Here is a 70489-nt window from a genome sequence, read left to right on the forward strand (position 1 = left end):
AGGAGGAGGAGTGAATGAAGGGAAACAGGTCTGGGCGGTAGGTGCGGCGCTGGGCTCGGCAGGCTGGATGATAAGCTCCTCTGGGCCCCTTGGGGTTTGGAACTGGAGGGCGATGAGGGCAGGGCCACGTGCAGAGGTCACGGCTGGGCTCAGCCCGACCTGAGCAGTCCTTGCTGTGGTGGTTTTCAGCAGGACCCACCAGACATGCCCTAGCAGCTTCCTGGCTTCCTCAGGCCTTCCCTGTCTCCTTCCTAAGTCACTGGGCTAAGAGAACAGAACATGCCCACCGGGCCAGCTGCCCAGCCGGAGCCTCAAGCAATTCTAGCGTGCAGGCAAGCGAGAGAGGAGAAAGGAATAATCTGTTCCTTAAGTCATCAAATATTTATTGAGCACCTACTAGATGCTGGGTGCCACCATGGAGACCTGAGCAAGCCAGAAAGACAGACACCTCTGTCCTTAGGGCGCTTCTCGTGGGGGACCGGGGAGACAGTGCATAATCACCATAAGAAATAAGTAAGTTAGATCTTAAAGACTGAGATAAAGACAAAGGGAAGCAGAAAAAGGGGGACCAGTAGTGTGTGTGACCGGAGCTGGGGTTGATGCCAGCTGTGATCTTCACATGGTGGTCAGGGGAAGTGAGGCGTGATGCGTGCAGCTCCAGAGGAAGAGTATTCCAGGCAGAGGGAACAGCCAGGTCAAAGTGCGGAGGCAGGACAACACAGGCTTGTGTGTCTGAGCCGGAGCTAGAGGGGAGGGGGCATGGGGGGAGCAGAAAGAGATGAGGATTGGCAGATCCGGGGCAGAGAAGGGAGACTAGCTCTGAACAGAGATGGGACGTGATCTGCCGTCTGGGTGTAAAGGACCCTCCCCGGCGTGACAGGAAGAAGGTGGAAACAGAGACCAACCGGAACCCCGGGGTGAGGGGGATCCCAAAGCAGAAGGTGAGGGTGGCTTGGAGCAGGGGAGATGCAGTGGAGGCGGGGGAAGAGGTTAGTTCTGGATGTAGTTGAGGCAAGAGCCAAAGGGCTCACTGACAGATTGGATTTGGCGACAGAGAGAGAAAGAGGAAGCAAACAAGGCCTGGGGGTATTTGATTGACTTGAGGAGCCCTGGGAGCTCGCAAGGGCTGACGGGAAGGACGGGGCGGAGCGGAGGGAAGAGCTGGAGTATAGCCTCACACCTACTTCCCCTGAGATGTCTATCACTCCGGCTGGACATCTCGGGTAGGCAGGTAGACATGTGACTCAGAGACAAGAGAAAGGTCTGGACTAGAACTGTGTTTAAGGGGTCGTCCTTTAGATGGTGGCCGTGAGCCTGAATGAGGTCACCAAGAGTGTGATACAGACCGAGAAAAGGAGGGGCCTTGGGGACTCCCGGTGTTGAGAAGCCCAGGAGAAGAGAAGGAGCAAGCAGGAAGGGAGGAGGAGAGCTGGGAAGGCTGGCGTCCCCGGGGCCAAGTGAAGGGCGAGCTTCCGGGGGGGAGGGGAGGACCTGCCGTATGGGGCGGTGCTGAATCCAGTCTAGCTGCCTTTGCTGGCCCGAGCTCCCATCCCCTCCCCTACGCTAAGCTACGATATCCACTCCTGGGGGTGCAGGGAGGATGAAGTGAAATACTGTGCTGAAGGGAAGGGCGTTTTGAAAGCTCCTACCAAACAGGAGTTTCTTTCTGGAGGAGAATTCACACACATAATAACGATGAGAAAAATAAAATTATAATGACCTAATGATGATATTGCTTATTTATGTCTCAGGAGAAAAATGTCTAAGGAATGCCCTTGTCAGTAGTAGTAGTTGGGGAGAAACCCCATGGACTAGCGGGTCACCAACAGTGCCTGTGGGGTGCAGGCTGGAATGGAAGGGCCCAAGGGCCAAGGAACGGCTTCCCATGGCCCGAGACTTCACAGAGGAGGGTCCCCTAGACTGGCTCCACGAGGATGTGGAGATTTAGGTGGGCAAAAGGGAAGAGACATCCATGTGAAGGAAAGGGTGTCTTGGAGGTACAGAGCAGGGACTAATGGGGACCTGCTTGATTAGAAAAGCGCAGATTGGGGGGGGGGTGTTGGGGGAACAGGGACAGTGCAGAAGATACCGGCAAAAAAATAAGGTGGCGTCAGACTTTACACGCAGTGGCCATGCTCTGTAAACCAACAACCAGGCCACCAAAGCCTAGGTTCGTGCCCAGCCCTGTGCCCTAACGCACCCCAAACCTTCCCCCAACACAGCCTCCATCTCTCCGAGTGCAGTTGCCTGAGTAGTCCCCCACCCCCACCCGGATGCAGGCTCCCTGGAGGAGGAATGAAGCGTACACGGAGGCTGAGGGAGAGGGTCCCCTCAGGCCCTCTGGCCAGTGAGACCCCAGCGCAGCCCCGCACCCAGCCCCCTGGGGCACGGGGTAACTGGGAACGGGCTCTGCGGCCCCAGTTCTGACCGTTCTAAGGCCTGCCTCCGAGTCTTGGGCTCCTGTCACTGGTTCTTGCAGACGGCCAGGTGCCCGGGCGGCGGCCCCACTGCTCCGCCAACCCGTGGCCAATCCCAGCTCTGGAAGGCCGGGGAGCCCCGCAGACAGCCGCTCCCGGCACAAACACTCCCAGGTGCAGGGCTCTTCATCCTCTTCACTGGGAGTCAGAACCCGTCCAGCTTCTGCCCTGCTCTGGCCTCCCTCAGGCTCTGATAAGGAGCTATTTTTGCTCTCCACCCCTCCCCCACGTGTCCCTCCTGTCCTGTTCGCTAGGCCCCAGTGGGGCTCTCAGATGGGGATTCCTGAAAGGCCCGGCACTTCTCGGGACAGGGAGGGGCTGCCAGCTGTCAGGCAAGCAGAGGACGGGACAGAAGCAAGCGACTCAGAGGAGCAGCGAGAGAGAGAGAGACACAGGAAGGAGCAGGTGCAGGGAGCGGTGGGAGTGGGGGCGGGGGAGCAAAATGGGACCTGCAGGTTGGGCAGAGTGGGGCCTGGGCGGAGGTGAGGAGGAAATGGAGGAGGGCTGAGGAGAGACAAGGAGGCAGGCAGAGTGCAGGCCCCCAGCAGCACCCAGGCTGAGCCCGCTGAGCCCGGGACTGAGAAATCACTGCAGGAGTGGGCGGCTCAGGCTGGGACCCACAGGCCGCCCAGATTTCCCCGAGCAAAGGAAGCCCTTGGCCCTGCCCCTGAGCATGAGGCCCTCTGCTGCCCTCCCTTGGGGCCCTGAGGGCTCACAGGTCCAGTAATGCGTCCAGAGATGGCAGGGGTCGCACAGAGCCTTTCTGTCCCTCCCCAGCAGGGGTGGGGGCGGGGCCTCCGTAGCTCTGGATCTTTGGGGGTGTAGATGGGGTGCAAGGAGCGAGAAGTTCTGGGAGAGGGAGCAGAAGGGATGGAGAGGTCTAAAAGAAGGGCAGGTAGAGGGGTTCTGAAAAAGTGCTAATTTTGAAAAAGAGTGAAAATAGAGATTTTTAAATTTTTTTAAAAGATTCTATTTATTTATTTGCCAGAGAGAGAGAGAGAACGAGAGTCCAAGCAGGGGGAGCAGCAGAGGGAGAAGCAGGCTCCCTGCTGAGCAAGGAGCCTGATGAGAGACTCGATCCCAGGACCCTGAGATCAGGACCTGAGGGGAAGGCAGACACTTAACCGAGGGAACCACCCAGGCATCCCAAAATAGAGATTTTTTTTTTAGACTTCAGGGTCCCTACTTGAGGCTGCTAAGCAGTAAACGTTTACGACACAGCGTGTGCTTTGTGGGTTGGCCACATTGTAGCTGACCTGTGAGCTGCTGACAGTGGAGGCCATCAGGAGGGGTGAGGGTGTGAGTGTGGGAGAGGGCGTAGAAGGTGTGTATGGAATCGTGAGTATGTGATTGTGTGATTGCGTGTGAGTGTGTGTGTGATTGTGACTGTGTGTGGGGGTGAGGGTGTGCGTGTGTGTGCATGTGACCCCTCGGGCTGGCCGTTCCAGGGTCCCGTGTGGACCTCAGACAGGATTAGGCGTGCCTGGCTGACGGGCTGCCCTGCACAAGTTCTGCTCCAGTCCCTGCAGCCGCTGCGGAAAGGACTCACCCCAGGAAGGAGGTGGGTAACCAAACTCCCCCACATTAGGGGGACAAGTGACCTGCGGCCTATCAGGGGAGGGGACAGCCCAGCCTGACACTCTCTGAGCACAAGGGAGAGGACTCTAAATAAAACAGGAAGGTGTTCCCTGGAAGACTCTGGCCCTCCAGCCACGTGTAAGACCAAGGGGGGACGGGGCCGCCGCTGCAGTCCAGGGTCCCTGGCGCCCCAGCTCCAAGCCGTTGGCAGCAGCGGCTGGTGGCCCCCAGTGGGGTGCGCTGGGGAGGCAGAAACCCTGGTGGGGGCATCTGGGGGTGGGGGCAGTCAATGAGGGCGGTGCATGAAGAGTCGGCAGAGGTCTGAGGCCTTGTAAAAAGGAAGCAGGAGAAAGCAAGAAGCCAGAGACGTTGTGCTGCGGTCGGCGCGCACAGAGGGTGCAGGGACTGGGGGGATGCAGGTGCACGCAGTAGGAGCAATTCAACACGATGTCCGGTTTTCACTAGACTAACATGCCCTGAGAGCGTATGTGTCCTGCCAGACCCCGGGGTCACCAGCATGAACTAAACACTGGCCTGCCCGGGCCCTAGGAATTCGTCCTCCGAGGAGTGAGATGAGCACCAATGCCGTCACGGAACCTTCTCGGGCCGCATCTGATAATGACGATAAAAGCAGCAGCGCAGTGAGGACCCGCAGTCTCGCACGTCCCAGGCCCTGTCGCAAGCATTCTCCACATACTCGTGCAGGGGCTGAGGTGCGGGTGAGGCACGGGAGGCATCCAGAGACGAGCCCTTGCCGCGGCCCAGCGCCCAAGGGCAGAAGTTCATGGCCCTCACTCTTCACCTCAACCCTGAGGAGAGATGGGCATTTTCCGCAGGTTCTAGCATAGGTCAAGGAGGGCATCTGAACTCCCGGCAGCGGTCACTCCCACTGCCACCTGCACCGGCGGCTCTCCCTCGTTTGGGGCTGGCTGCATCAGACTTGTCTAGACCAGAGCACCCATTACCCGATCTCCCCAACTCATCTTTTCCACGGACACCCTCAGGGCCTCCTAGGGAAAGCAAACCTTGGGAGGACAGGGGAGGTCACAGGGATAGAGGGCAATCGAGGTTGAGGGTAGGGATGGAGGGGCTGGGGGTGGTGTCCAAGGCTGGGAGGCTGGAGGCTCCCCAGGTGGAGAGAGGCCCAGCCAGCCAGCTCCCTCTTGGCCCACTCAGAGCAGTCCTTCTGGGGAATGCAGGGCTGGCAACTCAGAGGTGGGTGGGGACAGCAGAGATAAGTGGGAGGCCCTGGTATTTACAGGGCTCCGCGTAGGAGAACAAATGTATTCCCAGACGGTGGCCCACCCACATTTTCTTCCCATTTCTGGTTCCATCCTGTGTCTTGCGGGGGGGGGAGGGGCACCAGTGTCACCAGTGCCTGTGTAGACACCCCCTCCCGCACATGGACACATCCCCAAACAGCAATCCCTAGCAATTCCTTGGGCCCAGGGAAGGGTTGTAATGTTTGGGACACCCTTATACTAAAACATGATTCCTCGTGTATCTGAAATTCAAATGCAGCTAGGCTCCCTATATTTTATCAAGCAGTCCTAACCAGGGGTGTGCCCACCAAGCCAGACGGCCGGCCCTCAGTAGGCCCACGGTAGAAACCCTCACAGGCCCTGCAAGCTGGCTTAAGGCCCACTGGTCAGGGACTCTCAGGGTCCCAGTACTAGAGTGCGGTTGGGAGACATAGGCTCTGGGTGGGCATTTCTTGGCCCTGTACACTTTTCTGGCCTCTGGATCAGGATCTGGATCTCCTAAACTCAGGAGCTAGAACAGGGGTCCCTTGCCTGCTTACTGGCTGTATGGGGTGAGCCCCAGCCCACCTTCAAGTGAAAGCTCACCTCAGGCAAGACGTGTCCCAGGACCTTTATTGGCCTCCTTGGAGCCTTTACCTCTAGAATTCCTCCACCATCCCGGGGAGGCAGTGGCCTCCGATGCTGGGAGACGTGGTGGAGCGTGGAGCGGCTGAAAGCCAGGGCTGCAGAGAGCAAATGTAGGATGCCTAGTTATCTTTGAATTGCGCATGAGCAACGTAATCATTGTTTACTATAAATACGTCCCATGCAATATTTGGGGCAGATTTACACTAAAAAATGATTTCTTTATTATCTGAAATTCAAATTTAACCCAGTGTTCTGGTGTTGATTTTGTTTTTGTTTGGTGTCGGTACATCGGACAACCCTATGGACAGCTGGGACATGGGAGTCCCACCGCTAGGTTCCGACCCTGGCTTCCCCACTTGTCATGTGATGCTTCCAAGGTTCGCTTTCCTTGTCTGCTCCCCCCACCCCGGGCTGGTGGAAGGATGAAATGATGAAGTGTCTGGCTGGGGTAAGTGACAACTGTTATTGTTGTCCCTGGCTGAGGTCCCACAGCTAGAGGCCCCGGGGGCTGGGATTCGCCCTTCCAGCCTCCAGGCTCAGACACTCGCAGCCCAGTGCACACTCCTTGGACCTGAGACCACCCAGCCTGCAAGCATCCCGGGCAAGGGTGCCAAGGCCATAGAAAGGTTTGAGAAGGAAGCACGCTCTGGTCTGGATATATTGAGTTCCCTGATGACTGGAGAGGAGTCCTGTGGGTTATAAGGGGGAAGGGAGGAGCTAACATGTATTCTGGGCCTAGTGTATGCCTGGCATTTTGTTTCCTAATTTAATCCTTGCAGGCTTGCTCACTTCCCTTTTGCAACTAAAGATGCGTTCCTAACAACATGGGAGGAGGCCCCGGAGGCTACTGTGTATGGACCCTGGTTCCTCTGGCCAGGGCCCACCGTCCTGGCTCACTCTCATGTCCTGCAGGCCTGGGCTCCCCTCCCCACTTCCCAGTGGGCATGTCCCTGACCAGCCTGCTCACAAAGGGAGCCCTCCACACCGGTTTAGAAATTCCTTATTCCCCCTTTCTGCTGTCTTTTCTTTCCCCAAAGCACCCTCATCAAATATATTAAATAAGGTTCTTATTTGGTTTGTCATCCCTCTCCCCTTCCAGAATGTAAGTTCCAAGAGAGCAGGTTTTCCCAGTCCATTTTGTTTACCGACAGGTTCCCTGTGCCTGAAACAGAGCCTGTACATACCGGTCGAATGAATCAAAGGTAATAATGACAGTAACAACCAACATTTATTTGGTACCTCCTTTGCCCCAGAACTAAGTACTTTACATGTGTTCATTTACATAGCCTCATCCTCCCAATACCTCTATGAGGCACAGAGAAGCTAAGTAACTTGCCCAAGGTCACACAGCTAGTGGGCAGGATGCTGTCTGGTTGGCCTGAGTTCCTGAGTTCCTGAGTTCCTGGTTGGCAATCTCTTATGCACCCCACAGGTGCCTCTGCCCCTCTTGTGTGCATCATGGCCCCTCGGTGGTGCCCCTCTGGCTCCTCTGGCTTGCCAGATGACGAATGTTTCTGCTTGTTAACTGCTGACTTCGTCTCTTTGCGGGCAGGGTCCAGTCTCCTTCATTTTTGTGCCCTCAGTGTACTGAACGGTGGCCAGACCCTTCCAGGGCCTCCTCTCCGTGTTCCTGGTTGGTTTGTATGACAACCCTGGGAGGTGGGAAGCACGAGGTAGGATCACTCCACCACCCCCATTTCCCCATTTTACCAGCGAAGAAACAGGCTCAGAGAAATGATTTGTTGCAGCAGGAAGAACAGAGAGTAACCAGACCCCAGGCCGCGCGGCCATAGCCCCCCGGGGTGGGGATCCACACTCTAGAGCCCCATGGGTTCTGGCTCTGCCCAAACTTTGGTGGGCATCTGTCTAACCACATGTCAGAACTGGGCAAAAGCAAAATATCGGTGTGGGGTGTGTGTGGGAGGGGTGTGAACCGCGGGGATCCAGCCAGGCTCTTCCATGGGGCCCCGTGGGGGCTGCTGCTTGGCCCTGGAGTGGGTGAACAGTGAAGTACGATTCCAAGGCTGTGATGCATGTCTGCCAGGTGCGCGTTAGAGCAAACAGAATGCAAAGCGGGGTATATTTAGCCCGTGGCTGCTGCCGTGGCACTTGCCTGCTGCCCGGTCCCCCCTGCTGGGGAAAACCCTTTGGAAGCTGTTCTTCTGGGTGAGGAATGTGTTCTAGTGTTGGTGGCAGGAGCGTGTGTGTGTATGTGGGGCAGGTGGTGGGAATGTACAGAAAACCCAAAGACTCATGGCTCAACCAAGAAAAGGCAACAAGCTTCCAGGAAGAAATATACCTCGGCGGGAAGCACACGGTCTTTACGTCTGTCTTTCCCTCGGTGCCTGAGGGTGCTCTACGGACAGATTCATGCTGAGACCAGGGAATGGTGGAGAGAGGCTACATTTATTCATTCATTCACTCATTCATTCATTCAACGAGTGCTTATTGCACTTCTGTTATGCACCAAGCACTGCTCTAAGTGCTGAGAATGTACTAGGGAAAATAATGTACGTTCTCATCGAACTTTCAATTTCAAAGGAAACGACCATTAAAGGAGTCTTGCTGGTACTTAGTCATTCTCAGCCATCAGTGCTCTGAAGGAGAATTACCAGATGCCTTGAGAGGGTAAAATAAGGAATTTCAGTCCAGGAGTCAAGGAAGGCTTCCTGGAGGAAGTGGTGTTTAAGCTGAATCCCGAAGGGTACCTAAGAGTTCATTTGGCCACTTGCTGAGAGTTGAGGGGCAGAGCAGCAAGCCTTCCAGGCCCTGGCAGTGGCCCATGCTAAGACCTTGAGGCGGAATAGAACGTTCCCTCTGCGGACCACACATCAGGGACTCCACTGCAGCTGGTGTTGGGATCCGCACCTGATCGGGAGACACAGCCCCTGCCCACAGGCATCGCCTTGTCTGATGGGCAAACGAGGGAGTTCAGCCACGAGAACAGCTTTCCACTGGTGCAGAGATGCGGAGGTCTGAAGCGGGGTATTTGCCACGAAGGAACGAGTCCGTTTGGGAAGCCTAGCTGAAGACGGCGCGTCTCTGGTTTGGAAGGTGGGAAGTATCCTGATTTGGCAGAGGGTGTAGGAGGTTGAAGAGCTGTGTACGGGGCTGAGGCGTGGGAACAGGCGTACTTCAGGTGGGAGCAGGAGGTGGGGGAACGACTCGGTTTGGGTGGGTATGTTCTGTCTCTCCGGTTAACTGGAAGAGCTACTACGAATTTCCCGATCATGTGTGCCAAAAAAGGACGGATCTAGCTCGTTTGATCCATGCAAATAGCCCTTGGAGGCAGCTACCACCACCCTGTTTTACAGGCGAGAATAAAGAGGCTCAGAGGACTTAGTGGCCTGCCCACAGTGACCCGGGGGAGAGGCGATAGGACCAGGAATGAAACAGAATGTGTCTGCTCTGAGGCTCACGAGCCTTTCATTGCACTTGCCTTCCTAACGACCTGACATCCTAGGGATTGTCCCTGCCTGCTCTGGGAGTCGTTCGTACCTTAAGAGTGGGCTGAAACCATGGTTAGCCATTTGCAAGCATTGACTGGTGACATGACTGTGGTCATCTGACCCGCCGGCGCACATCCCATCCCCTCTGCAGCCCACAGAGGAGCCGCTTGGAGTTCTTTATTGCAAAAGGCAAAGCCCGGGAGGAGGTAAGGCTTGCTCCAGATCCCAGAGCAAGCTGGAAAGAATTCGAAAATGGTCTTTCCTCCATCCTATAATCCACAAGTCTTGACTGGTATCATGAGAACTGGGTTTGTGGTCTGTTTATCGCTATATCCCAGGGCCCCAGAAGAGAGGATGGCAACCAGTATGCATACAAAAATTTTGTTGCAACCCATCTCTGGGGACGGTGCAGTGTTAAGGGGAATTTGACACATACAGTTCTTGCCCTCTGGCAGTTCGTCGTCTAACTGAACATAATGTAACAGACACACACGCATGTGCACACACACACACACACTCACGCATGCACACACATGCACACACGCTCACAGGAAGCCAGTCTCTGACTTATCCTCTACCCGGCCATACATGATGAAATAGCTTTCATCCATAATAAGGCGGACATAAGTGACACGCGAGCCAGCCAACTGATTTTTTCCCAGCAGTGAAATTACTCAGAAACCAAAACCAAAGTCAACCAATACAATAGCATCTAATATTTTTGTCATCTTTTTTTGGAGGTTTTTTTCCGAGGGAGGTGGGTGGTGGATATAACTTACATAATAAAGTTTACAAGTCTCGAGTGTCCAGCCAGATGGATTTTTACATCTCCAATGTACGTATACACTTGTGAAACCTCAACCTGGATAAACACAGAGCATTTCCAGCACCCTGGAGCTTTCTCACGCACTCTCCCAGAAACCACCCTTCCCCTGGGCAGACGCTTCTGCTATATTTTACTTTGCCTGTTCTTGACCTTCACCAAAATGGAATTATATGGTAAGGACTCTTTCGTGTCTGGCTGCTTTTGTTCAACAGAATGTCTGTGAGGTTCATGCTTGATTCTGTGTGTAGTGGTTTCCTCTTTTTAATTGCGGTACAGCCTATGTAATGCTGTGTAGCAAATGTTATATATATGTCATATATGTAATATAATACAAGTAATATAAAACAAATATATAAAATTATATATATTGACTATATATGTGCATAATCAGTCCATTTATCCATTCTCCTTTTGATGGGTGTTTGGGTTATTTTCACTGTGGATCTATTGTGAATGGAATCACAATGAACACTTCTGCACGTGTCCTTTGGTGAGCCGAAGCACTGAATTCTATTGCTTATACCCAAGAAGCAGTGTTGCTCGGTAGGCTTATGTTTACCTTTAGTAGATTTCTCAAAGCACTTCCTAGGTTGTAACCATTTATACTTCCACCAGCAGTAGAAAGAGATGGGAGAGGGGCGCCTGGGTGGCACAGCGGTTAAGCGTCTGCCTTCGACTCAGGGCGTGATCCTGGCGTTATGGGATCGAGCCCCACATCAGGCTCCTCCACTATGAGCCTGCTTCTTCCTCTCCCACTCCCCCTGCTTGTGTTCCCTCTCTCGCTGGCTGTCTCTATCTCTGTCAAATAAATAAATAAAATCTTAAAAAAAAGAAAGATGGGAGAGTTTTTAAGGTCAGGAATGTGATCCCCCCTCTAACTCTCCTGCCGTCCCCCACAAGACTGGACTAAAATATTGGGTAAAGTATTAGAGCCAGGATCTCCATGTGCTCTCCCCAGACTTTAGGGGAGCAAGGATTCCTTGTGGTGCCAGGGAGTCTGGGGATGGGAGGCTGGGGATGGCCGGTGGGCTGGGTGAGGATCTGCTGGGGAGGGTTTCTCCATAGTTGGCCCAGGAGACAGTCCAGGTGCTCTGAGAGCTGTTCTGTGATGTTCCAGTGGATTGTGCTGGTGTCGGGGTGACTTGGTCAGCGGCGACATCTCCAGGCTGCCCACAAATAAAAGGTAAGCGGTACTATTTATTCTGGAATGAATTTATGGCTGGAGTGCCACCTACCACAGGAGAATTCAGTCTCGTTCCCTCTCCCCCCATTCTCCACGCAGCTCCCTACTTCCTCCCTTCTGCCAGAATGAATAGCAGCATGGACATTGAGGAGATGGGTCAAGCACTCTGGTCCCTGGGAGATGGGAGAGTGGGCAAGATATTTACTGCTCTCTGTTGCCCCATCGAAGAGGCCAAAGGACTAAAACTCTCAGTTTCCTGTGAGAGGAAGCAGTACCTAGACAGGGAAGGACGGTGGAGAGGGCTGAACGGAAGAGGGGCTTGCCCCAATTAACTTGAAGAGGTGTCTTTCAGGGACACTTCCCCTATTGTTGCCGCTGATGTGATGCGATGTTACCCATAATGTGTCCACAGGCAAAAAAAGGAAAGGTCAGTGTAGTCCTCACTCGGTGGGCTCATTTCTGCCACTCTGACCTGGGAGCACATGGGAGAATGACAGAAAAGGTCCTTAAGGAGTCAGTCAAACCTGCATTCCAGTCCTGGTTCTGTCCTTTACTAACAGCAAGTCCTTGAGCAAGATATGGGAGCTTTCCAGGCCTTAGTTTCCTTGTCTGTAGTGTGGCTGGTCTACTGATTAAACGGGGCAGGCACAGACAACGTCAGCAAAGGGCCCAGGTGGGCTCTCACAGGCGTTCCTTCTCCGGGAGGGAGGAGAAGTTGGGTGTGGGGAGGAAGCTAGTTTCCCTGGGAGCGCCTGCCTGGGGTGATCCAGGAGGCGGCCAATGTGGGCCAGGGGAGATCATCTGCCTGATTTTATCAAGATGCCTTTCAGACTCAGCATTCTCTTTCCTGAGAACAGACGGATAAAGGGACTGGGTGGTCAGCCGAGAGGACCAGAGTTATTCGCAAATCGGAGGGTGGGCGTCAAACAAAGCTGCAAGGTCTTTGCAAGAAAGAGAGAATTTCATCCCTGGCATTTGGGGATAGAGTTCTATTTGTTGCCACAGAAATGACATACTGAGGGGAGGGTCACTTAGAGGCCTTGGTCTCCTGGCCCTGGGGGCCAGGCCACGAAGAAGGTGTGGCCGGTTTGGAAGCCACAGGTCCAGCCATCTGCAAGTGCTGGATTCAGGGGCAGATCTGAACCTGCCCAAACCTCCAGGCCTGCCATTCTTATTTATTCCACCCTCTAGGAGGCCTTGGCCTACCCTGGGGACCCACTTCAAGTGGCTTCCTTCCCTTGGCTACAAAGCCTTTGAAACTGACTGAGGCATTTCCTGTCCCCGGCTGAGTCAGGCTAACAGGGGGCCAGGTTTCCTCCCTAGCCCACTGCTGGGTCAGGCCTGGTTTGAGCCTGGGCCAAGCTTGGGAAGGCATTAGGTGTGGGGGCCTTCCTTCTAGTTCAGGGAAGAGGCTGGGGAGGAGGCAGGCCCTGGCCGAGCATGTAGCACTGGGGTCAGGCTCAGAATGGGGATCAGAGGCACGCAGCCCGGTACTTTGAGAACAGGGCACAGAGCTCCATAGCTGTCCCCCTAAGGCAGCCCGAGATACGTCCCTGCGGGCCCAGGAGCCACGGCAGCTCAGCAGCTCGCTGAATGAAGCAGGGTAGGTAGCTTTAAGCAATCGCTTTACGTTTGACTCTCCAAACGCTAAGTTCCAAATTTAGCTATCAGCTCAGGGCTGATAACCCACTCTGCTGCCACTTCCCGTCTTGCTTTGTTTTGTTTTTGACAAATAACAGTTGTAAATATTGAAGGTGTACAGTGTGATGTTTGGATAGGGTATGCATTGTGAAATGGGGTCACGAGCAGTCTCCACTCTGCTTTATCCTGAGTCCCACTCTCCGGCCTCCGGCCTCCGCGGGCTCCTGCCCTCAGGATAAAGTAGCAATGGCAGTAGTAATCATAGTAACAGGGGTTCGGCCAGGTGATCCCCCCGGAAGCAGAGAACACCCTGCCCCTCCCTGTCTGGACGGTCTTTGGACCTTCTGGCAAAGTGCCACAGGGGTCTAAGGCAGGGGGTGGCTTCCCAGGTGAGGGGTCTCCTCTTTCCTGCCTCCCTGTGCCTGTTTCAAGGTCTGAACCCACAGAGAGGCCCTTCTTGAAGATGCTGCAGCCAAGGTCACCACTCAATGTCAGCAGTGCACGGGCGGTGTGGGGTGAGGATGCGGGAGGATGGGCCGAGGGCCAGGGGAGAGAAAACAGAAGAAAGGTTGCCGAAGCTGTGAGGTGGGGAGAAGAAGCCAGGCTCCCCCTTCATAGCCTAAAGGATCATGGGACACTGGGGTGGGGGTGGCGGGACAGAGGATGACTCGGTGGAAGATGTGCTCATTTGCATGCTATTTTTGCACGCCATTTGCATGCTTTTCATGGACTGTCTCCAGTACAGCCCAGGGAGGTGCCCCCCAGCCCCATTCCCTCCCCTCCGTCCCTCTCTGAGGTGCTGGGGTCTGCAAGCCCCAGAGGGGAAGCCGTGGACAGGCTCTGCGCACCACAGCCCTGTCTGCGCAGGGGCTGCAGGGGTGGGGAGTGTGTCGTGAGCCCCCCGTGGTAGGGAAGCCAGGGCTAGGAGAGAGCCTGGGGAGGGGGGGAGCACCCCTCCTAGGAGGAGAAGGGTGCAGGGATGAAGGGGGTCTGAGGATGAAGAGCTTTCCGACTCCGGGCTTTTTCCTAGACAAGGGCCCCAGAGGAAGGAAGCCAGATCAGGCGTCTCCTCCTGAATTCTTGTGAAGTTTTGTTTCTCGCAGCAAAGCCAGCTTTGACATCAAACGCCTTTCTTTCCCAGGGGTCCTGCTTCAGCCTCAGCCCTAGACCGTCTCTGTAGTCAAGCCTGGGCGGGAGGGGCAAGAAGGAGGGACCATCAGGGACAGGGCTCTGTGCCTTCACAGGGGGCTGGCTGGGCCCATGATCAAACAGGAACATGGGTCCTGAGCTGGCTTTTGGGTGGGCCTGGGGTACCTGAGCCCTGGCTGGCTTCTGACTGGTCAAGGGTGGCTAATCCCAGAGTGCCCTGGGGCAGGACTCTGGGTGACCTGGGAGGGATTCTTCCCCACCCCCGGCTGTGAGGATCCAACCTCTTTGCACTTTTTCTTTCTGTCTCTCAGTTTTCTTTGCTCACTCTCGCCATCTATGTGATTTTTAAATCATGAACATAGAATTATGACCCTGTAGCCCTGTTGGCCTTCCCAGGGCATTTCCCCACTGCTAATCCCAGCCTCTCCCGCTGCTGCTGACAGGCTCACTCTGTTTGTGGTGGGGAGGAGACATCTACCTTCTAGCTTACACTGTTGGAAGCATGGCTCCACTGTCTGAGGAGCCGACAGCGGGCATCTGGGCAGCTGGAGGGCAGCAGGAGAAGGCACTTCGGTTGGGGAGGGCTTGACACACTGGTGAGGCCTCCATGGGCCCCAGAAAGCAGGGATGGCCCAGCCAAGCCTGGGAAGAGCATCTTAAAAGCTGTTGGTTCAACTCCCAGGGAACAGCTTGAGTTCATCTCTTCTGAGGGGAGAAGCACCTAGAAGAGGCAGGAGACGATTTATTCCACAAAACAAACAACCTAGCTGCCTGGCCCGCCCGTGGGTTTGGCAGACCCAGGAGCTGTTTGCACACGCACAGTCTGGAACGCTCACAGGCTAGGTGCACACTCACCGGCCCTGGAAGGCATGTGTGGGATCTGTGCACGCTCGCGGAGGCTCTGTGCGTGTCCAGTTCAGAAACACCCACAGACTCTAGCTAAGTTACGCTCCAGGGTCATTTGTCTTCAGATGAGGTTCCATCTTGTCCTAATTCATGCAATTACGTGACCCCTATGCTCTAGCGCCCTGTGGAGTTCAGGTGGCCCACCCCTCTTCCATTTACAACTGAGAAAAGAGAGCAAGTGGGATCAAGTGGTTTATCTAAGACCACACAGCTCATAAGCAAATTTGCTTTGGGGTTTCAGAGTTTAGAGTTTGGAGGTGACAGAGATTTGGGGGGTGACTTAAATCCAGGGAGGCTTTTCTGAGCTCACGTCCAGCTCGGCCTCTTTCTAAAAGTGTGTCCTTTGACAAGTTACTAAAACTCTCTGAGCTCCGGCTCCCTTTGCTTTAAAATAGGAGTCATCAAACCTACCCTGCAAGGCTGTCACCAGGCTTGCGAACCATATACATTTGAAGCCTGGCGCATAGTAGGTACTCATAGAGGGGGTTCTGCAACTATTTGATAAGGTGGTAAAGCGATCGACCACAATGCTGCTTCATGACATCGAGCATGCGCCGGGCTCTATGCTTGTTGCTGGGGAGGCTCGGGCAGCTGGGGGTGTCTGGGTAGGTAGCACGTGGGGTAAAGACGAGGAAAACTGGTGTGTCCTTCGACCAATGTCATAGGGAATGCGGAAGAGAGGCACTGACCGCAGATGGTGCATGTGGGGGTCCAGACGGGGCAATGAAGATTTCCTAGAAACGGAAGGATGAATAAAACTTATCCAGGCAAGAAGAAAGGGAAAGGAGATTTGATTCCATTGAGAGAACCATAAGGACAAAGACCCGGGGCCATGGCGAGTCAGACGGGTGGATATGGCTGAAGGGGCCCAGAGGGGCCCCAGGGAGAGGATTGGTGTGGACAAAGGAGGGTGGCTTTGGCCTGAAGGGCCAGGGAGTCTTTGAAAATAGACATAGGCCAACCCCAAAAGTTCTCAGCAGAAAAGCAAATTTAGAAAATAATGAACTTTGCTTCAGTTGACTCTTTTCTTCTCAGAGTGTTGCTTCATCAAATGCTAAAAAACCTTTTGCCTTTAATAAAGGTCACTGGCAAATGAAAGTTGGCACAGCGCTAGGCTCCTCGGAAGAAATTCAAACACACTACCCATGTCCTGATGGCTTAATAAATTATTATCGCTTGGGGCCTTCGACCTGCGGGTTCCCGCAAGCCCCCCCCCCCGCTAAGATTTACCCCCCATTGCATCATCAGTGTATCGAACACACCGTGGTGGATGGTTGCCAAAGCCACACTTGAGGATAGTGAGTGGGGAAGGGGGTTTTCAAAGTGTTTCATTCATTCCAATTGATTCAACAAATACTAGCCAGGCACCATTCCAGGAGTTTGGGGATGACTTCGGAGATAAGACAAGGCTCCTGTGCTCCTCAGGCCGACAGTCGGATCACACTGGCACTTTGTGGCTGCTACCAAGTGCTCCGGTGACAATCACTCAACCATCCCGACAACGGTGGCGGAGCTCTGGGGGTCAGGCCTTTCCGAGTCAGACCACATCTGGGCTTGAATTCCTGCTAGTGGAACTCAGGCCAGTGAGTCATCAGGAGTAAAGTGGGAGACACAGACTGCTGTTTTCCAGGATGAAACGGGATAAAGAAAGTGCCGAGAGTTGGGTGGCAGGCAGTACCAGGAAGACGCTATTCCACGGGGTTATTCTGGCCAAGAAAGGTCAACAGAACCTGTGACATCTTCAGGAACTGGGTCATTTGTGAAATTAGCAAACACGTGGAAACCCAGCAACACATTTCTGGAAAGAGTACAGAGAACAGAAAGTTCAGGAGAGACCAGTTCGGGGGCAGGGAAGGAGAGGAAAACTTTGGGGGAAGTGCCCTGGAGGGTCTTGTTCCACAGTTCATGCCTTTGACCTTAACCTTCATCAGAGAATCTGTCTCACTGCATACCAGCAGTTTACATAGAACACTCTTGCATTCAAACAAGAATGGGGGGCCTGGGTTTCCCACTCAAGAAGAGGAATCTACGATGCTCAGGATGGTCTTGGATCTGACCAGGGAAGGGACAGCCAAGGTCACAATGAGAACTTCCCAATGGCCAGTCTACCAGTCTAAGAGAGCCAGGAACACTCGCCAAATTGGGACACTTCTTTCCCTGGCTTTGTTTGGTGGCGGGGGGTGGGAGGGAGTGCGGGGAAGGATGATTCAGGGAGGTTTGGGCAATGCTTCATCCTCATATGCTCACGGATTCAGAGACTCTTGTAGTTGGACGGAGCTTTGGTCTACCCCCAATCGAACGCTGAGGACAGAGTCCCAGGGGCAGGCCATGATTTGATTAGTGAAGCTGGGACCAGAACTCACACCAGCTGGTCACCTCGTGGGTCAGTGCACACAAGTTGCAAATGACTCACACGTATTATCTCTGAACTCCTGACTAAGACATCCAACTGCCTACCTGACATCTCTTTTTGAATGTCTTAAAGGTTCCTCCAACTCAGTGTGTCTAAGACTGAACACTTCGTCTTCTCCTCATACTGGTTCCAGGCTCCGTGTGTGGACCTCCACCTACCCAGCTGAGCAAGCCAGCAAGAAACGCACACACACTCTCTTTCTCATACCCTTTGTACCCCATTGGTTCCTGAGTTCTGCTGATTTTATCTCTTAAATTCTTCTTTAGTCCGCCCCCCCCACCCCGTTCCTCCACTTCCTACATCATTACCCTGATGCAAGGTACCCTGACCTTTCACCTCATAACTAGTGCAATCACCATCTACCTGCTAGGGGCGCCTGAGCGCATTCTGGACCATTCCTCGCAATGCAGTCACATGACCTTGACAGAGCCCCTATGACCTAGTCATTGTCGCGTGCACACACACCAGCTTGGGAAAACCTCAGTGTCTTCCCTTCATCTTTAGGATAAAGACAAAGCTTATAACCGTGACTTCCAAAGCCCTACATCACCTGTCTCCTACTTGGCTCAGCCACCTGCTCTCATGTCATACGACACATGCTCTTCCTGTCCCCACACCAGCCACACTGACTTCAGACAGTCCCACACCGTAGCGGTTCAAGGTAATCCAGCTCTTCCTCCCTTCCTCCCTTGGCCTCGGTAACACCTTTTCGTCCTTTCGATTCCAGCTCATACTCCATTTTCGCAGGAAACCCTTCCTGAGTGGGTCAAACTCTCCCATGTGTGGCGAATGGTGTTTCCTCACGTCCTATAAGTTCCACGAGAGGAGAGACCACGTCTGGTCATGCCCTAGGTGCATCGTTAAGTGCCTGGCGCTTGGGAGGCCCCGAGACATTTCCTCACTGAGCAAGTGAACTAACGAATGCTCCATTTCTCCGATTTTCTCCAAAGATGACACAATGAAGAAAAATCACCACTTTTTGTCCACAGATGGCCTCCTGTGCCTCTTTCTGAAACAAGATGGAAGGTTAGATAGTGAGATGCATGTGAATTCGGTTGTACCACGAACCTTACATCCTAATCGTTTCCTTTCTATGTTCCTGAGGAAGATCGCCATGTTCTGGTAAGCAGAAAGAAAAACAGACCGAAGTGATACGTACAGTATGACTCTACTGTCATTTTTAAACTCACTGAAAACGAAGAGCAGCAAATAGTGGGACATGAGTGACCTTCCTTCCTTTTTTCTTTTTTGGTAAATTCTCCATTAGGTATTACTCGGTAGAGAAGTAAAAAGTATAAGAACTTTTCTGAACGTATTCTCACACACACACACACACACACACACACACACACACACAGTGGTTTAAGAAATGGAAGGTCATGTGTTCACATACCCAAGAATGGAAACCATATTTCCCCTCAGCCTGGGGCCTTTCTGAAAGTAGAAACCACTTCACTTCCCCTCTTTATTTCTCTCCGCACCATCCTCTCCCCACTTCAGCCAGCACTCTTAGTTCCAAGTGCCAGAAAACCAACTCAGATTAATTTAGGCAAAAGGGAAAGGTAGATGCTTCCATAGCTGGACAGTTCCAGGCATGGTAGCTCTCAGAGCTCAAGGGATTGGTCTTTCTCTGTGTCTTGCCTTGGCTTTCCTCCCAACGGTGGCAAGAGGCCCACCAGCAGTCCCAGATTCCTATGTCCTCCCAGCAGAGAGTACCCCCTCACCCTGGCAAGCATCTTGATGCTGATCCCTGCACTGGTAGCTGTGGCCAGGGTGGGGGTGGGGCCAAATCTCTTACTGGCCACGCCTGGGCCAGGTGCTAACTTCTGGCCATGGGACCTACAGTAATCTGACAGATTAGAGGTGAGTGGTTCGGAACTGGAATGCTTTTGCCAGAATGAGGGGCAAGGCGCGATGCGCAGGCAAAACAGAAGGTGACCAGCGCACACGGAGCACCCGGGCTCTGCCCTCAGCACTGCCCGGCTGGCCTCACGCTGGAACCATCTGGGGAGGGAGGCAAGTGGAGAGTCGGGCAGCAGGACCTTGCTAGGTCCCACATCAGCTGCTGAACCTCCATCTACTTCCGTCTGTGCCAACAGTCTCAGCTGAACATTCAGAGGGAGGGATTCGGAGTCTATGCACATCCCAGAAAGTGGGGAGGAGGAGGACAGTGATGTTTGCCAAGTCGCATGGAAAATCGCCCTTGAGCTTCTCCAAACACCGTACGCCCAGGAGGCCCAGCTTGATAACCGGTAGAACTGGGGCCCAGACTGGCTAAGCAGGCCACTCAGGATGGCTGGGAGGACCTGGCGGCCTGGCTTCCCTCCCAGAAGCCGGGCCCATGGGCTGGTGAGGGCTCAGTGAGTGCAGATCAGGCTCTGAGGGATAACCCTCTCAGGCAACCCTCTGCTGGTGAGGGTGTAAGATGAAGAGGAAACATGACTGATGGGTTCGGGAAGTTCCCAGCCGGACCGGAGAGAAGTAACAAGCCAAGATCGAGGTTGTACTTTGGGGCACCGGGCTTGATGCGCTGGTCCCTGTCAGAGAGACAGCATGCCAGCCCCCTCTATGCCAGGGATTAGGTTTGTCCCACGCTGTCTTTGCTTGCCTTGCCCACTCGATTATTTCTGCCCTTGCGGTCCCAGCCCATTCTGACCACAAAGCCTGGGGCACGACCCACTGCACCCAGGAGCTCCAGCACAGCGCCTGCCCCTGACAAGAGAACCGTCCCTTCTCACTCTGGCCCAGCCCCTCATCTGCCTGGAAGGCCCCCCCAGGCGAGGCTGGTACAGGCTCTCTTGGTGGAATCTCTGCTGGAGGGAAAGGCCCCAAGGAAGCCTGAGCCAGAAATGAGGAGTAAGGTCCGTTCCCGCAGGGGCCTCCTGGGGGGAATCTTCTGCAGGCGTCACCATTTCCAAATACTCATCACCAAGGCTGGGAAAAGGCCGGCGGTGCAGGAGAAAGTGGCAGAGAGCCGGGGGTGAAGAAGTGAGAGCAGATGGAGGCAAGAATGGGAGAAGACAGAGCTGAGCAGCCCCGAGCCAGCCAGGCTGGCGGATGTGGGGACACCAAGCCACACCCTGCTGGATGGTCCCCTGGCAGCTTGCGGGAGAACCTGCGCCCGGCACTGTCTGAACCAGCAGCCCACCAGGGAGCTCCTGGGGCTTGATGAGGCCATGGGATGAGCCAGCCTCCTCCTCCTCGCCCCTCTTCCTCTGTCCCCCACCTTGCAGTGCACTTCTCCCTGCTCCCTCCCGTGTGTCACGCCTCTGCCTCCTCCCCTGAGCTGGCCTCCTCTCACACAGCTTAATGGCGTGGAGCCTGTTTGCGCAATGAACTGCCAGTGCTTGGTGTTTAAGACCGGCAGGCACTCCCACAGGGGTCCTTCTTGATCTTTCTGCTGCTACTGAGAAGACAGATTGTCCTGTTCCAGGAAAGTTCTTAATAAACATTTAATGAATGAACGGATTAATGAATGAACACCTGCTATCTGATTTGAACCCCCCCAGCAACCCTTTAAGGCAGCCCAGAGAGTTACCATTAGTGCCATCTACGGCTAGGGGAAACTGAGACCCAGAGAAATTATATGCTACACATAGGTAGGCAGTGGCCAACTGGGGTCAGAATCCTCTTCTCCCAGTACCCACGACTGCACTACCCCAGACCCACAGCCTGTCCCTTTCATCCCCCTGCACCCTCTCAGCCACCCCTTGGGGTTCAGAGATCCAGACTGGAGGAAAGTACATGGATCTTGTGGGCCGATTTGCACCCCGCTGGCTCTGGGCTGGGGAGACAGGTGGTCTGGGCGGCTCTCTCTGCTTGCTGTGATGGCCTCCTCCCTGGGTCCCCGGCATTCCGCAGCTCCTCTCCCCTGGGGTCTGCCTGCCCAGCACAGTCACGTCAGAGCCTCCACTGCATTACAGTGAAACCTGGCTGCACATGGCAGTGACCTTTGACCCGCTGGCAGGAAGGGACCAGATTAAATGTTAAGTGACCTCCTTGACTTCGGGACTGTGGGGGAATCAGAGAAAGCAGGATTCCCAGGGATTTGGAGGTGGGAGACACTAGCATACTTTCCAATCTCCACTGGTGGTGGTGGGGCCGCCACCGGAGGAGCTCTTCTGGCACCCAGAAGACTTTAACCTCAGGGGTGGACTTCACAGAGGACAGCCTCGAGGTGCTGGGGAGACTCCTGCCCCTCCAAACCCCACTACCATTCCTGTGCACCAGTTTCTTTGCCCTGAGGCCCCGAACCTGGTGGAGGAGGGATAAAGACCTTAATTACGTGCTTCTCCTTGTCAACCAATTTATCTGATCTTTTCCAGAACAATTGCGGGAGGGGGGGTAGCTGATAAAGGAATGATAGTCTGACTAAAGCTACTAGCCACAAGTGGCAATTTAAATTCAAATTTATAAAATGAAATAAAAAATTCCTCAGCTGCACATTTTGAACAGCCAGAGTGCTCAGTAGCTACTGGATTTGACAGCACAGATACAGGACGTTTCCATAACTGCAGAAAGTTCCATTGGACAGGGCTGGGCCAGAGGTTGACCTTGGCTCCCTGATAACCTCGCAGGTCCGTTTTGGAAACTGGGCATGTCCAGGGTGGGGAGTGGGGGGTTGGGTATTGGGGGATAGGGCTTGCCCGGCCCAGTCATCGCAATGGGGAGGGTTCAGGCTTTGAGGGAAGGCACCACCTCCCACACTGCCACCCCGCCCCGGGCCCGGCTTCGGGCCCGGTCCCCGCGGGCGCCCCCTGCCGGCTGGGAGCTGCTGGGCGACGGAGGCGCGGCTCCGCGGGTGAGGGGGCTCAGCAAAGGGTGCGGGCGGGCTGAGCGCACGGAGCCGGGTCCCCGGGGAGGTCGGCGCCGCCGGGAGCTGGCTGAGGCCGAGCAAGAGCGACGGGACACCTGCGGAGAGCGGCCTGCGCCCCTCTTTCCCCCAGAGCAGGGAATTCCCTACTCCCTCCGCGCCCCAGCCGTCGCCGTTAACCTGGCGGTTAATTATTAATTTCTCCACTCGGCTAGAAGCGAAAGTTCCACCGGACTCAGACGGGGAGGGAGCCTCGGAAGCGCTCCCAGCCGCTCGTTTTGCCGCGGGAAGCAGAGGCCAGGGCAAGGCGAAGTCACCAGCACCAGGCGGCGGCCTTGGCGGGGGTGGAGGGGAAGAGGGGACGGGGGGCGGTGGCAGGAGTGCGGGTTGGGGGGAATGGAATGGTAATGTTCTTTCCTCTCCTCGGCCCCGCACGCCGCCGCCTCCTTGGCGCCCTCCTCCCCCGCCACCCCGCTTCGGGGGCTCCACTCGCTGGCCTCCTCTTACCGACTGTCCATCCCATGCCCGCTCCCTGTGCCAAACTCCGCAGGGCGCCTCAGCCTCAGTGGCTGATTCCGTCGTCCCCCTCTGCTGGATGAGCAATCTCAGAATGCTGCGGCGAGGCGCCCGACGTGGCACAGCTCAGGGGCAGAGCGCAGAACCGAACCCAGCTCTGGCGGACACAGGCCCAGCGTCGCTTTCTGTCCCTACAGCTGCCCAGCCCCGGAGATGCCTACACCCCAGTTTACCCAGTGAACAACTACAGGAGTAGAGGAAACGGGCGGCACTGCCCAGGCCTCCAGGCTCCCTTCCCCACTCGCTCACAAGCCCTTACTACAACCTTAATCAGTCCGAAAATTCCTGCCAAGGATTCATGTCAGGCTACATTATAAAATGCTCCTTTGGGCTGAAAGCAATTGTTAAGTGAGACGCTCTGTCCAAGAAGTCCCTTTCCTGACTCTGCAGCCACCCCATCTGTGGCTGAGACTTCAAGGTTTTGGTTCACAGGTGGAAAGGCCAGGGAAGGAGCTCATTAAAAAAATGAGGATAAAAGTATTCCGAAATGAAGCTGGACGTCCCAGGAAGCAAGATTAGGTCTCCCAGGCCCTAAGGTACAATGAGGCACGCAGGCGGCCGCACACTCCGAGGCAAGGACTGGGCCTATTAGAATCTATCTGGGAGGTGCGGCCCTGACCCAGCATCATCCTGGATCGGTGGGGACCGCGGGGGCTGAGTTTCGCAGGGAACCCAAGGTTCGTCCCCCTCCTCGCCACGAGATGTCGCTGCTGCTCACAGTTGGAGGGCACGGGGCGGGATCAACTCCCCAGCTGACTTCCGGCATCAGAAACTCTCCAGCCTTCTGTGTTTTTAACAGACCCTACAGGGGCTTTTGATGCTCGCACAAGATTGAGAACCGCTGATAACAGGTCATCCTGCAAGCCCTGCGGCCCCTGCGGTCTTGCTCCTCTGCAGGTAACTCAGCCTGCACCCGTCTGGAGTTCCCACCCTGCTCCCTAACATGAGCAGGACCTACATTCTCAGAGCTTCCATTAACCCTATGGCAAAATGGGGGTGATAGTACCCAGCAGACAGGGCTGTTATGAGGCCAGAATGAAACAGTGTCTGAACATGGCTCTGCGGACGCAGGGCACCGTGCTGTATGTAAAGCTGTGTCACGGCTCTTGCTCTTCCAGTTTCTTCACAACTAGCTCCAAACATTTGAAAGGCGGCTGATTCCGAGGGTTCCATCACCTCTCTTTTCTTCTCTCAACACCCCTATTTCTGTCCAGCGTACACCCCAATAATAAAAGCTCAATTCCACAGAGCACTCCCCATGTTCTAGACCCTGTTTTATGTATTTTATTTAATCCTTACACAGCCCTACGTCGGTACTATGAGGGACGATGATAAGGGCACTAAGGTGCAGAGAGATTAAATAATTTCCCCCAGATCACGTAGCTAGCAAGTGGTGAGGCTGGATTTGAACTCAGGCAGCCCAACACAGTGCTTGTGTTCGCCAGGCCTACCCGAGGCTGCCCTACAGCATGGTTCCCGCGCCCTTGTACGGTGAGCAGCGGTGTGGAGTGGTGGAAAGAGCACTGGGTTTGGATTCACTTTCTAGCTCTGTGATCGCAGCTGAATCACTGAACCTCTTGGTACACGCCCCTCCTCAACACGGCTGGGCTCTTCATCGCACCAGCACTGACTCAACATCCCACCAGATCTGTAGACGACAGCAGTCTTCCATGGTTTCCTTGCTTTGTAACAGAGGAAGTTCCAGGTCTTCTACACTTCCTGCCCAGGTGTGCAATCAGCCTCTTCTCCAAGAAACCCTCGTTAGTGTCCGAGATAAATGGCATTTCAAGGCCACAATCTAAGCCTTAGTATCCATTTTTTAAAATTTAATTTGATCATGTATTGCATGTATTTAAAAAATATGGAAGCAAATAATGTTATTAACCAGTGTATTGAATGCCTACTAGGCAGCAGGCAGTTTCTGGAAGAAGGTGGATTATATGCTAAGTGAAATAAGTCAAGCAGAGAAAGACAATTATCATATGATTTCTCTCATCTATGGAACATAAGAACTAGGAGGATCGGTAGGGGAAGAAAGGGATAAAGAAAAGGGGGGTAATCAGAGGGGGGAATGAAACATGAGAGACTATGGACTGTGAGAGGCAAACTGAGGACTTCAGAGGGGAGGGGGTGGGGGAAGGGGATAGCCTGGTGATGGGTAGTAGGGAGGGCACGTATTGCATGGTGCACTGGGTGTTATACGCAACTAATGAAGCATCAAACTTTACATCGGAATCTGGGGATGTACTGTATGGTGATTAACACAATATAATAAAATAAAATTAAAAAAAATTAAAAAAAATAAAAATAAAAAAAAAAGAAGGTGGATTATAAAGAAGCATAATTTATTACCACCACATTTCAGGACCCTAAGAGAAATGGAGGAGGCCATTCGAGGGCATTTGTGCAAGGAGTCCCGGTAACTCCTTGGGGACAGAGCAGCAGTTCGTGGGATAAGTAGAATAACCTGGTCTCCCAGCTGGAGCCCAAAGCTTGAAGGTCTCAGCGTCTATTTGGCTGGTGAGGGAGAGATGTTTGAGTTCAGGATGAGGCCAGGTAATGAGGGCAGATGACTCCTGTTGCCATGTTTACCGGCTCGGGTGGCCCCCGGGGACTGACTGAGGGCAGGCAGGAGGAGCACAGGGGAGCTTTCTGAGCAATCTCTCTAAGGAGCTCCGCAGGTGTGGTACCTGACTCCTGCCTAAACAGGTAGAAGTCTCAGGGGCCAGCAGAGAATTCTGAGCGCTGTGACGGACCCTGCTCTACCCCGTCCGTCAGACAGGGAGCCGGGGGTTCTTGAGTTTGCCCCAGTGAACGAGGATTGAGGAAGAGGTATCGGATAGGAGATCGGGCACCCACAGGAGCCCCGGGGACTGCGCACTGGGCAGTGTTGTGCACCCTGGAGCTCTAGGTCAGGGTGCCTGGGAGTGAGGGGTGTGTGCCTAGGGTGGCTCCATTTCTCAAAAGCCATGGGAATAAGGCCCCAGCCACAAGGCCAGGCTCCATGAGAACCAGACTCCTTCCCTGTTCCATCAGCCTGAGGGGGCCTCCGACCCCGGGCAGCCATCACCAGAACCACGAGGGACAGCTCTGGCCTCTGGTGGGATGCAAAGGGCCTGGCCTTTCGGCTCTGAAACTTTCAACAATTACTGCCCGAGCCTCAGTTTTCTCATTATCAAAGGGAGACAGTCAGGGTACCATCACGGGGGCACCTGCGGGAGGGAGACAGGGTGATGTGACAGGGGCCTTGCAGAGGCCTGCCTATGGTAGACTGGGCCCTTTCTCCTGTCATGGCATTAGGGACACCGAGAACCTGTGCGACTGGCATGGGTGTCCATGCAGGGCCTAGAAACTCAAAGACCTCCAGGAGCCAGGCAAACACCCCACACATGGAAGCAGCCACCGCGAGAAGACAAGAAGGGAACCAAGTGGAGAGCGCATGCCCAGTGCATTCCGAGGTATGGCTGCCAGTCTCCCCTGGTGTTGCCTTTACACTTGGACTTGCTCTAGCAAACAAGGACCAACGTGAGGGTCTCCCTGAGCTTCCAGAGAATGCTGAGGGTGAGTCTGAGCCTCCTCTGCCCCGAGTCTCACAGAGTGCCCCACTTGGGCCCTGAAAACGGCCTCTCTCCAGCCAGGGAGCAAAGTCTGTCTCTGCATGCACTGGCAGGAGCCTCAGGGTTTGGTCTGGAGCTCGGTGAGAGGGGATGATTCCTGGAAGGACAAGATGGGACCCTGGCTGGGCCCCTCTCCACAGCCAGAAGCCTGCCCCTGGGGACAGGTCTGGGTCTGCTCTGGAAGCACGTCCCTGTCCTGAGGGCTCCAGGAGAGTCTGGAATAAGGGGGACTGCAAGAGCCCCCTCACCACCCTCCTGCCTCTCACAGAGGTACGGTCTGCAGTATTGGGGTGTGTTTTGTTAGAGCCAAGGAGATGGGGGCCATGGGCTCTGCCCCTGAATGTGCCAGTGCGATAACACAGAGAAACTGACTCTGAGGGTCCCCAAACTTGGGACTAGCTGCTGTTTATTGAGGGGGCTATTCTGAGCAGGGCTCTCACTGGACATGTTACATCCATATCTCCTCCAATCCTTACAACTCTCCAAGGAAGGTATTCTGGCCCCCAATTATAGCTGAGGCTCGGAGAAGTTCCAACACAAAGCTGGGATCACACAGCAAACAAGTATTGAGTCTAGGTCTGAAACTAGAGAGATAGAGGTCTTTGAAGAGCCCCACTCCTCATCCATAATGCCTTCTGCCTCTATGCCGAGCTCCCATGAGTTCGAGAATGGTTCTGGGAAACTTAACCCAGACACCGGAGAGCAATGGTTTCTGAGACTTTCTGGACTCTGGGGATGGGCGCTGGCATTCTCCACAGCCCCAGCACCCAGAAATCTGTCCTGCCCTCCTCCTTGGGCTCTGGCGAAGGAGGACCCATGTGTGTTAATAAAATGAAACAAAGGAAGTGAACGTGTTTTGTACATGGTTAGGGGGTATGCAAATACAAAATGATTGTGCCTTACTTTCCCTCCTGGGCATCATGACTCTCCAGCGAATGAGGAGGTTGGGTTTCTATGTTTAATCCTTCTTCAGTGAGGTCATATAGCAGATTCATCCAGCCCCGTGAGCACGGTCTGACACGACTCGTGTCCACGCAGGACAGCGTGGACCAGTCAGATAGTTTGCGGTTACACATCCCCTGAGATGATCTTTTCCAACTCTAGATCCAAGCAGACGCTTTTGTTTTTACAGAGTGAGCTGTTACGTGCACGTCATTTTTAGCCTGTTCAGCAAACCCAGACGGGCAGGGGGCCTGAACTCGACCACCCTTGGAAGAAATGTGCAAGCTAAGAGAAGCTCTACGGTTCTCTCTGAGCTTCACAGACACCCAGAAAATCAAGTGACCTTACTGCAAACAGAAAAGCTAGGAAATAATGGCTAGGAAATAAACGAATAAACTTCCCTTTTCCTTCAAGAGTCCTTTTTTCAAGGGCGATGTAACCACAAGTCAAACACCCTGTATTAGCCTCAGTGAAGAATAGGGCCGCACGGCACGTGTGCTGGGCTAATACAGGAATTCCAGCACAACACCAGGGTTTTCTCCCCGCCTTTATCCACGTGTATACCCACCACGGTGGGTCCTGCTCTTTCTACAGGATAGGAAGCTAGAAAGCGAATTTTGGCATAATTACTGTCGTGCGGCTGGATAAAGTCTGGGTTGTCGATGCGGCATAGTTTGTAAGCAGCTGCTCCCTTGGCGGAAGCTAGACTGCTTCCAGCATGTGTCAGAACAGCTTTGGAATCTTGGTTTTTCAATTCCTGTTTCCAATTTCCTCCCCATGGGGTTTCCAGAGAGTCCAGGCAACTGGCAGCTCCCACCCAGAAGTGAAAGGGGCCTCTTGCCCCAGTGAGAAGCATGTTGGGGCCTCAACATGGCGCGTGGCCCTCTACTTCTCTGTGGTCGATTAGACGGCTCTGCTCTTTTTCTTTCCTGACAGGAGGTTTAGCAGGAGGAGGTTAAAGTGCCTTTGTTTTATCTCCTGAGGAAAGAACCAAGGGCACAGGTCAAAGAAACCCTGGGGAGCCTGCTGCCACCTTCTGGCAATTTCCAGGAGCCAGTGGGGTCTTACACAGGACAGGTGCTCAGCCTCAGCTGACATCCTGACTCTTTCACCAGCCCTTGATTTCAGATTCAATCCCTAATCCTCCTGTTCCTGGGGTCCCTCCTTAATCAGCCCACCAAGTATATCTATCTATTTGAAAGACTGCTGAAATACCTCCTCTTCCAAGCAGCCTTCCAGGATTATGAGAAGAGCAAGTAACATGGAATTCCACCCAACACATACACACACACACACACACACACACACAGGCGCGCGCGCACACACACACACACACATACCACCTCTTTATCCCCTCCGGATAAGGCACTTATAACACAGAGAAAATGAGAAAATGAGATGTATTTGGTGCTCATGACCAAAGCTTAGGGTGTATGTGCCCAGGTGCTGATTTGTGGATGCCAGTGAGACAGCAGGGCACAGGGGAGGTTTGGAAAAAAAGAGTGTAGGTTATTGTCCTGGCTTTGTTCCCCCACCTGCTGTGCTGCGTGAGCAAGTTGCTTGCCCTTTCTGAGCTCATTATCTCAGCAGTGTGGGAGTAAAGGGCATCCAAGCCCCCTGCTTCTCCGGGATTCTCCGTTGAGCAACCCAGGGATGAGAGAGGGGTGTGTGTGTGGTACAGGAGAGAGAGTGGGAGCTGGGAAGCCAGGGGCTGCTGTCCGGGAGCATCCCTGGATCTCTGCAGTGCCGTCAGCCCCCGAGGGCACAGACGAGGCTGGTGTCTCCACCTGCCCCTGGACACCAAGCCTGGGGGCCTGGGGCTGGCACAAAGTACGTGCTTAGTGAACCTCTGTAGGGGAGATGAATGGGGCCTGGATGTGCTGGGAGGCCGGATGTGGTGAATGAAAACAGGGCACTTGGAGTTCCCCAAGGGCTCATGTAAGCTCTAGCCATTTACAAGTCTGTCATAAAGGACCCTGGGGGAAAGACTTCCAGAAAGGATTGTTCTTAGTCCTTCTCATGAGACCGTAAGGCATCTGCTCGGACTAGTGGGGAAAGATTGCACTGGATAGGTCTGTCCGTTGCCCTGGTGTGTTCTCTGTAAAAAGCCACTGTGGGAAGAGGCACCCTGCCGACATGGGATCCCCACGGATGACAGGTTCACTCAGACCTAAGGCCTCTCGCTGTGCCTTACCTCTCAGGGTCATTGAATGAGCAAGTCTGGCCCATCAAATGAGAAGGTGGTGGCGAGAGAGGCGGCCCGGCTACGTGGAGGACAGGTGTCCGGGAGCCAGCAGGGCAGAGGGCCCAGGCAGCAGACAGGGGTGCCCGGCGGTGGCTGAGAAGGGTCAGTGTCCAAAGGGTTTGCAGCGCAGGATGTGATGAAAACCCCCTATTCAGTTTGTCCATAAACCCTTCAGTCAACTCTGGCTGAGGGAATAATTCTTTCTGGGGACCGAGGCTGAGCCCGGTGATAAGGGTCACACAGAGCAGGAAGCGTCTGCATGCTGGCGTGGCTGTCCCTGGGGTACTGGTCCTGGGGCAGTGTTCCCCCAACAACCTGTGCCACATCCCTGCTGCTCACGGTTCTTCCTGGACATCATGCTACTTGACCTCTGGGCGGCATTTAATGTCACAACCACCCCTACATTTGACTTTTCCCTTCTGACTTTTCCGAAAGCAAGAGCCCAGGACAAGGAGGTGAATGCAGGTCCTGGGGCTTGGGGGGAGGCAGGAGTGAGGGCGCAGGAGAGGGGGGCAGAAAGGAGGGAAACCGGCCCAGGGTGTTGTAGCAAGGTCACCACTGAGGGCAGCAGGGTTTGAGTCCCTGGGGGCGCCCTGGGAATTGTGACGTCATGCCTTCCAAGAACTGTCAACCTGATGGACTGGAGTCTGGAGCATTTATCTGCCAGCTCCCATGCCCCAGAGGTTGAAGACCGTCCCCAGTGACACTAGCTGCCCCAGGCGTGGGGATTACACTCGCAGGTGGGCCCAGTGGGCTTCCTCAGCCTCAGACGGTTGTAAGCTTGAGCGGGGATGTTGTCAGTTAAAGGAACCTCTGACTTCTAACAGAACTGCTCTCCAGAGCTGCGCTCGGAGCAGACACGGGCCAAGGAGATGTGATGGGGACACCAGAGGTGTCATTGCTGTTGTCCCTGACCACCCTTCCTCCATCTCTCTGGGGATGCTTCTCCGGCCTGTTGTCCGTACGTATCTGCTAACGAGGCTTGATCTCCACTCCCTTTTCTACGTGCTCATGGACTATTTAAGAGAGCCCGGAGTTTTGCCAGGGCCCTGGGATGTGGTCAGAACGCTAGGGACACACATTACCAGGGGCTGCTCACTCGGTGCTCCTGTGTTCCTTTGTCTGCGCCTGCACCTCCCAGGCCTGGGGCGTCTGTCCCAGGCTCTCTTCTCTTGTGGTCCTCTGTGATCGGAGTCTGCTCACCTGCGCCCAGAGTTACACCTCTCCCCTGCCCCTGACAGCCCCCAGAGCTGCATCTTTCTCCAAACCCTTTCTTCTGTGGTGTGTAGCTGGTCACTGATCTCTCCCCTGGTAGTCATACAGTCCTCTCCACGTCCACACAGCCAGAGCCCAGCCTGGCTTCCCCAGGGCTGTCATGTCTCACCGCCATCCAAGTCAGAGTGTGCAAACAATCCAGTCTCCCTCCCTCTCCACGCCCAGTCCAAAAGGCCCCCTGGTCGGCAGGCAGCGTACTCACCCCCCGGGTGTCCCCGTTGCTCTGGACTCACTGATGTTCTTCCTTGGGAACTGATTTTAGAATCTATTAAGATCCACATGCGATGTCCAGGTCCATGTAGGACAACAATCGCACTTTCTCCCCTACCGTTCTTCCCAGGCCCCAGGGCATCCCCTCCACAGCCTCACGCCAGTGCCCCCCAGAGGCCCCCATCAGCATGTTCCACTTCGGGCTCCCGTTCTCTCTAATGCAATGCCATATGCCAGGCCCCCTCTTCCCATTGGTTTTCCATTACTTGGCCTCCACCCAGAAGCATTTCCAGGTTGAGCAGAAGGGGCTCCCCTGCTTTCTTAAGCCTACCCTCCCTGCGCCGGGGTGCAGCATGCCCAGGCCCCTGGGCCACCCTCCGATGGCCCCCAGCTTCCCCTGCCCCCCCTGCCTCCCCTGCTGTGAGCACCTTAGCAGCGCACGGCCCATCCCTGCCCGGCTCGTGTCTATTGCCCGCGGATCCTCGAGCTGTGACAGTTCACCTCCCGGGGTGCTTTCAGGTTCAGGGAGAGCCCAGGGGCAGGTCTGGGACAGTCGCTTAGCACAGACAGCAGGCTCAGGCTGCTCTCGCCATCATCTTTCAATCCCATGCAGGACAAACATGTATGTCGTATGTGCTCGGGCTTGGGCTCCTTGCTCTGGAGGAGCTCTCACCCTGCGGGGGTGCTGAACCGCGTGCTCAGGAAACTGCGAGGCACAGCCGATTCTCTTTAGTTGAGGTCCTGTTCTGAAAGTCGATGCAAACGCTGAATTAGCAAATACTGAGCAACTGCTCCTGGGGGAAATACAGGGTTAGTTCCCAAAAGCCTCTGGTCATGACATTTTTTGCCAGCCGATCAATCCATTACCTTGTTTTGTGTGTATTTCCGGTTAAAGACATTTTACGTATATGTATTGTTGATTCATGCACACTGAACTCACGGCCAACAGGGCTGTAACTCAGACTTGGACGAGGCTCATGTGTTTTCTTCGTGAGGCACATCACAGCCTGCTCGTGCTTGGGAACACCACACGGCGCTCCGGCACCGTGCTTGGAGCCGTCTCCAAAGGGAGGAATCACCAACAAGAAGCACCAAGTGGGAAAAGTGTGGCACTCAGCAGACCATGAAAAGGACCCTTGTTTATAGCGTGAAAACTGAGACAAGAAGGCAGAGGGCTGCTTTGTTCGGCCTCAGCTGGAAAGGTGCTTGCCAGGCGAGTCAAATTTTTCAGTGCTTTTAAAGGTCCAGAATGACCACAAAAGTGCTGTGAGCATTGATTTGGGGATAACAAATTTTAGCGAGTAGGAAAATTGGCAAATATGGAATCCGTGTGTAATGAAGATCGACAGAATTAAGAAAGAAGCTTCAGGGAGTGGAGAGGAGGGAGCTGCTGGGAAGACAGGAAAACTTACCAGGGTTTTGCCACTGGAGCTAAATTTCGTGGGATAAGTAAGACTTCCCCAGCAGGAGGGCACTTGGGGCAGAGGGTGCGTTGTGCACAAAGGCATGAGACAATGTGGAGTGAGGTGATTAATTTCTTTGGGATGAAGATGGGAAATCTGGGAGGGAACATGTCAGGAAGAGCTCTGATCTCCAGGAACCAAGGGAAGGGCAGAAAGTTTCCACGTCCATGCCTCCTCACAGGGCTTTCCACTAGTCAGGGGCAGGTCAACTGCTGTGGTCCAGAAACCCCAAATGGCTTGACCCAAAGCATTTCTTGCACTATTTGAGTTCACAATGGGTGACTGGCAGATGGCCTTCCACATAACTTAGACTTTGGCTCCTTTCAAATCGTGGCTCCACTGTGCTCCAGGACCTGAGTCCTCACTGCCCATCAGCAAATGGGAAAAGATGGGAGGTGAAAACTTACACTGGGGACTTACTTAAGCCAGGCCTTACAGTGGCACACATTCCCCGCCTACTCTCCCCCCCACCACACCCCCACCATTCCGTCATCCTGTGAGGCTACCTAGATGCCAGGGAGGCTGGGTGATGAAATCTCTGCCTGGACAGCTGCTTCCCAGAATGTGCCCACATTCAGGAAGGGGGGATGAAGCTTTGGTGGACAGCTAGCTTTTTCTGCCACAGGCTCTCACGGCAGAATCTCGAAGAAGTTAGTAGTGAGTGAATTCTATGGAAATGAGCCATCTGTCCAGCACAGAGTAGATAGTCAGTAAACACTCTGTGAATGACTGAATGAGAAATGCATTATGCCTCTCTCCTTAGTCCCCTTTAGTTTAATGTATTTGAGACTAGAGCAGGGGGAGGGGGAAGAAGGACAGAGAGAGGGAGCCAGGGCTTAAGCAAGTCAGCTGGGAGGAAGGTGAACATTCTCATTTTTCCTGTCGTCAGATACAATGCTGCCTTTATTTGGAGAAGGAACTGTGGCCACAGGAGTGGGAGAGGGCTGCCCAGAGAGAAGAGAAGACGTGCAAGTCTGGTCTGTGTCTATTATGTCAATTTTAATGCAATCTCATTCAGGATTTGGGCTACAGAGACCTTCTGCAGGACTCGGAAAGCCCAATGCATGACTGAGTGGTGAGAAGTGGTCTGGAACAGTCCCCACGACCTGGAAGGAAGCCAGGGAAAGGGAGCAGGAGGAGCACCCCCATAAGGGCAGCCTGACATCTGGGGTCAGGGAGCTTCTCCAATCTCCCTTCGGTTTTTAATCTAGCCTTGCGCCCAACAGCTTCATAATTCCACATCTCCAATTTCTTAATCAAGCGCCATCTGTGAGGCAATGTCATGGGCCCCACTGGTGTTTCTCCCTTTGAATGGCTGCTGAATATTTACGCTTCGGCAACTCCCATTGATGTCAAATGAGAGAAAAAACAATCACCACCTTCTCTCTCTAGTACAAATTCACACTCAGCATGGATAATCACAAAGCCTCCACAGGCTAACAAATCAAAATAAATTAGCAGTCAACACAAATGCCAAGCCCTCTTTGAGTTATGGTGTCAAGGCTGCAGGCAGGGGAGGGAAGGTGGGAGGGGATGACCCCCTCTGCTGGTCACAGGCATCATTGGAAAGTGCAGGAAAGGAGCCACTTGTGTCAGGAAGGAAGATACAAAAAACTCAGTCATCTGTGTGCATGTTCCCCAGAGTCGCAGGTCAGGAGTTCAGAAGCTCACCCCTAGCTACAATGAAATCTTCCTTTTGATGGCTGACGACATTGACCTGCATGATCTCATTTACATTAAGTGTGTGTGTGTGTGTGTGTGTGTGTGTGTGTCAGTGTGTGTGTTTGAGGGTGAGGTATTAAGACTAATGCATGGCTCTAGAAAAGGGATAAAATTTTTCATTCAAACAGAATAGTCAATAGTAGATCCAAGGTTGTACAGTAGGAAGACAGAAGTCTTTAGCTCTGAACCCTAACACTGTCCATGCTCCCTACCCTCCTGCAAGATTTCCATCTCTTACTCACCTGACCCGCCTCACAGAGGCTTGGCTTGGAAGCGTGGAGGGGGAGGGGAATGGGATCACCCATCCTCATCCAGTCCTACCATTGTGCCTGCACAGCACAGTGCTTGGACCTACGTGTGGCATGAATTAATGTGTGACTTGGTCACTTCTCATCACTTCTAGTAACTTTCCCAAAAGGAGGGCAGAGCCTTCTTGTCCTGCTAGTCCAAACTCCCCACCCCCAGCATAGAAATGCCTTAGAATCTCTGCCCTTGAGGAAGTACCAGGACGGAGGTGGGACATTCAGAGGTGGGAACTTCCGGTTACCTGCCTCAGGTTGCTCTGGCCTCAGCTGGCCCCGGGTTGGGGGCCACTTGGGAACTGTGGGTCAGAGGAAGTAAGCTTCAGCTCCCCAAAATGTGGCAGTCCTCCAGACCCAGCGGCTCTCCCAGCCTTTGGAACAGTTGTGCCGTGAACTGGCCAAGAGAAGGAACGGCCCAGATCCTGACTTAAGACCCCTGCTTGAGAAGCTGGTTGAGGAAGGCAGATTCACCCACTGGAAGCAAGCATCCAGCAAGCACAGAGTGGCAGAGCTCCCAGGGAAAAATTGCAACATGCAGGCCGGCAGGCCAAGCCCGTTCATCAGAGTCACTCCTTGGCTAAGCTTTCTGCTTTATTGTGCACACAGGTAGGACTGGATGTGCCCAGCAGTCCGTCCATCATCTGGTGGCTGACACAGCATCACAGTGGGCCTGATGCCGCTCGCAGGGTGACAAGCATCTGTGTCAGCACCCCTAATGTCTGGTGGGCCACTAACCGAAATAGCCTGCAAGTGATAAAACGTCCAGAGCGCGGGGACCATCAGGAGGCAAGTGAGGACCATCCCACAGGCAAGTGTGGGATCCTGGAGAGCAGCAACAGAAGGCTCCCACCAGCCCTGCACATCACCTCAAATACCTCAGAATCAGTCACTGTGATCCACACTCCCCCTTCTCCCTGGACTCTTTCCTCTGCCTTGTCCCCTCCTCCAGAAAGTCAGCAGAGCTTCCTGCCCTTGAGCTTGCCTTGAGGGACAGAGAGAATTTCGATCAAAAAAGAGGAAAACAGGTACGGATGCAGGTGAAGGTGAAGACAAATCTTTTCAGGCCCAGCCCCCCAGATCCCCCCCTTTCCTGGAGGAGGGAAGTAGGCGGGAGGAGGGCAGCTGCACCAAGATGGGATAATCTGCCCCCCGCAGCTCTGCCCCCCGTTGGTGCCACCCCACCCCAGCGCAGGGAGGAATGCCATCTGGACGCAGGCGCTCTGTCACCACCTGGGTCTTCCCAGGCCTCAGTGTCAGGTCAGACAGGCTCCCGTGACAGATAATACAGCTCCAGGTGAAAGAGGCTTAGGTGGGTCTCCATGGCAACCACAGATCAGGGGCTGGCCCGCTGCTTCTGAGGTTCAAGAGGAGCTGTGCTTCCAGCCTCCTGGGGCACACACACACGTGCACACACACTCCACAAACACCAGCCCAGGCTGGATCTCTCCTCTGGTCAGGGTTGTTTTCTCTCTGCACAACTTCTGAGGGACAGAGAGGGAAGAGCGTGAGGCAGCAGCCAGCTGCAGAAGAGAAAGAAGAGGGAGAGGTTTCGAGTATAGGTTCCCTCCACCCCCCCTTCCCTGGATGATCTCTTCTCCCCGGCGGGAAGCAGAAGGCAGGACCCCCGCTGGAACTTTCACCTCCCGAGAGACTGACCTCAGAAAGCCAGGTAAGACGGTGGTCTCCCCAGCAGACTGTGGCTTCCCCACCCGAACGCTGGAAGCAGCAACCCGACCTGAAACCTTCTAGATGTTAGAGCAGAAGCTGGGCCAAGCCTGGAGCTGGGAGGGGCGGCTCGGGACTGTGGCAGGCTGGGGACAGCCTACTGGCAGTCTGAGCCCAGGACCCAGATGGCCTCAGGGAGGCCTCATCGGTCCTCATCTGTCCCACAAGGGTCGGTGGACTCCGCAGTATCCTCGGGGCCTTGACCTGTCCTGTGGGAAGCCATAGGTCTGTCCGCTCTAGAACCAGCAAGCCCCAGCATTTTCTCTTCTGCTTTGATGGGGAGGCCCCTGGCAGGGGGAAGAGAGGTGAACCTACCAGAGAGTCTCTCATTGATTTGAGAATTGTGACTCGAGCACCTACTAAGTGCAAGATGCAGAGTCAGGCTCTTGGGACACAGCCATGACCGAGACACATGGGTGATGTGTAGACCTCAGTCTGTGAGTCCTGATGACACACCCAGGGGAGCAGCCTGGATGGGGCCGTGTGGGGGTGCTTTAGGGAGAGCATCAGACTTGAGAAGAGACATCCAAGCTTTGACCATCAGATCCGTGTAGAGTTTCTTGGGGATCAGCCGCCCTTCCCCACCCCCACCGCAACCGTGGTCATTTGGGCCTGAGCACTTGACCCCTCCTGGTTGCACCTCTGCCTCCGAACGAGGAGGACTGACTGCCATTCATTCATTCATTCATTCATTCATTCATACATTCAGGAACCATTTATGAAATGCCTACTGCATGCCAGCAAATTCAACAAACAGAGCTCTTGCCCTCTCAGGGCTCACAGCTGGCGGGGGAGAGAGAGAAACAACCAAAAAAGTAAGAAGTGTATTTGTTACAGATGCCGTGATATGCCAGGCCCTCATGCCACCCACAGCAGACACCCAGTTCTACCTCAGTGGGGGTCAGTGAGGGGCAGGCAAGGGGGAGCCGACCCTCAAGGTGAGTCGTAAAAGATGAGCAGGTGTTTGTCAGGGGGACGGAGGCCCACAGGTCAGCAGGTCAGGCTGAGTCACACCTGGCTTGGTGGGTTACTGGTTATTTTTCTATGATGCCAAAAAGAAATAAGGTCAGTTTGTAATCTGTGAAGTGGGCTTTGGACACTTGGTTTTAACAGGGCTGGAAGGAAGGTCAAAGAGGGGAGCCTTTACTCTCTGCACCTGTTTTGAGGCTTCTGCCCAGATGAGGGTCTGGCTTCAGCAGCGCCACCCTGCCTGCTCTATGAAGCAGGGGGTGATTTGGGACAGCCCAGCGAAGTTGTCACTCCATACCCATAGGCCAGGGGACACGGAAGGCAGCCCTCTCTCTGGCCAGCAGACACCCCAGTTCAGCTGTTAGAGCCCGGCTTTAGAGGTGGGGCCTGGGCGTGGCTCCCTTTGTACTGAGACAGCAGCTTCCTGACCAGGACGCCGCTGTCCCTCCCTGGCTGGCCACGGGGCTGGTGGTCTGGTGCTCACTGGAGCCAGGGGACCTCTCATGCCTGCTGTAGGGGTCTCAGAGCCTTGCTTCTAACTCTGAGGGCACACCCCTGATTGTTCCCACCACTGAGACATCCCCATTCCCCTCTGACTGCTTACTGCCTGGAACCAGCCTCCTCTTGCCTTGAGCTTGGGGATGGTTTTTCTAGCGTATCTAACGAGCCACAGCTGGTGATAGGGTCTCCCAGGGAGCCATGGAAAAGACATTACCCTCAGGGATGTTCAAAAATAGGCTGAAGGAAGAGCTCGGAGAGTCTAGTGGTGGAAGGGGTAATGACGGGGAAGGGAGGGAGGGAGAGGAAGGAAGAGCAATGAATGAACAAGCACTTAGTGGAGTGAAGCCAAAAGGCTGAGAGAGCATCGGAGGGCTTTCCTGCTGGTGGGGGTAAACTGAGTCCCCCCCCACCCCACAGAACTTTCCCTTCATCCAGGGGGCTCAGCTCTCGAGAAGCCAGGGTTAAGGCAAGGCCAGGAACAAGGCTGGAGTCTGGCTTGTGCCAAACCACAGAGTCCTTTATTTTTTATGCTGCAGACCCCTTTGGAAGTCTGTAGAGCCTTCAGATACATTCTTAGCAAAATGTTTTTAAATGCATAAGATTCAGTTCATAGGCTTAGGGAAGAAACCACCTGTACTGAAATGTAGCATCAATTTAAGATCTAGTAATCTATGCGCCTCTCCGTCAACCTGTAAAATAATGAAATCCAGTGGCAGGGCTAACCCCACGATTTCACAGTAGCGATGAACAGAAACCATATTTTAAGAATAACAGCTTTCAAGTGTTATGAAAATATCTGTGATCTCTGCTGGTGGTGAAGTCCCAGGTGCTCCCCATACTGCGGTGGCGGGTGGCCCACATTCATAACTGACAGAGATACTACATTGCAGTTAAAGTTCGTGAAAATAAAGAAGGGTGGTTTTTTTTTTCCTACCTGAGTTTGTAAACCTCAATGTCTTGTTGATTTATGAAGCCCTTACGTGGACATCCTTTTCTGATCTTCACAGTACTGGGAAGTAGGTATCCTTATTACCCCAGCTTACAGACAGGTAGACTGAGGCTTGGAGCAGTGAAGGCAGCCTGGACACAGTCAGCATCTGGCGGGGTCGGAAAGGCAGAGGAATTGAACTTAGGTTTACTCTGCTAAAGCCCGTGCTGTGCCCCCAACCCCAGCCCCCTCATCTGAGCTGGCGATGGGCCGAGGATGGGGTGGGCACACGCCTCGTGGGGCTGTACTCCGGATTACAGCCGTGCCCATGCTCCACGGGACCATCCTTGCTTGTCTCCCTGTTGTCCTTCCCCTCCTGAACATGTGCTCCCGGAGGAAGCCCCGGCCCCCAGCACCCCAGCACCCCAGCACGGCGGCCCCCAGCACAGTGGCCGGGAGCGCTGGGTAGGAAGGCAGGCCTGGGCCTCGGGCCGCAGACTGCAGGCCAGCCCAGCACACCCGCGGCTCGCTCCCTCCACACCCACGCGCGTCCATGGAGAAATACCATGGGCTTTGCACAAGCGTGGTGGAAACCATGGGTGGAGGTGCTGAGGAACAACTCAAGCCCACCGGGTAGAATGAGTTAGGAAGGCTTCCTGCAGAAAGTGAGTTTTGAGCTAGATTTCCCCCAACTTTTAAATTGTGAAGATGCTCCAAGATGCAGGGGAGCTGGGAGAGGAGTGCAGTACACACGCATAAAATCGCCCTGGAGAAAACCACCGTGAATACTTTGCCCTGGTTGCCCTATCGCTGTGTGTGTGCATGTGTATGTGACATTTTTCTGAACAACCGAAAAAGAAGACATTGCCGACATCGTGTATTTCAGCCATGAACACTTCAACATGGCCTCCTACGTTGGGCTATTTTTCCCTACTCCCCTAGAACCATAACACCATTTTTATACCTAAGAAGATCAACACTCATCCCCCCAATGTCCTAATTGTTTTATTTTTTTTTTAAGATTGTATTTATTTATTTGTCAGAGAGAGAGAGAGAGAGGAGAAAACACACAAGCAGGGGGAGAAGCAGGCTCCCCACTGAGCAAGGAGCCCAGTGCGGTACCCGATCCCAGGATCCTGGGATCATGACCCAAGCCGAGGGCAGACTCTTCACTGATGGAACCACTCAGGCATCTCTGTCCTAATTGTTTTAAACAAGGATTCAATCAATGTTCGAGCATTGGAAGGCAGACTATAGGTGCTGTTGGCTGAATGGGAAGCAGGCGTTCATCAAAGGAAGATTCCAGAGTCACCACGGTGCTGCCAAGGCACTGAGCAGGAGTTTGAGGGGACCTGAAGCTTACACTGAGGAGTCTGGCTTTGCCACAGAGGGAGGGGGTTAATCCAGATTTGGGGGGTGGGGAAGAGTCGAAGCCAAATTGTGCAAAGTGCCTAGAGAAGGCCACACTTGCTGTTCTGATTAGCTTTCTGGGTGTCTTTATCGGACTCCATGTGGCCATCATGCTCTTCCCAAGACAGTCCCAACACGGACTCACATGGGGTCTCGGCTGTGGGTCAGGTCCTGGGGATGCTGTGAGCTAAGCCAATGACCTCTAGTGGCTGTGTGGCCGGCCCGCCTCTGCCCTGCTCTCCCTCCCTTTATCCCTCTTTCCCTCCTTTGCCCTTTTAAGAACTTAAGCAGACCTGCTAAAGAGCCTCCCGGGACAACAGCTGGCACCAGAGAGAGGAATAGCTCCAGCAGAAACCTTGTTTCTGTCAGAGGCTCCAGCCCCGGTGAGGGCGAGGAGAGGGGAGTGGGGAGCAGGGAGAAAATTCAGAGCCTGCCCCCTGCCCTTAGGAGCCCCCACCACCTGGGCCAGAGAGGCTGAGAGCCCACGGAACCCAGGACTCAGGTAAGGTCACTCTGCGCAGCCCCTGCCATCTGCCGTGGGGTCAGCACCTGTCTCTAGGCCAGCTTGGGTCAGGAGCACAGCCTTGAACCCAGGGGAGATGAGCCCTGCCCCGGGTTGCACTTTAGACCATACTTTGGCTTTCTTCTGGCCTCACCCCCCTGGGGCAAGGAGTGTAGGGGTTAGGAAGATGTGCATACCCTAAGGTCACGTCCCCTCCAGATCAGGCCTTAGATTCTAAGACCAGAATCCCCCACCAGACAGTCTCCCGCCCACTTCCAGAGCCTGAGCAAGCCTCCTCCATGGCCCAGTCTCCTCAGGTTGGGCGACATGGCCAACACCAACAATCCCAGGGCTGAGCGTGGCAAAGAAGTGGTGGTTGGTAGGTGTGTGGATGGGCCTTGGATGTGAACGCTGGGGTGTCCCCACGTGTTTGCCAGGCCCCTCATGGTGTGAGAAGAGAAGGGGGACAGGCTGAGAGCCAGGTTCAACCCATGCGTCCGTGTTCTAGCAAAGAACTCTCTCCTGAGAGTCCCAAGAATTCTCAGTTTGAATCTGAGCCTCCAGGTTGTTATAAAGCTGCAGTGGACAAGGAAGGAAGCACAACGTATTTTATTTCATAGCTCGTTAACCTAATTCGTAACTTAAATGTTTAGACACGTGGAATGTGAGGTTCTGTTTACGGCACTGCCCTAGTCCCCTAGCAAACGCGTGGTGCCCTGACCGGGCCTGGCGTGGCTTTGCTGCCAATATTCGGAGGCCGGTTTGTGTGGAGATAAAAGTTGTCTTCAGTGCCTCCCGTCTGTCCTTTGTTCTGTATTCCCCCACCACAGGAGGACCCTCTATGGCCAAGCCATTCTCTTGCTGCCTCCTTCCGGCTCAAATGCAAATCCAGATTAAGAAGAAAAAAAGGCCTTTGAGGGGCCATGCTTGACCCAAGGATGAGTCCCTCAAAATGGATCTTAGGAAGGGTGAGAAGTTTTGGATTGGGAAGGGACTCCCTAGAGAGAGTTTTAGCCTAGCTGTACACACACACACCCACACACACACCCCCCCACACACAGGACAGAGAATGAAGACTAAAGCACCACATGGCAACCGCATCCATCACTCTGGGATTAATCCAATATCACTCTATTTACTTATGGACCTCAGCTGCACTCTTGCCGTAGGTCAGACCTTCTGCTGGGTGCTGGGTGCTGGGTAGGATGATGCCCAAGACCTGGTTTGTCACTGTGTCTGGAGAGGGAGATGGACACATGTGCAGTCGCGGTGTACTGGGGCTGTGCCTGGGTGGGGAAGCACAGAGCAGACTGGGAGCAGAGAGCTGAGGCCCCAGAACCTGGTCAGGGAGGGCATGGGAGCCTCCTAAAGGAAGCAGAGCATGAGCTAAGAGCTGAAGGAGGATTTATTCAGTATGGTGCTGAAAGTGCTCTATGCATAAAGAAAATGGGATATATATATATATATATATATATATACTTACTCACCTATAAGAAAGAGGGAAGGGGCGCCTGGGTGGCACAGTGGTTAAGCGTCTGCCTTTGGCTCAGGGCGTGATCCCGGTGTTATGGGCTCGAGCCCCACATCAGGCTCTCTCGCTATGAGCCTGCTTCTTCCTCTCCCACTCCCCCTGCTTGTGTTCCCTCTCTCACTGGCTGTCTCTCTCTGTCAAATAAATAAATAAAATCTTTAAAAAAAAAAAAAAAAAAGAAAGAGGGAAATCTTGCCTTTCTCAACACCATGGATGGGCCTTGAGGGCACCATGCTAAGTGAAATAAGTCAGAAAAAGACAATTACCGTATGACCTCACTTATATGTGGAATCTAAAACAAAACAAAAACAAAAAACTGAGCTCATAGATAGAGAATAGACTGGTGGTTGCCAGAGGCAGCAGGTGGGAAGGGGGGTGACATGGGTGCAAGAGGGCCAAAAAGTCCAAACTTCCAGGTGTAACTTAAATGAGTCCTGGGGAAGACTATAGTTAAAACCATTGTATTGTGTGTTTGAAAGTTGGGAAGAGACCTTAAAAATTCTCATCACAGAGAAAGCAATTGTAACCATGTACAGGGGACAGATATTAACTAGACTTATGGGGTGATCATTTCACAATATATACGAATATCGGATCATTATGTTGTACATTTGAAACTACTATAATGTTACATGTCAATTATACCTCAGTAAAAGAAAAGCAAAGAATGTTCTAGATATGTGCAAAGGCCTAAAAGCAAGAGAAAGCCGGGCACATTCTGAGAGGGAGTGTGTGTGTGGGAGGGGGGGGGAATGGGGGAAAGGGGACTTTGATGAGACATGAAGCTGATGATATAAACAGGAGCCACATGATAAAGGGCCCTGAAGCCATATTAAGGGGTCTAAGGACATTGGGAACAACTGAAAGCCTTTAAATAACCCCCTGGGCTTAAACACAGGGCAATTTAAAGCCCCTCACAGGCCACAGACACTTTGACTATTGGAGCACCAGCCCCATCACATCAAACATCATCATAAAATGAATCCACATTACGATTATTTTTAAATAACAATTTGAAAGGGGGGTCAGAACTTTAATTTGGAATTATTAATAATTTATTAATTTCAGTTTTTCAGACTTCTATTGATATTTCGAAGCCAGTGAAATTTGGAGGGGGACACATGGAGGTGACAGGCTCACAGCTCCCAGACCCCATGCTCCATCTATGTTATGGTATCTAATGAAAACAAAATAGGGACATGATCAGACTTAGGAGTTAGAAGGATCACACTTTCAGGGCACCTGGGTGATTCAGTTGGTTGAGCATCTGACTCGTGATCTCAGCTCAGGATTTGATTTCAGGGTTGTGAATTCAAGCCCCACTTTGAGCCTACTTAAAAAAAGAAAAGAAAAGAAAAACATCATGCTTTCTAAATCGAGTGGAAGCTGTTCAATGGGTATGGGACTTCAATTTTGCAAGATGAAAAAGTGCCAGAGATCTGTTGCGTAACAATGCACTTATAGTTAACACTACTGTCTGGTACACTTAAAAATCTTTCAGATGGTAAATTTTATGTTATTTGCTTTTTTTTAGAACCACAATAAAAGGAAAATGGAGTGGAAATTAGATCAGAAAGACCAGCCCTGAGTTGCCAGCTAGGAGCAGCTGTAATATACCAGGGAGATGGTCTAGACCGAAACTAAAGGAGGGACAGAGAATAGACAGATTTAGGAGAATTATAATATTTAAATTTGGAAGAATCAACAGGAATTGGATGCAAGAATTGACAGATGGGGCAAAGTGGTGAGATGAGGATGATGCATCAGTTTGGGCAACAAGGTTATGCCCACTGCCACGCTGGGGCCCTGGGAAAAGCAGCAGCCAAAGGGGAGGGATGTGGGAGCTGTGGGTTAAGGTGTGAGTGGAACATGCTGTGGGGGGGTGGGTGTCCAGGAAGCATCTGGACACCATGACCTGAAGTTCGAAAGACAACTGGCTTCTGGATTTTGATTCAGGAGCTATCAACCTTGAGGAGATAATTGGAGATGTGTGAAAGGATGAGGCCTATTAACATAAGACAGCCTCAGACAGAGCCCCAAGGAACAGCAACAACCCAAGGAAGTCCAGGGGACGGGTGCCCCTACGGGGTCTAAAAGCGAGTCCCAGGAGGCAGACCAAGGCACAAGGGAGACCAGGGCAGGACCTAGACCAAAGACTGTGGCCTAATGGAAGCCAAGGAAGGATTCTTTCCACTGGAAGGGGTGGTCAGTGGAGTTGGGTTGGGAAGCCTCAGGTGAGTTGGGACATATGCAGTTGGTAGGGGTGTGGCAGGGAGTGGAGGATTTTTGGAGCGGGGACAGTGTCTGTGGCAGGTTACATTCATTCCAAGGCATCATACCCCTCTCCCTGACCCTCACTGGTCTCTTCCTCATTCATTCATCTTCCGGCCTGGTGAAGCTCAAGGGACAGCGTCCCAGCATCGAGGGGCAGGTGATGGTGGGAGGATGTTGGGGTGGAGGGGTTGAGGGAGGTTAACCAAAGATATCTTCCTGGGGAAGGAGGGCCTGGGCCAGGTTTGGAAGTATCATAGTGTGAGGCTCAGTGAGGCAGAGAGGCAGGAAGCATCCCGGTAGGGAGACCCCACATGTCCTCATGACCCCAGAGCTCAGCCAATATCTCATCCTCAGGAAGGGTCTCTGAGTGACGGGACAGTGTGGAGCCATGGGGGCCAGAGGAGATTGTCTTTTTCATGGCCGCTAACAATGCCCCTTCATTCAGGGGAGGTCAGATCTGTGGGGCTCATTCTTTCACCATCATTCATTCATTCATTCATGCATCATTCATCCCTTTGTTCGTGCATTCAATCACTCATTCATTTGGCATTTATTAAGCACCACAGCAGTACTATCCAGCACCAGGGATGGAAGCATGAATAGGGCACGGTCCTCACCCACATATAACACACAGAGTCAGGGAGGTAGATGGTCTCGCTCCATAAAGTGTTCCTGGTGCTATGAAGAATGTCTGTAGGAATGCTATCAGGGGACAAAGTGGAGAGTGGTCACATCAGGAAAAGCGTGTCAGAGAAAGTGTCAGGAAAAGCTCCAGAGAGGAGCTGAGCCCAGTGCTAAGTCCCCAGGCAGGGGAGGGAGGGACACTGGACAGAACATGGGGCTGTGAGTAGCCCAGCACCGTCAGCAGCCCCTGCGGGGACTGGTAACCCACCCAGACTTGGAGTGCCCTTCACAGGGTTGAATGAATACCTCAAATGACTACATTCACTCTTTTGCTGTTAAGCATCAACCTGACCCGTATACTTGTAAAAACACAAACACCTGCTACTGTAGGAAACATAGCACATTCAGTTACAAGGTGTCCCACCGCCTGATTCAACCAGAGCCCTTGGCCTTGGGCAGAGGCTCCCAGTGTTCACGGCTCTCAGGACAGAACACAGCCCACCTCCATCCCCCAGGACTTTCCCCACAATACCGCCCAGCCTTATGATTCTAAACACATGAAGCAGCTACGGACAGAGAAGAAAAGCTCCTAACTGTCCCAACCCTGAGAACAGGGTCTGATGGTCTGTGTCCTCCTCTCCCAACCCCCTGGGAAGGAGTCAGGGTGTAATCTGAGGCCCCACTGGTGATGGGCTTAGGCTTAGTGGAGGATGAAAGTTTTAAACTTCCTAAATATAATGGTTGCTAAGGGAATTGGTGGTTCATGGGTAAAGAGGAGTTTTCATTGGTGCCACCCCAGAAGTCTACTACTGCCCCATAAAACTTTTCCTATTTGTGTCTGATTCTCCAACATTAACAGTTCATTTCTCTGCTGGGTGGTGGGAAGGCTGCCTAAAAATGTGTGTGTCTCCATGCCTCCCAGCTATGTTGTGGAGACTGCGTTCATCCCATCATTTTTCTCGGCATCTGGAGTGTCTGGGCAGGGAGACCATTGGTGCATGGCATGGGGAGCTCTCGGGAGGGGGAGAGGCATAGACAGGGGGGTTGGGGCATCTGGAAGACCCTCTGCAGATTTTGACCTGGGAATGGCCCTCACCTTCACTGTTGTCAGACGCACAAACCCACTTCGGACAGGTGTCGGGGTATGCCTGAGATGGTAGCTCCTTTACCCATCCATCCATCCATCCATCCACCCACCCACCCACCCAGCCAGCCATTCACCAAACCTGTATTGTGCAAGACCTTGTGGAAAAATGACGAGTTAAGGTCCCTGCTCCTGCCGCCGATGCTCCTTGCACATGTCTCTCTTTGTACCTTGGCTGGGTCCTCGGGATGCCTTCTCCAGCAGTCTGTGTGTACGAAGCCAGCATTCCCCCTTCAGCCTGCTCTTGTCCACAAGCCTTCCACAATCCTCTTCATCCTCTGGAGTCCTTCCCTTCCCCTTAAGTACCGACACGATGCTTCACTGATCCCGTTTACCTCTTTGCATGACATCTCCTGGGCAGCAGGGTCCCTGACATGCTTCTGTTTGTGTTCCTCCACGGATGGGTACACAGTGCTTGATTAATGCCTCTGAAGGAATGAATGAATGAATGAAGGGTAGGTAAGTTGTGTCCTTTGCAGGATGAGGTCAACCCCACACCATTCCAAGCTTCCTTCAGCAGCAGGCTGGGGCATTAAGAAACTCAGGGTGTTTTCCTGTTAGGTTGAGAGAAGATGCAGTGATGTATTTTTTTCCCCTTAAACTGTAGGGATAAGATTGTGCTCAGCCACACACAGTGTATTTCCTTCTTTGTTTGGAATTAGTGGGGATTTGGGAGGTGGTTCCTTGGGGCTCAGCCATCGGGATGCATTAGGGATCGTCATAACCATGAGACTATCATACTTTTATGTGGAGCCGGGAGTGCCCCAAGTTGATTCACAACTGCTTCTCACGACAGCCCAATCTTGTATTACAGAATTAGAAATGATGGCTCAGAAAGGTTAAGCAAATTACTCCGGGCCACCCAGCCGTGAGGGCGGAGCAGGTTTTCTCTCTCGGGTCCCAGGTCTCCTCCTTCCCCCTTCCTCTCCCCGCCCTGACTGACAGACGGGCCCAAGAAAGACGCACTCTTGCCCTGTCTCAGCAGGGTCCGGGGGAGGGCATGTCCCTCATCCCCTGGCTTCGGTGGACTGAAGCGCCCCCACGGTTGTCGTCCCGGAGGCCGGCTGAGATGGTGCTGGAGACGCTCATGATGGAGCTGGTGGGGCAGATGCGAGAGGCCGAGAGGCAGCAGTGGGAGCGCAGCAACACGGTCAGAAAGGTCTGTACCGGGGTAGACTACAGCTGGCTAGCCAGCGCACCCCGGCCCACCTACGACCTCAGCCCTGGTGAGCGGCTGCAACTAGAGGACGTCTGTGCCAAGATCCACCCCTCCTACTGTGGACCAGCCATCCTCAGGTAACCCCTGGCCGGGCACGGGGCCCCGGCTGGTGCACTGCAGGCTCCCGGGGCACAGGTGCAGGGGCGGGGGCCTGAGGCCATTAGGACTGGATCCAGGGCACCTGCATGCCCCAGGGATCTGTTCAAAGGAGCAGGGCAGAAGGAGGAATCTGCAAGAGCCCAGAGAACACCAGGCCAGAACTAGGCGTCCAGAAGGAGGCAGGAGGCAGCTCCTGGAGGCACATGACTTTTGATGCATGAGAACCCCAGGCCTTTGAGCTTCCTGTTCTCCCTGGATTATCATTACCCTGGATTTTAACACAGCTGGCTCTTCCTCCTTCATTGGTTCACCTTCTATATTACCGTCTTAGAAAGGTTTTCAGATAATCTTTCCAAAATTCAGTTTTTAATTGTCCTATTTCATACTAGTATTCATAATAGTTTGCCTCAGGGGACTGTGCATGTGTGTGTGTGTCTGTGTGCACGTGTCTGTGTGTGTGTGTGTGTGTGTGCATGTGAAGTGATCAGAGGCCTGGGGCATTGAAGATGTAGAAATTCAGAGCTTGGGTACCACAATGTTCCTGAATATAAATGTAACCTTAATAGAGCTCTCACCCACATGGCCCAGGCTTGGTTGGGTTCATGTTAAAGTTGAAGAAATATAGTCCAACAACCAACAATAATTTCAAAAGTCCCTCAAGTTCCTCACCTGCACTTCTGAGACACTAGTAAAGGAATACAAATCCAATAAAACATAAGAACATCCCCCAAATCTTCAGTCACACCTCTTTAACCAATGTAAGCTTCTATTGTACCCCCTTTTTCTTAGAAATTCTCCTTAAAACTCCTTCTCCTTAAACTCCTTCTCTTTCTCCAGTCTTATCCACACTCCACTGGATTTTGTAGTCTTTTTCACCCCCTGCCCCCTTTCTTCCTTCAGGCTGAGAATCTTACCCTCTCCAGGTTCTCTTGTTCCGTACTATGGAATCCCCCCGAAATATACCTACTTCCAGAAGCACCTGGGAGGTGGGGAGAGTGAGTCATGGGGGTGGTGCTGATGAGAGAATCCAGGCTGGTAAACCAAACCTGATAAATGAGGGGGAGACTGGGGACACACATAGGATCATGATTGTTCCCTCATATTTCCTGTCTCACTGCTGAAAAGTTTGGTAAGTCCAGACTCGAAATATGGTGGAGGAAACCATTAAGTGGACTTGCTAATAACTATCCTTCATTTTGAGCACTAAGCAAATACATTTTAGGCAGAGGAAAACCTCACCCAGCAGGTACCAGGAGCTATGGAAGGAATATCACAGGGCACTGACACCATCAGAGAGACATTTCAAAGAGATCGCTCTGGCCACCGGGGAGAGAAGGGTGGGAGAGCTGAGCCAGAAAGCCTCATGTAGGTAAAGCCAGGCCATGGTAGCAGTGGGCTCCCCTTACTACTCTGGCATCGATAACCTGAGGTCAATGTCAGGATCTTTACACATACACATACACACGCACACGCACATGTACACATACACATATACATAGACATATGCATATGCATATACATATGCATACAAACCGGTAGCTATGACCCCAGTTTACAGATGAGAAAGCTGAGGCCCATAGAGGCCGGAAGTAGCAGAGTGGGAATTTGAACTCAGTACTGGCTGGAGCAATATAGGGAGGTGCAGTGGTTTCTGACTGACGTCAGAAGGGAGGAACTGGCGGAAAGGGGACCCGACCACTGGGAGTGCACAGGGAAGCCCTGGCAGTTAGACACCTGCTCTCTGCCACTCCGGCTGACTCACCCGCAGCCCCTCTCCTGCTCTGAGCTCAGGTTCCGGCAGCTGCTGGCCGAGCAGGAGCCCGAGGTGCAGGAGGTGTCCCAGCTCTTCCGCTCGGTGCTGCAGGAGGTCCTGGAGAGAATGAAGCAGGAGGACGAGGCCCACAAGCTGACGCGACAGTGGAGCCTGCGGCCCCGCGGCAACCTGGCGTTGGCCACCTTCAAGACCCGCTCACGCATCTCCCCCTTCACCAGTGACATCCGGACCATCTCGGAGGACGTGGAGCGGGACACGCCGCCACCGCTCCGGACCTGGAGCATGCCCGAGTTCCGGGCGCCCAAGGAGGACTGACCCGTGCCCTCCCCTGCCCAGGAGCTGAGCCACCTGCGGGAGGGCATGATAGGCCGGTGACTGGTCCCGAGTCCTGGAACCTCCCCACCCGCACTTGACAAGGGGCCCAAGAGGTGGCCCCATCCCAAGACATTGCTGTAAGATGGAGCAAGCCCTCCGGCCCACACTCCCCCATCAGCCACGAGGCTTGGGGTTAGGGCTTGGAGCTTGGAGCGGCAGCGATCCCTCCCCTGCCAACCTGTGCAAGTCAGCTGGAGCATCCCCTCCCCGGCCTTGCAGAGATTCGGGGCCTTGGCAGACAGACCCGGGCCCATCCGCATCTTCTGCTTCTGTCTGGAAAGGGAAGAATTGCCCTGACTTTTTGCCAAGACCTGAGTTCTCACCCCAATTCAGGGATGTCCTAGTCACCCCCTCACCCTGAGTAAGGAGGGACTTGTTGGGTAGTGTGGATTCTCTGCGGGTGACTGCTGGTGGCTGGTCTCCCCACTGCAGGTAGGTCACCGCCCGGTGGACAGGCAGAGCTGAAGGGGACCACAGAAGCCAATAGGTCCACTCACCTCAGCGGTGAAATGAATAAACTGAGGCTCACAGACGGCCAGATTCTTATACCTTAAATTGCAGCCAGATCCCCATGGGCCGTGAATTGTTCCTGCAGGCATAGTCTCTGCCCCTGAGTCCTTGAGTCCTGGGCTATGATGGGACAGGTCCAAGGGCTATGTCTCCACCTGCCTGTGGCCTGACACATCTCTGACCTAGGAATTGGCATGAGGTCTAAGGCAGCTAGGATCAGAGGTAGGATGCCCTTACCCCACCCCAAGAGTATAGTCATGTGGGATGTGGCCAATACCTGGCAGCTCCTTCCAGAGGTGAAGTTTCAAGGCCTTCCTCCTCACTGCTCTGGAGAGCTCAGGTGTCTGATTCCAGGGTCTGTTCTCTAACTGGTCACCCCGAGGAAATTGACACCAAAACCCCTAACTGGCCTCAAAGAACCAGGTGAAATGTTCTAGAAGAGCCTCCGTACAGGCTTCACTGTCCTTCCATTTCTAATTCAGTTAGACCTTGATAATGTGCATGTGGTGCTCCAATGTCTGGAAAGTCAGGTGGCTTCCCCACATACCCTGGGCTGAAGTGGAGTGTGGGGGGATGGGTGGGGAAAGGGTCTGTCCCCAACTATCAGTGTGTGCTCAGTAAATGCAAGTGGATCTTAACAATTAGTCTAAATAAAATGCCATGAGATAAGTCAATGGGGGGAAATCCATATATTGCCTGACCAAGCTCAGTAGAAAAAAATAATTTTTTTAATGATCTGGTTTTGGATCATTTTCATTCAAGTCTGGACAAAAAAATCATATGATGGAAAACCTCTTATCCAATACAGTCAAGATGAAGGAGTTGTCTCATTACATAATTGGTGGCAGTTGAAAATCACTTAAATGAAAATATACACCTAAGCTTCTTACATATTTTCTGTTAAGACATAAAAAAAAGTTCATTCAATTGCCAAGCTGTGTTCGTTCTTTTGCGACATGTGTGGATTGTCTGATGAGAATTCCACACTTGAGTGTTATTGGCTTGTGTGCCCTTTAATCACACCAATAAGAACAACTGGCCTAAACAAGTTTGGGACAAGCAGAAGTGACCCTCGGTAAGCAGACGGGTCACTTGTTAGGGGCAAAAGTGTTGGGGAAAGTTAGAATAGGGTCTACTAGCTGTGAGCTTTCTGGGTACCCTGGATGGGGGTCAGGGTGTTTTTTCCGAGGGAATGGACTGTCAGGGTCAACCCGGTTGCAGGGTGCAGGCGGTTCAGGCGAGGTCACTTAAGAGAATATCTACTATTTTCCTCCTTCCCCCCCCACCCTACATGAACCTACCCTCCCCCAAAAAAAGTAAGATGTGAGACTCTCAACAGCATGTTCTTCTTTAAGTTAAAGTAACTGGCCATCCGTGGAACCCTTCCCTCCCCACTGCAGTCAAGACAGACAGAACCCACCAGCCCCAGACACAGCTTGTCCTACTGCCGTGAATTCCAACTGGTGACCCTCAAACCTGTGAGAAGTTTCTCCTCTGGCTGGATTCAAGTCATTAAAGGAAGTTATGATGTCAGCCTCAATTTCTATCTATAAAACTCCAATAAGAACAAATAAAAGAATGAAACAGTTGGAGAGCCTCCCTGCGAATGTGTGGTAGCCGCTGGCTGGCGCCAGTTGGAGGACTGAGCAGGGCTGTCCATTTCCCCTCAGCCCAACACCGCCAGCCACTAGAGGGAGCCACAGGGGGTGGGAATGCTCGGTGATTGGTGGTTACATTTTATTTTACTTCGTGGAATTTTTCTTTAAATCTTGTTTTATGAAATTTAAAAATTTTTAAAAATTCATAATAAAATTTAAATTTGAAAACAGAGAAGTATTGCAAAAAGTGTAAGAGGCCTCCATATGCCTCTCACCAAGGCTTAGTAGTTATTAGCATTTTGCCATATTTCCTTCAATCTATTTTTTGGTGAAGTATTTTAACATAAACCCCAGTCAGCATGACATCTCAGCCCCGAACCCTTCGGTATGCACTAAAAAGGCAGAAGGAAAGTTTCCTGTGTAACTCCAGTGCAATACTATTACTCCCAACAAAATTAACAGTAATTCCTTAATATCGTCTAATATCCAGTCCATATTCAAATTTCCCTAGCTACTCCCAACAATAGATTTTTGCAGTTTTATTTCTTTGACTGAGGACCTAGTCCAGTCCCACACATTGACACAAAATTTGTAATTTGTTTTATACATGGTCATATAGCATTTATTTAATTTCACAATGAAGAATTGCTTAAATAGAAAGTGTTTATGGAATATTAGTTTTAATATGCAATAAGTTAATGACAGCACATAAATGAGGATAATTCTGCAAATTAGCCTAAGGATGCTCTTTATTCAGCTCCTTGTTATTTTCATTTGATTAAAATTCTTCCACAGCAACCAAGATTCTCTAATACCTTGAAAAGTGATGTTAAAAATCGATAATGGCAATATATCTAATTTGACTTTTCATTTGATGAAAGTGCTCTCCGTGTCTGTGGACTTTATTATCTGAGACACGCTTGCAAATAGCAACCTAAAGCCTCCTCTTTTCTCACCATTTAGAAACAAAACACTAAAATGTATCAAAATAACTCAGGGGAAATCTCAAGAATTCTAGTAGTAGGTAATGAAAATAGTTTGTCTACGTTTGATGCCATTATTCAACATGTAGTGAAATCTCAGTTTGTCTTAATATTCCTATGGCTCCCCAACACAATATGTTATTTCAAAATTTATTCATCGACAAATCATTTTTAGACAGTTATTTTAAATCAATTTAACACCTTGCATCATTTGTTAAATGGAAATTGGCATCTGTTTCCTTTTATGAATGTTGTTACATAGAGTATTAAATTAGCATTATATATTTAGTCAGGTGCTAATCTAAAAATAAAAACATGGACTAAAAAGCATGACTTTATCGTACTCAAGGCAAAAATAACAGAATGATTTTTTAAAGTTTCTAAAAATTTCAGAGAGGTGTTATAGTCTTGAGAAAGGCATTCACAAGCCAACAGGAGTTGGAGTGTTTTCTAGCACATCTGATTGTACTGCATTCCAGTTACAAATCCCTTGCTGGAACAAATGCAACATTCCCGAAGCCCTGCAGGCAAACTTGGAAGTTCTCCAGCCCTGTCTCTCCTCCCAGATAGGTTTAGTGTGGCAGAGAATTCCATTCCAGGAACAAGCTATTCCTCTCTGTGTAGCTGAGTCCTGAGGTTCACAGCTGAAAATCGACTTCTGGCCCCTGCTCAGGGCTGCAGGCCTCTGCTAGGCTCTCCCTAAGTGTCCAGGCTCCAGAGCACCGGGCAGAGGAGATCTAGCTGAGGTTCACCTGTCCTTAGTAGAAAAGAAATCAAGGCCCTGGGCAAAGAAACTGCTCTGAAGTGTGAAAGGGACTGGAGAAATACGTCTCTTATCCACATAAGCCAGTCCAACAATATTGCTAAGGACAGAAATGGCACTGTCTTCAAGAAAATGCCTTTATTGGGACACCTGGGTGGCTCAGTTGGTTAAACGCCTGCCTTCAGCTCCAAGTCATGATCCCAGGGTGCTGGGATCAAGTCCCACATTGGGCTTCTTGCTCAGCAGGGAGTCTGCTTCTCCCTATCCTCTGCCTGCCACTCCTCCTGCTTGTGCGCATGCACGCTCTCTCTCTCTCTCTCTGACAAATAAATAAAATCTTAAAAAAAAAAAAAAGAAAAGAGGGGCGCCTGGGTGGCGCAGTCGTTAAGCATCTGCCTTCGGCTCAGGGCGTGATCCCGGCGTTCTGGGATCCAGACCCACATCAGGCTCCTCCGCTAGGAGCCTGCTTCTTCCTCTCCCACTCCCCCTGCTTGTGTTCCCTCTCTCGCTGGCTGTCTTTCTCTGTCAAATAAATAAATAAAATCTTTAAAAATAAAAAAAATTTAAAAATAAAGAAAAGAAAATTCCTTTATTAACATTTGAATGGCCCTTTGCACTTGACCCACTTGATCTGCATGCGATCTTGACCATCAGGCAAGTGCATTCTGTTTTTGATACACCAGGGGCCAGCCTAGACCTGGAAGGCAGGGCTCCTTTCCCTTGTCTCACTGCTTCTCAGTGTTCCAGATCCTTATCCCCTCTCAGAACCACCCGGCAGAGCCTCACCACTGAACCTCTCACACAGGGATGTAAACTTAGGTGCATCTCTGCTCACTCCTTCCCGGGCCATTCGGCTGCCTCCAATAGCCTGCGAAATCCTTCAGGGCAGGAACCAGGTCTTTCACCTCTGAGTCTCTACCTTCTGGGCATGGAGTAGGCACTTTACAAACATGCTTAGTGGATGGTGCATGTGGACACCAACTGGGAGCTGAAGGCACCACAAATGAAAGAGCACTGAGGCATTTATGATGTAACCACATCATTGGTTGCATTCAGTTCTACAAGGCCAGGGTCCATGTCTGATTTGAGTGTGTATCTCCCAAAATATGCCTGGCACATTGTAAGTGGTCTTTTTAAAGAATTCATTCATTTATTCATCAAGTATTCGCTGAGTGCCTCTATGTGTTGTAGCCGTAAAGGAGATGGGGCAGGGGTGCAGTTACCTGTAAGGGTTCTAGCTGGATAAAACAAAACCGAGCTTTTGGCTCTTCTTTTAATTACTCTGGAAGGCTTCCTGGAGGAGGCAGGATTTCCCAAGGGCATGTTTGGTCAAAATGACCCCAGTGTGCGTGGTCTCGAAACAAACCCAGATGCCTATCATCCTTTATTTTGCCCATGTCTTTCCTTGTTCAGTGTAGGCCCTGAGGGAGACACTTCTACTTAGCATTTTGACTTTACTAGAAACAGGTTCTCTGTGAAGACAGAGACATGCAAGGACTCTTCTAGAAAGACTGTACTTTCCCGTGGTGCTCAGGCCTAGACCAGATAAACGCTTACATTAATTCTTTCTGGGATTCAGAAGATGATACAGAAACCAACGAGGGGGAAGCTTTCCCTCAGGGAAACCATGGAGCGCCACGCAACTCCAAGTCTGTCAGGGTCCAGGGACAGGGATACATGGAGGACTCACCCTCTTTCTTCTGTGAAACCTTCTTGCTTTTGTCTGGAGGTGAGGCTGGGTGCTATGCAGAGGGGTTGAAGGCTTCTGCTGCTCGGAGCAGGCATTTATCCTGGAACTGAGAGCAGGGGCTTAGGGGATAGCATGCACGCACCTCACTTGAAGCAAATTTGATTTCAGAGAATGTGCACTTCTGAAAGGAAGAGTTCTTGGCCCGATAAAATAATTCCCCATGAAGTTCCTTAAGGGGTAAGTACTGAAGGTAGGATTTGGTTTACAAAGAACGAAAGTATACTATGAAATTTTGGGGGGACTTCTCTCTTGTCAAAAGACATGTACATCTCTAGGCCAATTCACAGAATCCTACAGCCACAACAAACCTCCAGAGCTCAGCCCGGTCCTGATTCCTGCCTCTGAGAAAAACTGCCCTAATCAATCCTTACTGACATCCACTGTATACAGAGCTCCATGCCAGGACTCGTAAACACACTTGCCCAGATTTATTATAATTTCCAAAAGCCGAGGGCTTACAACCTCTGGGGGACAGAGTCTAGGGCAATGCTATTGTATTCATTAGGAGTTTTAGTTGCTGGTGGGAGAAACGCAGATGAAATTGGCAGAAAGACCAAAGGGCATTTGTGACCCCCCCCCCCCGGGATCAGTCCATGGGCATGTGACCTATAAAGTCACACAGGGCCCCACGCCCAGAAAGGCCTATCCTTGGTTTAATGCTTTGCTATGGCTGCCTTGAAACTGTTTTGTTTTGTTTTGTTTTGTTTTGTTTTGTTTTTTAGATTTTATTTATTTGAGAGAGAGAGACAGAGATAGCAAGAAAGATCATGAGTGGGGAGGAAACGGAGAAGCAGACTCCCCACTGAGCAGGGAGCCCGATATGGGTCTCCATCCCAGGACCCTGGGATCATGACCTGAGCCAAAGGCAGACGCTTAACCGACTAAGCTACCCAGGTACCCCTATCTTGAAACTCTTCATAACTTTTTAATAAGGGGCTCCCAATTTACTTTGGCATGTACATGGCTGGTCCTGATGGCAGCCACAGTTGGGAGTCCAGGGTCGTTACTGCCCAAAGATACTCATACCATGGAATGTGGGAATGTGCTCTCTCCTCCCCTCCCCCATCCCCTCCTCCTCCCACGGCCCCCTCCTTTCTTCTTTCCCCTTCTTTGCTCTCTCTCTTCCCTTCCCTCTCTCTCTCTCTCTCCAGCTCCTGGCTCTGCCTCCCTCTGTGTGGTGGTTTATTTGTCCTCTAGAGTGGTAGATGGCCACTGGTGCTGCAGGCTGGCATGACCCCAGGTTGGCCCTCCTGATATCCGTATACCAATCCCAGAGAAAGGCTTTTTGGCAGAGCTTGACTGGCCAGTCACCAAACCTGCTTCTTCCTTCTCCTGGGATCACAACTAGATGGCATTCCAGCCTCCCCTGCCTCTGGAGTGGCCACGTGAATGAGTTTGGCCAATGGAATGTGAGCAGATGTGAAAGTCTCCTCTTCCAGCCTGGCCCATAGAAACCTCCCAAAAGTGATTTTCTTCTTCTCTTTCTCCCTTTGCTGGCTGAATAGAGCAGACTCTGAGGCCCAGAAAGAGAATGGAGCCACAAGATGAAAGGAGCTTGGGTCCCTGAATGACTCCATGGAGGGCCACATTGGACTTAGAGTGAATTACAAATGCACTTCTATTTGGTAAACCACCAAGATCTGGGGGTTCTCTTTGCAGATGCTAGGGTTTCTAATCTGTACCCAACACATACTGTGATTGCCCCTGCATGGGACGTAAGCCAGCCTTGGACCAATTACTACTGCCAGGGGATCATGAGCCCATCTAAGGGCCTGGGGCATCAGACTACAGCCCCACTAGGACTACATGCAGCGGGGGAGGAAAGTGGATGGAAAATACACACATGGCCCCACAAAAAACCAGCTTCCAAAGTTTACTCTAGCCCTGAATAAGAGAGCAACCTAAAATCTCAAAGTTTCCAAAGATGTATTCTTTGAAAATTTGGATAGCTTACTATTAAAATGGTTCTCCCTATTACTGACTATTGTAATATCATCGTAGTTCTTTCAAAGAACTTAATATTGCCTTCACTCCCGTATCGAGGTAATTAACAGAGGCTCACCCCCTTTATTCTTGCTTCAAGGGCCACATATAAGACTCTAGCTGAAGGTCTCAAGGATGAGAAAGCTAGAAAGTTCCCTTGACAGTCTAACCTTCTGTTGCCATTTCAATCTTTAGCCTAGATGTAGCTATATAGGGGAAAAAATAAAGCAGCAACTGCCTCTCATAGTCCCTGAGATGAAGCCATGCCCGCCATTGTCTGCTGAGGAACTTTTCATTTTGGTTGGTTTTCTCTCTGCCACTCCATCTGCTCTTAAAGGTTTCCTATCTTTGACTGGGTGAACAGATTTCGCTCTGCCTCGGGGGGGTGGGGGAGAGTTTAACAATGTGGATAGAATTGTTGGGACTTCGGGGCTGCTGGAAATCCTGGGTTATAGTGTTCACAAAATGGTTCTCCCATTTCCAACTTTGCAAATCACTCTCCTCTCCGAGGCTCCTGTTCCTCCTCTATCAGATAAGCATGGCTACGCTGTCTGCCTCCCAGGCTGTGGTGAGGTTAAAATAAGATCAAATGCATTGCAAACTAGGAAGGAACTTTCAAATTTAAGATCTGACAGTTGCTCGTGACAGTCTTCCTTTCAATTAGTATGAATAATGGAAAGTCAATGGGACACACTGAAGATCATTTGTCACCTTCCTTCCTCTGGGATATCCAGACCCAGTTCTTTAATCATCGCTCTTGAACCTGATTGCCCTAATCTCTTAGATCTGTGGTTCTCAGGCGTGGCTGCACATTAGATCATCAGGGGAGCTTTTATTCTGGTGCCCAGCTGCACCCCAGACTCAATAAATCAGAAACTCAGGATGAGTCTCAGGCATAGGTTTTCTAAAACACTCCAGGTNTTTGGTTTTTCTTTGGGGGGGGGGGGGGGACTCTCAGGAAATTCTCTCTTGTCATATCTGAATCTAATATGTGCCTAAATAATTTCATTTCAATAGGAGATTAATGCACTTTGGAGCTATTACATGGGCCTTATGTTACGTTACAGACAGATGATTGCCCAGATTGTCACATAGATGTTTTTCATTTTGCTTAGCAGTGTTCAGGAGATGCTTGGAGATGAGATGAGATGTATCTTTTACAGCATGCTGCAAATGCTGTTTTATAACAACTGGAAAGATGGAGAGAATGGTGGACTCTGAGCTGTTTTGTATAAACCTGGAAGAATACCATTCGGTAGGATGACAATTATCTGGTGTCTGTTGTAGAAACTATTCATGAGGCTGTGTGTGCGTGTGCGTGTGTGTGTGTTTGTGTGTGTGTCTAAGAGAGAGACAGAGAGTTAGAATCCAGTAGGTGGAGGGGCTGGCAAGACCACGAGGCAGCTGGCTAGAGTGGGAGGGTGGAGGTGCCATCACTGGTGACACTCTGATCCACTGGGCGCTAAAGCAGCTCTCAGACCAAAGCCACTCCCAAGAACCAAGCCGAGTCTCCTTTGCAGAAGGTCCTGTGAGCGTCCCCTGGTGGTCACGGGAGGCTCAGCCGGAGAGTCCATCCTGTGGGCTGTAGGTCCCCAGGGAAGAGCAGCAAGCTGGTCTTCCCCAGCCACAGCCAGCCCACTTCTCCCCTCCAGCCACAAGTCTGCCCAGGGTGGCTCTTGGCCCGGGCAGCAGCTGCTGCTGCTGCAACATCACATCCTCTCCTTTTGTGTGACCTGGGCCCAGGTATTTAACCTTGTTGAGCTTGTTTTCTCATTTAGTAATATTTACTTGACACCAGTGTTGTGGGGATCCACGGAGATTGAGGCCATATGGAGCTCTGGAAACCAGAAGGGGAGTCCGCTGAGCCCCTCTCTCCGTGCTCAGAGGCACCTTGCTGCGTGCACTCTTGCTTCCACCTGCTCACCTGCCCTCTGTGTCCTCAATGGCTGTCCCCATGGTGTAGGCTGTTTCCCCAGGATCCATTCTGGGCACCTCCCTCCCATCTAAGAGCACGATCACATTCTGTCCTGCAATCCTTTTTTTTTTTTCCCCATTGACCTCCACACTTACCCTGGGAGGTAGATGAGGCAGCATCACCATTTCCAGTGTGCCCGACATCAAAGAGCAAATCGCTGGCAAGCACCTCAAGGAAAGGACCTGCCATCTTAAAACACTTACTGCGTGTGCCAGGCTCATGCCAAGCATGCTGCACACAGTACCTCATTTTAGCCACACAAAGAACACGGCGAAGCAGGTACTTTTATCCCCGCTCTACAGAGAAAGAGGCGGGGGGTTAGGTAGTTGGTGACTTTTCTAAGGTCATAAAGAGAGTAACTGGTATACCAGAACTTTAACCCCTTTCTCATCAGTTACAAAGGCCTCCCCACCTCTCCAGCGGTGACTTATACCTAGGTCTCTGGATTCCTGGAAAATTGTTTCTCTTCCAGTAAAACCCTATCCTCTAGGAACAGCCTAGCACACTCATAGCTGCCAGGAGCACTGTGCTGGGCATTTCAGTAAAGACTTCTCTTCACTTGGAGACATTTCTGCTTAGGATAACTAATTGTCTAATGTAGAATAAACCAGAATATGTACTCTCATGACTCAGTCCTTCCAGGGCCAGAATCAGGTAATCCCCAGATAAGTATCAACCCCGGCTATTCTCACAAGTGTGCTTCAAGGGGGAAGAAATGTAGATTCACTCTTCTTTCCCTTTCCTGTTCACTTAGGTGGAAACAGTGCTTAGCCCTGAAAATCTGTGTTTTTAAATGTTTTTCAAGTGGTTCTATGATAAGCCAGGACTTTTATGCTTCAGGTCCTGACCTATTGACAAACAGATTGTATTATGGACCTGATTCATAAAATCAATGTATTGGAGTATGACTAGGAATTTTTTTCTATTTTTAGGGATTTATTCATTTTAGAGTGAGAGAGCATGAGCGGGGGTAGGGGGACAGAGGGAGAGAGAGAGAGAGAATCCTCGAGCAGGCTCCCCACTGAGCACTGAGCCCAATGCGGGGCTCGATCCCAGGACCCTGAGACCATGACCTGAGCCAAAAATAAGAGTCGGGCACTTAACCAACTGAGCCACCCAGGCACCCCGGATTATGACTAGGAATTTTTAAAAGAAAAGCAATAGAGTAGAAAATAACAGTGTATTTGGCACATAAGAATAAATATAAATATTACTTCAGGAAACTTTTGCCTTGGTTCCATATCCATGAATATATGTATGTGGGTATGTATACGTATACTAGGTCACAATGTAAAACGTATTTCTTTTGAGTCACAGAAAGCACTTGGAAAATGCCAGCTGTTTGTTGTTTATAATCTGTTTGCCATTAGGATTTATTATATTAACAGTTTTCATAGTTTTGGTCTCAGACACTGTACTCTTAAAATTTATTAAGGAACCCAATGAACTATTTTTTATAAGCATTATAACTATCAATATTTACTATATTAGAAACTAAAGTTGGAAAATTCAATCTTTACTAATTCATTTAAAATAACAACTAGAAACTCATTACACATTAACATGAAGGACATTTTTAAATTTTATATATATATGTGTGTGTGTGTGTGTGTGTATATATATATATATATATATAATAGTGAGAAGAGTGACATTGTTTTACATTTTTGCACATCCGTAATGTCTGGAGTGGACACACCCTAAGACGACCTCAGTGAGTCTAGGGAGCGAGGGAGAACCTATGACTTGCTTCTCGCCAAAAGAATTTGCAAAGGTGATCCCAGATGACTCCTGGGATTACGTTATGTTATATAAGACGCCATCAAGGAGACTGGATTGGGATTTTGCTGCTGGCTTTGGAGAAGTAAGCTACAATGTGGTGGGAAGCAAGGACCGATGTTGTCCTATGGCAGGGACCCGTGAGTTGCTGAGAGCAGCCCCTGGCCAAAAGCTAGCCAGAAAACAGGGACGTTGGTGCTACGACTGCACGGCACTGAAATCTGCCAACAAGCAGTGCCCTTGGACAAGGACCCCTGAGCCTCAGGTGAAATTGCACCCCTGGCCAACATCTTAATTTTAGCCTGTGAGACCTTGTGCAGAGACCCTGAGGATCCCATCTGAGCCCAGACTCCTGACCCATAGAAACTGATATAAATGGGGTTTGTGTTAAGCTGCTATGGTTGTGGTTGTTATACAGTAATGGGAAACCAATACATATGGCCACTTATATCTGCTTCTGCATTCAATCTGTTGTGATAAGTTGTTTTAACTGAAGTATCTGAAGAAAATCCAGCTGCACACAGATATGCACTTAGAAAAGGAAAAAGAATTTTAATAGTTTTTTTAGATCCTGCTGGGAGAGGAAAATGGGAATTATTGTTTAATAGATACAGAAATTCAGTTGGGGATGATGGAAAGTTCTGGAGATGTAATGGGTGATGCTTGCCCAACAATATGGATACACCTAATGCCACTCAACTGCACACTTTAAAAAATAGTTAAAATGGTAAATTTCATATTATGTACATTTTACAATTAAAAAAAAATAAATTCCTGACAATTCAGAGATCAAAACAGAGTTAGCTGCAATGTGGAATCCGAAATCATGTCAATGATTTTCATACTCTGTTACACTAAAATCCATTGGTCAATCTTGCACTTTAAATGGCTTTTACCTATTCATGATTTTGTAACATCATGCATTGATTATCTGAAAAATATTGGTCTACTATTAATGCAGACCTTCCAAAAGTTAACTCACTTAATTATACAATATAAAAAATTCATATTCATTAACATCACTACTAATCTCATCAGAAAAGTCATTAATTAAGTTTGGGGAAGCTGTTAAATTCATGATGTAAGAAAAAGAAGGAAAATGAGGAGTGGATTTAAATTTACCAAAATTTTGATTTTTCCTTGAGAGCTTGACTTTTATCACTGGCAACAAGTACAGTACTACTGACTATATACTAGATAGAGATTTAGAAAATAAAGCAGGAAAGAGGGCATGGGAAGCAGAAGGTCAGGAAGTCGACATCTTTTGGTTGTATTTTCCAAAGACGGTCACGGCAGTATCACCCTTTACAATGTGTTCTTGTCACACCCCATCAAGAAATGGTCTAATTCCCGTCCCCTTGAAAGTAGGCTGACCAGAGTGACTTGCTTCATCAACAGAACAAAGCAAACGTGACATTCTGGAACTTCCAAAGGTAGGTCACAGCAAGCCTTACAGCTTCTGCCTGGAATGCTTGCTCTTGGAACACCCCTGTCAGAATTCGGCCACCAAGCTTGAAAACACAAGTCTCCTGGTAAGGATACCTGTTGCTTGACAGCCCCAGAAGAGCTCCCAGCAGCCAGTCAGCTTCCACTACCAGTCACAGTGGGGAGCCCTCTTGGTTGTCCAGCCCTAAAGTGCCTTCAGATGACTACAGCCCCATGAAAGCCCCAGGTTAAAACTGCCCACCTGGGGCGACTGGGTGGCTTAGTCAGTTAAGCGTCTGCCTTTGGCTCAGGTCATGATCCCAGGGACCTGGAATAGAGCCCCACATTAGGTTCCCTGCTCAGCGGGCAGCCTGCTTCTCCCTCTTCCTTTGCCCCTCCCCCTGGCTCATTTTCTGTCTCTCTCTCTCTCTCTCTCTCTCAAATAAAATATATAAAATCTTTTTTTAAAAAGACAGTAGGGAGAAAAGATGGAGGAAACTGTAGGGGTATTTATAGAAAAAAGGAGTAAAATAACTGACTACAGTTGATGGAACAAAAAGTAAAATTGCAAGCATGTTAGTGATGCCAAATTAGCAAAAAGAAAAACTAATTATAACACAGGTACCAAACTGACAGGATAAAGTAGGTGAGACAAAGGAACAATTAAAAGTGAACTAATCAATAGATATTGTCTAGAGTTGAATGTGAACAACAGTTGTTTTATTTTGACTATTTTGACTGCCCTGTATATGATTCTTCTATGTTTGGTGACTATTCCTCTGTGTGCCTCCTGCCATCAATGCTAAAAAGGTCAGTGCTTGCTTTCCCAGTTTCCTAAGCAGGCAGGACATGGGCACGTGATCGAGGCTCAGTCAACCACTGCTAGGAGCCAGTGACACAAAAAAGCAGAGATGACCAAGAATCCATTCTGCAGGGAGGCAGAAATGCCCAGCGTCTAGTGGCAGCAGTGGCAGTGAATGCAGAGGGTGGCAGTGACCATGGCTACGCGAACTGAGGCGGTCGGGCTCGGCAGAGGCGGTGGTGGTGGTGTGCCCTTACCAGACTGGGCTCTGTGGCATGCATTTGCCTATAGTTCTAGCTGCCAAGTTTTACTTCGTTCCTATCTATACTCAGAGATTCATTCTCAGGGTTTCTTGGCATTTCCGTGAGTTACTCAATATCCTTTCAGTATATCCCTTTCCTATTTACATAAGCCAGAGTCTGTTTCCTTTGCTTAGAGCTAGAAACTCTGATTAGTCCACTGATAAATCAAGAAATAAAAGTGTAAGCATATTATTTGAGAAAGAATCAGAAACCCAAATGTCAACAGTGTTTAGCACATGCAATTCCTTTAGCTTTAACAAATCTTCCTGAATTGCACTTTCCTGGCTTTGTCTGGAAAATGCCTCATCATCCTCCAGATTTCAATTTAGGTATCATTTTCCTCTCCAAAGCCTTTCCTTGTCCTCTAACACATTCGTACCAAGTCATAGCATTCATTTGCATTGTAGTGGACTATTTCTTTGTCTTTATTGCCCAATAATAAAAGTTCCTTGGCTGAAGGGACTATATCATGGTTACCATTATGCCTGGTACATACTGGGTATTCTCAATGAAATTTGTTAATAAACAAGTTATAGAGGAGTTTTAATGAATTTTTTTCTAAATTATCTAATTTATAAATGGAAATACCTTAACAAGATAATAAACATACCCTCTTCACTACTTGAATCCATATGGCTTCCTTAAGATAATGATGAAGAAGTAAACATGCGGTCATCTGAAGGATAAAACGTTGATGAGCTATGTTAGGGTCAGTGTTGTCTTAGGGTTTTCTTTCCTTTTTTCTTTTGTTTGTGTTGATCTTGATTGATAAAAAATGTAACACAATTATCCTTTCAAATATTAACAACAAGTGAAAGAGAAACAAAGTAATTTTCAAAACATACATGAAAATACTCAGAAGGTCTTTTTTTTTTTTAAAGATTTTATTTATTTATTCGACAGAGATAGAGACAGCCAGCGAGACAGGGAACACAAGCAGGGGGAGTGGGAGAGGAAGAAGCAGTCTCCTAGTGGAGGAGCCTGATGTGGGGCTTGATCCTATAATGCCGGGATCACGCCCTGAGCCGAAGGCAGACGCCTAACCACTGTGCCACCCAGGCGCCCCACAGAAGGTCTTAAACCAAGTAAAATTCCTACCTGTCTCTGGCGGTCCAGGCATCTTTGGCACTTGTGTGGATATTTTTTTTTTTTTAAGATCTTATTTATTTATTTGAGAGAGAGAGAGCAAGAGCAGGGGAGAGGGAGAAGCAGACTTCCCACTGAGCAGGGAGCTGGGTGCTAGGCTGGATCCCAGGACCCCCGGATCAGGACCCAAGCCCAAGGCAGGTGCTTAACTCACTGAGCCACCCAGGCGCCCCCTTGTGTGGGTTTCTTATCCATATCTATACAACCGCCTTCCTTGCCTGTAAAACCAAAATGTTGACAAATTATTAGAGAATTTAAAAAGCAAAATGAAGTTTTGGGGACAAAAGATATGAAAACTATGTTTTAAATTCTGAATAGAAGGAGGGACAGATATTAGTGACTCACGAATGGTTTTGTTTTCCTATTAAATGGTAACTTCCATAAACCTAATGTGAATTTCTGTCCTCACAACAAAAATCAAATATGGATTTCTTTTTTTTTTTTAAAGATTTTATTTATTTATTTGACACACAGAGAGAGAGATAGCTAGCAAGAGAGGGAACACAAGCAGGGGGAGTGGGAGAGGAAGAAGCAGGCTCCTAGCAGGGCAGGGAGCCTGATGTGGGGCTCGATCCCAGGACTCTGGGATCACGCCCTGAGCCGAAGGCAGATGCTTAACGACTGAGCCACCCAGGCGCCCCTCAAATATGTATTTCTATAACCTTGCTAAAAATCTCATGCAGATTCAATCAAACTAAGCACCCTGTTTCAGTTGAACTTTGCTTTGTAGTATAAAAACAAGAATTCAGTAGTGATGTGGTGATACTCTTGGATCACATTACATCAGACTGGTTTTCTTCATTGATAAAGGGAAATACCAATTGCTACAGACTGAATTGTATCCCTCCAAAATTCATTTATTGAGACTCTAACCCTCAGTGTAACTGTATTTAGAGATAGTATCTTTAGGAGGTAATTAAAGTTCAACAAAGTCATAAGGGTAGAGCCCTAATCTGATAGGACTGGTGGCCTTACAAGAAGAAAGAGATTTCTCTCTCCTCCCCATGCACCGGGAAGAAAAGGCCATGTGCAGGTGTGAGGGTGCAGCATGAAGTTGGCCTTCTGAAGCCAGGAAAAGAGTTCTCACTGGAAACCAAACACAGCTGAAACCCTGCACTTGGACTTTCTGGTCTCCAGAGCTGTGGGAAAAGAAATTCCTGTTTTTTAAGCCACGTGGTCTATGGTATTTTGTTATGGTGGCCCAAGCACAGCAATGGACCAGTCAAGGAGAGCTGCGATTTGGCTCCCTTTCATAGCTGAGATCATCTCCTTGGTACCTGCCACATACCATTCCTTATCTCAATCTGGGGCTTCACTTTTTTCCTCCACACTTAAAGATAGTCCACCTTAGGGCTCAATCCTGAATCTTTTTGATTATTCCTCTCTATACACTATTCCATTGATTCCTGACCTTTAGTACACATAAGAAACACCAAGGAGCTTGTTAAAAAACTAAATCCTATGCTCCACACACAGAAATCTTCATTTAGAGGATCTGGATTCAAGAAGACTTGAGACCAAACTCTGCAAAACACTGCTTTTTTAGAAATCTTATGTAGGGGCACCTGGGTGGCACAGCGGTTAAGCGTCTGCCTTTGGCTCAGGGCGTGATCCCGGCGTTATGGGATCGAGCCCCGCATCAGGCTCCTCCACTATGAGCCTGCTTCTTCCTCTCCCACTCCCCCTGCTTGTGTTCCCTCTCTCGCTGGCTGTCTCCATCTCTGTCGAATAAATAAATAAAATCTTTAAAAAAAAATAGAAATCTTATGTAGTCCTATAATTTCAATGAATATATTACACCTCCAACCTTTTATTTGTCCAGATCTCCAATATATCATCTCTGTTTAATAAACACTTGCCCTGAATCATCAATTATCAATTTGCATTTTATTTTATTCTTTTATTTTATTTTTTTTAGATTTTATTTATTTATTTGACAGAGATAGAGACAGCCAGCGAGAGAGGGAACACAAGCAGGGGGAGTGGGAGAGGAAGAAGCAGGCTCCCAGCAGAGGAGCCTGATGTGGGGCTCGATCCCAGAATGCCAGGATCACGCCCTGAGTCAAAGGCAGACGCTCAATGACTGAGCCACCCAGGCGCCCCTCAATTTGCATTTTAAAGTAAAACCAAGTTCTTCTAGAGACTTAGTCATTTTGGTAGGTAAAACCACATTTCTCCTAGTTCATACTGTCATACAGCAAATTTACTTAAGTCTCTGATCCAGTGCTGAAAATGTAGTGCTGAACAAAAAAGACAATGTTTCTACATTCACAGAGCTTACATTCTAGTTTTGGGAGAAGAAGAAAAACACAAAACAATTTCTAATGATAAGTGTTATGAAGAAAATAAACAAGTGATGTAATTGAGAATGCCCTGGTGGATAGGAAGTGTCTGCCTCTGAGGAGGTGACACTTGACCTGATAATTTGAAAGATGTGAATCAAGGGCACCTGGGTGGCTCAATTGGTTAAGCTGTTAAGCATCTGCCTTTGGCTCAGGTCATGATCTCAGGGTTCTGGGATTGAGCTCCCTGCTCAGTGGGGAGCCTGCTTCTCCTTCTCCCTCTGCTCTCCTCTGCTCTTTCTCTTTCTCTCTGTCATAAATAAATAAAATCTTAAAAAAAAAAAAAAGGATGCAAATCAGCCAACCATGTGGAAACTTGTAGGAAAAAACTTTTAGGCAGATGGAACACAAGTTCAATGGTCCTGAGACAGGAAGAAGTTCAGCATTTTTGATGTTCAGAAAGATGGTGGGTAAATCTCAAGCACAGTAGTCAAGGGGGAGTGGTATGAAATGAGGTAACAAGTAAGCAAGGACCAGACAATGTAAAACTATAAAACCAGCTTCATGTTTAAGGACTTCGGATTTCATCCTAAATACAGTGGGAAGCAAATGGAGAGTTTTAAGCGGGGACTGTCAAAATCTGATTAAAATCTGATTTGTGTTTTTAAAAAGATCATATGGCTGTGTTTTGTGGGGAAGAGATTGTGTAAAGGTAAAAGCAGAAGCAGGAAACCCAGTTAGATGGGTTTTACAGTATTTTGAGTAAGAGATTTTGGTGGTTTGGCTTAGGGTAGAGTTTCTCCACCCTGTTCCTATTGTCTTTTGGAGCTGCATTATTCTTTGTTGTGAAGGGCTTTCATATGCACACAGGATATCCAACTACATCTCTGGCCTCTACCAGCTAATTCCAAGTTGGCTTTTTTTTTTTTTTTTAGAAAAATGAGAGGAAAAAAAGAATTACAGAGAATAAATCTAAGAGGCCTATAAGTATAATAAGAATGCCAGAAAGAAGAGAAAATGGTGGAAATGAAATAAAAGAGTGGAAAATGTGTCAGAGCTGAACAAAAAAGAACTCTTCAAATTGAAAGAACCCACTAACTGCTAAAGAAGGTAAAAGAAAAAAAAGAATCTCTATGCCTATATTCATCATGGTGAAAGTTTCAAGAGATTACCAAATGCTTCCAAAAGGAAAATGATCACAAAGAAAGGTTTAGACTAGCATCAGTCTTTTTATCAACCCTGAATGCTAGGACATACTGAAAAAGATCTTTAGGGGCCCCTGGGTGGCTCAGTCAGTTAAGCATCTGCCTTCTGTTCAGATCATAATCCCAGGGTCCTGGGATCTGGCCCTGCGTTGAGCTCCCTGCTCAGGGGGAGCCTGCTTCTCCCTCTCCCACTGCCTCTGCTTATGCTCTCTCTCTCTGTCAAACGAATAAATAAAAATCTTTAAAAAAAAAAAAAAAAGAAAAGAAAAAGATCTTTGGAGATCCCAGGGCAAACTATTTTAAGCCTAGAATTCTATATTCAGCTAAGTTATCAGGAAATAGGCAGGCAAAATCAAGTCGTGCAAAGATTTGGAAGGTTTATTTCCCACGTACCTTTTCTGAGAAGTTCCTTGAGTATTTGCTTCAGCAAAATGAGAGTGAAAAGAAAGGAAGCAGAAGGTGAAGGACACAAAATTGTGGAAAACCCTAGGAGTTCAAAGGAAAAAGTAAGATCTCAGGAAAAAGCTGTGCAAAGGACTAAAAAGGAATTGGTCCAATTTAGAACAAAATATCAGTGGGTTCCAATAAAAATGTTATTGAGAATTAATTAATACTAGCAACATTCTCCTAGAAACATGACCCTAGAACTTAAGGAAAATATAAGCCAAGCACATAACCAGGACTTGTAGTGAGCCATATTTACAAAATTACAATGACATGAATGTTCTTTTTATCAGTTTTCAACTTTTAAATTCAACCTCTAGAAGAAAATATGGATGTTTTAATCAAAGCTATAGAACAAAAAGTAATTTATCCAATTACAATGCCATATCTATAAAGTCACAACTTACAGAACATGAAAGATAAAGGGGGAGAAAAGGTAGAGGGAAAGATAGGAGTGTTGATATCATCCTACAAAATCAAGAAATACTGCTGAGATTTGCTGGAATGAGAAATATGTGGTTAAATATATTGTTTAAGATTATAATAGTGAATAAACAATAGAGGAAATAAAAACAGTCTTAAAACTATCAAATCCAGGGAGAAAAGTGGTTGGCACAAGTGAAGGGTGGTAGAAGCAAGATGAGTGCTCATCTATCATAGCAGAAAGTCAGAGCATAACATATAAATCCGATTGCGAAAGAACAGTATAAACATATTATTTAGAGATGTAGCTGTAAGCACCAAAGAAACTAAACATTCAGGGGCACCTGGGTGGCTCAGATGGTTAAGAGTCTGCCTTCAGCTCAGATCATGATCTCCAGGTCCTGGGATCAAGACTCATGTCGGGTTCCCAGCTCCGCTGGGAGTCTGCTTCTCCCTCTTCCTCTCCCTCTCCCCCTGCTTGTGCTCTGTCTCTCTCTCTCTCTCAAATAAAAACAATCTTTAAAAAAAGTAAAATAAACTAAACATACAAAAGATTTAAGGTGTTTGTCTGTGGGGAGCTGGATCTAAAATTAGAAGAAAGCAAGTGGGCTGGAGACTGTTACTTTTCATTAAAAACCTTCTACACTCCTTGATCTTTTAATCATGTGCATGCATTATGTTGCTGAATGTTTTAAGATATTTTTTTAAAAGAATGAACGGTAATCAAGGAAATAGAGCCAAGAAACGTAATCTATATTTTATGAAATACAGTTCTTTGAAAGCCCAAAAGTGGCATAGTGGTTGAAGGGACTGTTGAGGTCAAGGGTAGGATTTTAAAAGAGATTTTACACCAACTAGAGTGTTTTTTTTAAACATAAAAATACTTCTAAATTTCCATACAGTAAAAACTTATTTGTGTGTGTGTGCACAGCACTTTGAGTTTTAACACATGCATAAATTTTTGTAACAGTATACAGAATAGTATAGCAGTATACAGAACATTAACAGGATACAGAACAGTATACAGAACAATTCCAATATCTCAAAAATTCCTTCATGCTATCCCTTTGCAGTCAGCCCTCTCCCTACCTATAACCCCTACCACTCACTGGTATGTTCTCTGTCCCTTTAGTTTTGCCTTTTCCAGAATATCATATAAATGGAATCCTACATATGAACCATTTGAGATTAGCTTCCTTTGCTTATTAAATACATTTGAGTCATTGCATATATCAATAATTTGTTCCTTTTCCTTTTCCTTTTTTTTTTTTTTAAGAGAGACAGAGAATGAATTTGGGGCAGGGAGGAGGGGCAGAGGAAGAAGGAGAAAGAGAATCTTAAGAAGGCTCCATGCCTAGTGCAGAGACC

The 70489-nt window shown here is 50.5% G+C and overlaps 1 protein-coding gene across 1 annotated transcript; it reads left to right on the plus strand.

Moving 5' to 3' along the window:
• The first annotated feature begins 36067 nt into the window (after positions 1–36067).
• On the plus strand, positions 36068–49915 carry RD3 (retinal degeneration 3, GUCY2D regulator). Its single transcript, XM_002917188.3, has 3 exons — positions 36068–36345; positions 47267–47580; positions 49394–49915. The coding sequence occupies exons 2-3, from the start codon at positions 47285–47287 to the stop codon at positions 49689–49691; spliced, it is 594 nt and encodes a 197-aa protein (XP_002917234.1). The 5' UTR covers positions 36068–36345; positions 47267–47284; the 3' UTR covers positions 49692–49915.
• The last annotated feature ends 20574 nt before the right edge of the window (positions 49916–70489 follow it).

Source organism: Ailuropoda melanoleuca, chromosome 8 (assembly GCF_002007445.2).
Source record: "Ailuropoda melanoleuca isolate Jingjing chromosome 8, ASM200744v2, whole genome shotgun sequence".
In the NCBI taxonomy this organism is placed as follows: domain Eukaryota; kingdom Metazoa; phylum Chordata; class Mammalia; order Carnivora; family Ursidae; genus Ailuropoda; species Ailuropoda melanoleuca.

What these genes read in the sequence shown, in the direction of transcription:
- RD3 (XM_002917188.3), top strand. Translation starts at nt 47,285, where the DNA reads ATGTCCCTCATCCCCTGGCTTCGGTGGACTGAAGCGCCCCCACGGTTG. An exon ending in TGTGGACCAGCCATCCTCAG is followed by an intron (nt 47,581 to 49,393) that starts GTAACCCCTGGC and finishes CTCTGAGCTCAG; the next exon opens with GTTCCGGCAGCTGCTGGCCG.